Below are 72089 nucleotides of genomic sequence, written 5' to 3'. Positions count from 1 at the left end.
TGGTGTTTCCGCTAAGGAAGCAAAATATTGGGAGGATTACCAATTCTCCGATGAATCGGATTCTGACGAGAATTCCGATGATGTTATAGAAATTACCCAACTGAATTTAAAAAGGCAAAAGAAAATAATAAGGGAAAGGGCATAAAAATAGAGAAATCTAATTCCAACCCCGATGAACTTTATATGTATCGTCAACCCCCGAAGTCCTTAAGTTGTAACAATGACCCGGGAATCTCTAAACCACCAGGTTTTTCTAAACCAATGTGGAAAACGATGGCTCGTATTAGGGGAACATCATATATCCCTAGAAACTTGGCAAAACGAACCAAAACCGAAGAAGAAGAAACAAGCGAGTCGGAATAAGATAGTTGTATTCGTGTGGTGTAATATATGTAATATAGTGTGCTTATGCTTTATGATATATGTAAAAATTGCTTGTATTAATAAGTATTTTTTTTATGAATCTAACTCTTGTCTATTTTACAGTATAAAAACACAAAATGGATAGACAACCCAATATTTTAAGAGACCTACCCGGAGACATGATTGATGAAATCTTGTCTAGAGTCGGTCAGAATTCTTCGGCACAACTATTTAAGGCGAGATCAGTTTGTAAGACATTCGAAGAACGTTCCAAGAATGCCTTGGTTTATAAAAGGCTTTCGTTCGAAAGATGGGGGATATCACATTGGGAAATCCATAAGTTACGATGTGTTTACTTTGACGCATATATTGCGGGGAACCCAAATGCTATTTTACGCAATGGGTTAAGAAATTATTTTGACTCAATATATCTGAATATTGGACTTTGTGATTTAGAAAAAGCGGCTAACATGCAACATAAAGAAGCATGTTATGCTTACGGATTAGTAATGTTCTCTTCTCACCAAAGTGAGAACAAGAACATCGGCCTACAACTATTAAACAAAACGTTCCCACAAGTGACGGAGTCGGTAATTGGGGTAAGAAATGAGGTTTTTAGATTGTTACGGGACTGTTGGACATTACGTAACCCTCGTACCTTTGACGACGTTACAACACACTGTCTTATCAACGGCCATAGCGGTTATGTTCCACAAGACCAAGGATGGGAAGTAGTCCTAGTAAAACCAGAATGCATGACTTGTTTCTGGACGTATGAATTACTTGTCTTTATTGTCTTTGCTGAACGACTTGTGTACTAGCTAGAATTATCTTCACAACTATCTTGTATCAAAGTTATTGTGTGCTATATTTCATGCTTTATGTAAAATAAGCGGTATTGTAAGTTTGTAAAATATTGTATAAAAGTTTGAACGCGAAATATTATTATAATCAGTTTCTCATATAGAATTGTAGTAGTTGAATTGTATATTAGCTACTAAGTATGAACTTAACGGGTAGGTACTACTCGAATTTAAACTTATAAAACGCTAATATGAAGAAAAAGCTTTTATAAATGAGTTCATATTATGCTACGAAATACTATTAACTACTCTTAATATTCTGTATGATTAACTTGTTCCATTTGACTATTTTGAAGGAAATGGCACCGATTACTCGACACACCGTGAATATGAATGAAGAGAAATTCCGTACTTTTCTAGCTTCAAACATAGCCGCAGTACAGGCTGCGCTACATACCAACAATAACCTTAGATCTAGCAGTACAGGAAATCGTGTAGGATGCACCTACAAAGAATTCACTGCCTGCAAACCTTTGGAATTTGATGGAACCAAAGGACCGATCGAATTGAAACGGTGGATCGAGAAGGTCGAATCGGTGTTTTCCATAAGTAAGTGTACTGAAGAGGACAAAGTAAAGTACGCTACGCATACCTTCACAGGTTTTGCGTTAACATGGTGGAATACCTATCTAGAGCAAGTGGGACAAGACGATGCGTACGCACTACCGTGGTCAGCATTCAAGCACTTGATGAACGAGAAGTACCGTCTCAGAACCGAGGTCAATAAGCTCAAGACAGAACTTAGAGGGTTACGAACCCAAGGATTTGATATTACCACGTACGAAAGACGATTCACAGAATTATGCCTATTGTGTCCGAGAGCATTCGAAGATGAGGAAGAGAAGATCGACGCGTTTGTGAAAGGATTACCGGAAAGAATCCAAGAAGATATAAGTTCACACGAGCCCGCCTCCATACAACAGGCATGTAGAATGGCTCACAAACTAGTGAACCAGATTGAAGAAAGAATTAAAGAACAGACTGCTGAAGAGGCCAATGTGAAGCAAGTCAAAAGAAAGTGGGAGGAAAACGGTGATAAGAATCACCAATACAACAACAACAGCAATTACAACAATAATCGCAACAATTATCCCAACAATCGCAACATCAATCGCAACTACAACAAACGGCCCAACAACAACAACAACAACAACAGCAACTACAACAATCATCCCAACAACAATAATAACCACAACAACAATAAAAATCAGAAGCAGCTATGCCAAAGGTGTGAAAAGTATCACTCGGGGTTCTGCACCAAATTTTGCAACAAGTGTAAAAGAAATGGTCATAGTGCGGCGAAGTGTGAGGTCTACGGACCAGGGGTTAATAGAACGAAAGGAACAAATGGTGTCGGAACGAGTAATGGCGGAGCAAGTAGTGTCGGAGCAAGTTATGCCAATGTAGTTTGTTATAAATGTGGAAAACCGGGCCACATTATTAGAAATTGCCCGAACCAGGAGAACACGAATGGACAAGGCCACGGAAGAGTTTTCAATATTAATGGGGCAGAGGCACAAGAAGACCCGGAGCTTGTTACGGGTACGTTTCTTATTGACAATAAATCTGCTTACGTTTTATTTGATTCGAGTGCGAATAGAAGCTATATGAGTAGAGATTTTTGTGCTAAATTAAGTTCTCCATTGACGCCTTTGGATAGTAAATTTTTACTCGAATTAGCAAATGGTAAATTAATTTCAGCAGATAATATATGTCGGAATCGAGAAATTAAACTGGTTAGCGAAACATTTAAGATTGATTTGATACCAGTAGAGTTAGGGAGTTTTGATGTGATAATCGGTATGGACTGGTTGAAAGAAGTGAAAGCAGAGATCGTTTGTTACAAAAATGCAATTCGTATTATACGAGAAAAAGGAAAACCCTTAATGGTGTACGGAGAAAAGGGCAACACGAAGCTACATCTTATTAGTAATTTGAAGGTACAAAAACTAATAAGAAAAGGTTGCTATGCTATTCTAGTACACGTCGAGAAAGTACAAACTGAAGAAAAGAGCATCAATGATGTTCCCATTGCAAAAGAATTTCCCGATGTATTTCCGAAAGAATTACCGGGATTACCCCCACATCGATCCGTTGAATTTCAAATAGATCTTGTACCAGGAGCTGCACCAATAGCTCGTGCTCCTTACAGACTCGCACCCAGCGAGATGAAAGAACTGCAAAGCCAATTACAAGAACTTTTAGAGCGTGCTTTCATTCGACCAAGCACATCACCGTGGGAAGCTCCTGTTTTGTTTGTCAAGAAGAAAGATGGTACATTCAGGTTGTATATCGACTACCGAGAGTTGAACAAACTTACCATCAAGAACCGCTACCCACTACCGAGAATCGACGACTTATTTGATCAACTACAAGGCTCGTCTGTTTATTCAAAGATTGACTTACGTTCCGGGTATCATCAAATGCGGGTGAAAGAAGATGATATTCCAAAGACTGCTTTCAGAACACGTTACGGTCATTACGAGTTTATGGTCATGCCATTTGGTTTAACTAATGCACCAGCTGTGTTCATGGACCTTATGAACCGAGTGTGTGGACCATACCTTGACAAGTTTGTCATTGTTTTCATTGATGACATACTTATTTACTCAAAGAATGACCAAGAACACGGTGAACATTTGAGAAAGGTGTTAGAAGTATTGAGGAAGGAAGAATTGTACGCTAAGTTTTCAAAGTGTGCATTTTGGTTGGAAGAAGTTCAATTCCTCAGTCACATAGTGAACAAAGAAGGTATTAAGGTGGATCCGGCAAAGATAGAAACTGTTGAAAAGTGGGAAACCCCGAAAACTCCGAAACACATACGCCAGTTTTTAGGACTAGCTGGTTACTACAGAAGGTTCATCCAAGACTTTTCCAGAATAGCAAAACCCTTGACTGCATTAACGCATAAAGGGAAGAAATTTGAATGGAATGATGAACAAGAGAAAGCGTTTCAGTTATTGAAGAAAAAGCTAACTACGGCACCTATATTGTCATTGCCTGAAGGGAATGATGATTTTGTAATTTATTGTGACGCATCAAAGCAAGGTCTCGGTTGTGTATTAATGCAACGAACGAAGGTGATTGCTTATGCTTCTAGACAATTGAAGATTCACGAACAAAATTATACGACGCATGATTTGGAATTAGGCGCGGTTGTTTTTGCATTAAAGACTTGGAGGCACTACTTATATGGGGTCAAAAGTATTATATATACCGACCACAAAAGTCTTCAACACATATTTAATCAGAAACAACTGAATATGAGGCAGCGTAGGTGGATTGAATTGTTGAATGATTACGACTTTGAGATTCGTTACCACCCGGGGAAGGCAAATGTGGTAGCCGATGCCTTGAGCAGGAAGGACAGAGAACCCATTCTAGTAAAATCTATGAATATAATGATTCATAATAACCTTACTACTCAAATAAAGGAGGCGCAACAAGGAGTTTTAAAAGAAGGAAATTTAAAGGATGAAATACCCAAAGGATCGGAGCAGCATCTTAATATTCGGGAAGACGGAATCCGGTATAGGGCTGAAAGGATTTGGGTACCAAAATTTGGAGATATGAGAGAAATGGTACTTAGAGAAGCTCATAAAACCAGATATTCAATACATCCTGGAACGGGGAAGATGTACAAGGATCTCAAGAAACATTTTTGGTGGCCGGGTATGAAAGCCGATGTTGCTAAATATGTAGGAGAATGTTTGACGTGTTCTAAGGTCAAAGCTGAGCATCAGAAACCATCAGGTCTACTTCAACAACCCGAAATCCCAGAATGGAAATGGGAAAACATTACCATGGATTTCATCACTAAATTGCCAAGGACTGCAAGTGGTTTTGATACTATTTGGGTAATAGTTGATCGTCTCACCAAATCAGCACACTTCCTGCCAATAAGAGAAGATGACAAGATGGAGAAGTTAGCACGACTGTATTTGAAAGAAGTCGTCTCCAGACATGGAATACCAATCTCTATTATCTCTGATAGGGATGGCAGATTTATTTCAAGATTCTGGCAGACATTACAGCAAGCATTAGGAACTCGTCTAGACATGAGTACTGCCTATCATCCACAAACTGATGGGCAGAGCGAAAGGACGATACAAACGCTTGAATACATGCTACGAGCATGTGTTATTGATTTCGGAAACAGTTGGGATCGACATCTACCGTTAGCAGAATTTTCCTACAACAACAGCTACCATTCAAGCATTGAGATGGCACCGTTTGAAGCACTTTATGGTAGAAAGTGCAGGTCTCCGATTTGTTGGAGTGAAGTGGGGGATAGACAGATTACGGGTCCGGAGATTATACAAGAAACTACCGAGAAGATCATCCAAATTCAACAACGGTTGAAAACCGCCCAAAGTCGACAAAAGAGCTACGCTGACATTAAAAGAAAAGATATAGAATTTGAAATTGGAGAGATGGTCATGCTTAAAGTTACACCTTGGAAAGGCGTTGTTCGATTTGGTAAACGAGGGAAATTAAATCCAAGGTATATTGGACCATTCAAGATTATTGATCGTGTCGGACCAGTAGCTTACCGACTTGAGTTACCTCAACAACTCGCAGCTGTACATAACACTTTTCACGTCTCGAATTTGAAGAAATGTTTTGCTAAAGAAGATCTCACTATTCCGTTAGATGAAATCCAAATCAACGAAAAACTCCAATTCATCGAAGAACCCGTCGAAATAATGGATCGTGAGGTTAAAAGACTTAAGCAAAACAAGATACCAATTGTTAAGGTTCGATGGAATGCTCGTAGAGGACCTGAGTTTACCTGGGAGCGTGAAGATCAGATGAAGAGGAAATACCCACATCTATTTACAGAAGATTCGTCAACACCTTCAACAGCTTAAAATTTCGGGACGAAATTTATTTAACGGGTAGGTACTGTAGTGACCCGAACTTTTCCATGTTTATATATATTAATTGAGATTGATATTTACATGATTAAATGTTTCCAACATGTTAAGCAATTAAACTTGTTAAGACTTGATTAATTGAAATATGTTTCATATAGACAATTGACCACCCAAGTTGACCCGCGATTCACGAATGTTAAAACTTGTAAAAATGACATGACGATATATATATATGGATATACATATGGTTAACATGAGATTATGATAATTAAGTATCTCCATAAGTATATTAACAATGAGTTATATACATATAAACAAGACTACTAACTTAAGGATTTTGAAACGAGACATATATGTAACGATTATCGTTGTAACGACATTTAAATGTATATATATAATATTAAGATATATTAATATATCATAATATCATGATAATATAATAATTTAACATCTCATTAGATATAATAAACAATGGGTTAACAACATTAATTGAGATCGTTAACTTAAAGGTTTCAAAACAACACTTACATGTAACGACTAACGATGACTTAACGACTCAGTTAAAATGTATATACATGTAGTGTATTTAGATGTATTAAAATACTTTTGGAAGACTTCAAGACATATATCTAAACAATCATACTTAACGAAAATGGTTACAGTTACTTTCCCATTCTTTTCTTTCATCAAGAATTCTAGTCGTATTCTTACCCGTATTATACACAGCTTCAAAACGTACTTACTATGGGTATATACCAATAGGAACTAGCATGGGATTCCACTCTTGATTATGTCATGTATGACTAATCAATTTTAACTTCTACCATGAGCTAGTCAACTAACTAGAACTCCTTTTAACCCCACTCACCACTCACTAATTACCACTCATCATTCACTCCATTTCACTTCCAATTCTCTTTCTAATTCTCTCTCAACACACACACACACACACTATTATGAACGTATTTTTCCAGTAGTTAATCATCATCTTCATCAAAAATCACTTCAAGAATCAAGCTATAATCATCATAGGAAGAACACTTCAAGAACACTTCAAAAATCCCTTCAAGTTTACTAATTTACTTCCAAGCTTTCTAATCCATTCCAAGTAATCATCTAAGATCAAGAAACCTTTGTTATATATAGTAGGTTATCTTTCTTATTCAAGGTAATATTCATATTCAAACTTTGATTCAATTTCTATAACTATAAACTATCTTAATTCGAGTAAAAATCTTACTTGAACTTGTTTTTGTGTCATGATCCTACTTCAAGAACTTTCAAGCCATCCAAGATTCTTTGAAGCTAGATCATTTCTTGTCACTTCCAGTAGGTTTACCTACTAAACTTGAGGTAGTAATGATATTCATAACATCATTCGATTCATATATATAAAACTATCTTATTCGAAGGTTTAAACTCGTAATCACTAGAACATAGTTTAGTTAATTCTAAACTTGTTCGAAAATAAAAGTTAATCCTTCTAACTTGAGTTTTAAAATTAACTAAACACATGTTCTATATCTATATGATATGCTAACTTAATGATTTAAAACCTGGAAACACGAAAAACACCGTAAAACCGGATTTACGCCGCCGTAGTAACACCGCGGGCTGTTTTGGGGTAGTTAATTAAAAACTATGATAAAATTTGATTTAAAAGTTGTTATTCTGAGAAAATGATTTTTATTATGAACATGAAACTATATCCAAAAATTATGGTTAAACTCAAAGTGGAAGTATGTTTTCTAAAATAGTCATCTAGCGTTCTTTCAACTGAAATGACTACCTTTACAAAAATGACTTGTAACTTATTTTTCCGACAATAAACCTATACTTTTTCTGTTTAGATTCATAAAATATAGTTCAATATGAAACCATAGCAATTTGATTCACTCAAAACGGATTTAAAATGAAGAAGTTATGGGTAAAACAAGATTGGATAATTTTTCTCATTTTAGCTACGCGAAAATTGGTAACAAATCTATTCCAACCATAACTTAATCAACTTGTATTGTATATTATGTAATCTTGAGATACCATAGACACGTATACAATGTTTCGACCTATCATGTCGACACATCTATATATATTTCGGAACAACCATAGACACTCTATATGTGAATGTTGGAGTTAGCTATACAGGGTTGAGGTTGATTCCAAAATATATATAGTTTGAGTTGTGATCAATACTGAGATACGTATACACTGGGTCGTGGATTGATTCAAGATAATATTGATCGATTTATTTCTGTACATCTAACTGTGGACAACTAGTTGTAGGTTACTAACGAGGACAGCTGACTTAATAAACTTAAAACATCAAAATATATTAAAAGTGTTGTAAATATATTTTGAACATACTTTAATATATATGTATATATTGTTATAGGTTCGTGAATCAACAGTGGCCAAGTCTTACTTATCGATGAAGTAAAAATCTGTGAAAGTGAGTTATAGTCCCACTTTTAAAATCTAATATTTTTGGGATGAGAATACATGCAGGTTTTATAAATGATTTACAAAATAGACACAAGTACGTGAAACTACATTCTATGGTTGAATTATCGAAATCGAATATGCTTCTTTTTATTAAGTCTGGTAATCTAAGAATTAGGGAACAGACACCCTAATTGACACGAATCCTAAAGATAGATCTATTGGGCCTAACAAACCCCATCCAAAGTACCGGATGCTTTAGTACTTCGAAATTTATATCATATCCGAAGGGTGTCCCGGAATGATGGGGATATTCTTATATATGCATCTTGTTAATGTCGGTTACCAGGTGTTCACCATATGAATGATTTTTATCTCTATGTATGGGATGTGTATTGAAATATAAAATCTTGTGGTCTATTGTTACGATTTGATATATATTGGTTAAACCTATAACTCACCAACATTTTTGTTGACGTTTAAAGCATGTTTATTCTCAGGTGAATATTAAGAGCTTCCGCTGTTGCATACTAAAATAAGGACAAGATTTGGAGTTAATGTTTGTATGATATTGTGTAAAAACTGCATTCAAGAAACTGATTTCGATGTAACATATTTGTATTGTAAACCATTATGTAATGGTCGTGTGTAAACAGGATATTTTAGATTATCATTATTTGATAATCTATGTAAAGCTTTTTAAACCTTCATTTATAAAATAAAGGTTATGGTTTGTTTTAAAAATGAATGCAGTCTTTGAAAAACGTCTCATATTGAGGTCAAAACCTCGCAACGAAATCAATTAATATGGAACGTTTTTAATCAATAAGAACGGGACATTTCAATATATATATATATATATATATATATATATATATATATATATATATATATATATATATATATATATATATATATATATATATATATATATATATATATATATATATATATATATATATTTGTTTAATATATTTTAAATAATTACATTTGTTGATTCATTATCATAATAAGTTTATTAATATAGTAAGTTTCTCATTAAAATATTTATATGTATAATATTATATAAATATAATTAATATTATTTAATATATAATAGTAGGTAATATTATGGTATTTGTAATAAATATATTCTTAGCTAAATAATATTTGTTGTAATAATAATAATAAAATTAATAGTAGTAGTAATAATAATAATAATAATAATAATAATAATAATAATAATAATAATAATAATAATAATAATAATAATAATAATAATAATAATAATAATGGTAGTAATAATAATAATGATAAAAATAATAATAATAATAATAATAATAATAATAATAATAATAATAATAATAATAATAATAATAATAATAATAATAATAATAATAATAATAATAATAATAATAATAATAATAATAATAATAATAATAATAATATTACTACCTTAAAGAATAAGCTTCCAAAAATAAACTGCCACAGCCTGGGCTCGAGCCCACGACCTCTCAATAAGCAGTCACACCTCTAAACCATTGATCCGTCAGTTATTTTCTGAAATAACTACCACCTTAATTTCTTTTAACCAATATTTTATGCCTTCTTTTCAACATCATCATTCATCGTTATCTTTTCATCACAACCTTACTGAAATGTCCCGTTCATATGGATTATAAATGTTTCATATTAATTGGTTTCTTTGCGAGGTTTTGACCTCTATATGAGACGTTTTTCAAAGACTGCATTTGATTTTTAAAACAAACCATAACCTTTACTTTATCGATAAAGGTTTAAAAGATATAGCGTAGATTACCAAATAATGGTAATCTAAAGTACAACATTTACACACGACCATTACATAATGGGTTACAATAATATATTACAACAATTTATTTTTCGAATGCAGTTTTTCTTTAAACATTAACATACAAGCATGCAGACTCCAAATCTTGTCCTTAATTTAGCATGCAACAGCGGAAGCTCTTAATAATCACCTGAGAATAAACATGCTTTAAACGTCAACAAAAATGTTGGTGAGTTATAGGTTTAACTTATATATTTATCAAATCGTAATAATAGACCACAAGATTTCATATTTCCATTTCTCATAAACATCATGCATGTATATAGCAATCTGCATAAAAATCATTCATATGCTGAACACCTGGTAACCGACCTTACCAGGATGCATATAGAATATCCCCATCATTCCGGGACTCTCATCGGATATGATAAATCGAAGTACTAAAGTATCCGTAACTCGGATGAGGCTTGTTGGGCCAAATAGATCTATCTTTAGGATTCACATCAATTAGGGGCCATTTTCCTAATTCTTAGGCTACCAAGCTAAAAAGGGGTATATTCGGTTCAATAATCCAACATAGAATGTAGTTCCGATTACTTGTGTCTATTTTGTAAAACATTTATAAAACTGCATGTATTCTCATCCCAAAAATATTATATATTAAAAGTGGGACTATAACTCACTTTCACGTATTTTCACTTCGTCGGAAAATAAGACTTGGTCACGGGTCGATTCACGAACCTATAACAAATATATATATATATATATATATATATATATATATATATATATATATATATATATATATATATATATATATATATATATATATATATATATATATATATATATCAAAGTATGATCGAAATATATTCACAACATTTTTTATTACATGTTGACGTTTTAAGTTGTTAAGTTAGCAGTCTATCGTTATGTAGTGACCCGAACTTTTCCATGTTTATATATATTAATTGAGATTGATATTTACATGATTAAATGTTTCCAACATGTTAATCAATCAAACTTGTTAAGACTTGATTAATTGAAATATGTTTCATATAGACAATTGACCACCCAAGTTGACCGGCGATTCACGAACGTTAAAACTTGTAAAAACGACATGACGATATATATATGGATATACATATGGTTAACATGAGATTATGATAAGTAAGTATCTCCATAAGTATATTAACAATGAGTTATATACATATAAACAAGACTACTAACTTAAGGATTTCGAAACGAGACATATATGTAACGATTATCGTTGTAACGACATTTAAATGTATATATATCATATTAAGATATATTAATATATCATAATATCATGATAATATAATAATTTAACATCTCATTAGATATAATAAACAATAGGTTAACAACATTAATTGAGATCGTTAACTTAAAGGTTTCAAAACAACACTTACATGTAACGACAAACGATGACTTAACGACTCAGTTAAATTGTATATACATGTAGTGTATTTAGATGTATTAAAATACTTTTGGAAGACTTCAAGACATATATCAAAACACTCATACTTAATGAAAATGGTTACAGTTACTTTCCCATTCTTTTCTTTCATCAAGAATTCTAGTCGTATTCTTACCCGTATTATACACAGCTTCAAAACGTACTTACTATGGGTATATACCAATAGGAACTAGCATGGTATTCCACTCTTGATTATGTCATGTATGACTAATCAATTTTAACTTCTACCATGAGCTAGTCAACTAACTAGAACTCCTTTTAACCCCACTCACCACTCACCAATTACCACTCATCATTCACTCCATTTCACTTCCAATTCTCTTTCTAATTCTCTCTCAACACACACACACTATTATGAACGTATTTTTCCAGTAGTTAATCATCATCTTCATCAAAAATCACTTCAAGAATCAAGCTATAATCATCATAGGAAGAACACTTCAAGAACACTTCAAAAATCCCTTCAAGTTTACTAATTTACTTCCAAGCTTTCTAATCCATTCCAAGTAATCATCTAAGATCAAGAAACCTTTGTTATATACAGTAAGTTATCTTTCTTATTCAAGGTAATATTTATATTCAAACTTTGATTCAATTTCTATAACTATAAACTATCTTAATTCGAGCAAAAATTTTACTTGAACTTGTTTTTGTGTCATGATCCTACTTCAAGAACTTTCAATCCATCCAAGATCCTTTGAAGCTAGATCATTTCTTGTCACTTCCATATGGTTTACCTACTAAACTTGAGGTAGTAATGATGTTCATAACATCATTCGATTCATATATATAAAACTATCTTATTCGAAGGTTTAAACTCGTAATCACTAGAACATAGTTTAGTTAATTCTAAACTTGTTCGCAAACAAAAGTTAATCCTTTTAACTTGACTTTTAAAATTAACTAAACACATGTTCTATATCTATATGATATGCTAACTTAATGATTTAAAACCTGGAAACACGAAAAACACCGTAAAACCGGATTTACGCCATCGTAGTAACACCGCGGGCTGTTTTGGGTTAGTTAATTAAAAACTATGATAAACTTTGATTTAAAAGTTGTTATTCTAAGAAAATGATTTTTATTATGAACATGAAACTATATCCAAAAATTATGGTTAAACTCAAAGTGGAAGTATGTTTTCTAAAATGGTCATCTAGACGTCGTTCTTTCGACTGAAATGACTACCTTTACAAAAACGACTTGTAACTTACTTTTCTGACTATAAACCTATACTTTTTCTATTTATATTCATAAAATAGAGTTCAATATGAAACCATATCAATTTGATTCACTCAAAACGGATTTAAAATGAAGAAGTTATGGGCAAAATAAGATTGGATAATTTTTCTCATTTTAGCTACGTGAAAATTGGTAACAAATCTATTCCAACCATAACTTAATCAACTTGTATTGTATATTATGTAATCTTGAGATACCATAGACACGTATACAATGTTTTGACCTATCATGTCGACACATCTATATATATTTCGGAACAACCATAGACACTCTATATGTGAATGTTGGAGTTAGCTATACAGGGTTGAGGTTGATTCCAAAATATATATAGTTTGAGTTGTGATCAATACTGAGATATGTATACACTGGGTCGTGGATTTATTCAAGATAATATTTATCGATTTATTTCTGTACATCTAACTGTGGACAACTAGTTGTAGGTTACTAACGAGGACAGCTGACTTAATAAACTTAAAGCATCAAAATATATTAAAAGTGTTGTAAATATATTTTGAACATACTTTAATATACATGTATATATTGTTATAGGTTCGTGAATCAACAGTGGCCAAGTCTTACTTCTCGACGAAGTAAAAATCTGTGAAAGTGAGTTATAGTCCCACTTTTAAAATCTAATATTTTTGGGATGAGAATACATGCAGGTTTTATAAATGATTTACAAAATAGACACAAGTACGTGAAACTACATTCTATGGTTGAATTATCGAAATCAAATATGCCCCTTTTTATTAAGTCTGGTAATCTTAGAATTAGGGAACGGACACCCTAATTGACGCGAATCCTAAAGATAGATCTATTGGGCCTAACAAACCCCATCCAAAGTACCGGATGCTTTAGTACTTCGAAATTTATATCATATCCGAAGGGTGTCCCGGAATGATGGGGATATTCTTATATATGCATCTTGTTAATGTCGGTTACCAGGTGTTCACCATATGAATGATTTTTATCAATATGTATGGGATGTGTATTGAAATATGAAATCTTGTGGTCTATTGTTACGATTTGATATATATAGGTTAAACCTATAACTCACCAACATTTTTGTTGACGTTTAAAGCATGTTTATTCTCAGGTGAATATTAAGAGCTTCCGCTGTCGCATACTTAAATAAGGACGAGATTTGGTGTCCATGCTTGTATGATATTGTGTAAAAACTGCATTCAAGAAACTTATTTTGTTGTAACATATTTGTATTGTAAACCATTATGTAATGGTCGTGTGTAAACAGGATATTTTAGATTATCATTATTTGATAATCTACGTAAAGCTTTTTAAAACCTTTATCTATGAAATAAAGGTTATAGTTTGTTTTAAAAATGAATGCAGTCTTTGAAAAACGTCTCATATAGAGGTCAAAACCTCGCAACGAAATCAATTAATATGGAACGTTTTTAATCAATAAGAACGGGACATTTCAGTTGGTATCCGAGCGTTGGTCTTAGAGAACCAGAATTTTGCATTAGTGTGTCTTATCAAGTTTGTTAGGATGCATTAGTGAGTCTGGACTTCGACCGTGTTTACTTGAAAAATGATTGCTTAACAAATTTTGTTGGAAACTATATATTTTTAACATGTGAATATTATGTGATATATTAATCTCTTAACGCGTTTGATATTATGTGATAGATGTCTACCTCTAGAACAAGTCCCATTGACTCACCTAATAATAATTAAGAGTCAAATGTAAATTGGAATGATTCGTGGACTGATTCACAAGTTCTCGAAGAGGAACCGGAAGAAGAGTCGGAACCAGAAGAAGAATCGGAACCGGAAGAAGAATCGGAACCGTATGAAGAAATAGAACCGGTGGGGGAAATAATAAAACGGTTAAGTAAAAGAAAATCCTCAACCAACCGACCAAGGTTAATTATGGTCAATGGTGTTTCCGCTAAAGAAGCAAAATATTGGGAGGATTACCAATTCTCCGATGAATCAGATTCTGACGAGAATTCCGATGATGTTATAGAAATTACCCCAACTGAATTTAAAAAGGCAGAAGAAAATAATAAGGGAAAGGGCATAAAAATAGAGAAATCTAATTCCAACCCCGATGAACTTTATATGTATCGTCAACCCCCGAAGTCCTTAAGTTGTAACAATGACCCGGGAACCTCTAAACCACCAGGTTTTTGTAAACCAATGTGAAAAACGACGGCTCGTATTAGGGGAACATCATATATCCATAAAAACTTGGCAAAACGAACCAAAACCGAAGAAGAAGAAACAAGCGAGTCGGAATAAGATAGTTGTATTCGTGTGGTGTAATATATGTAATATAGTGTGCTTATGCTTTATGATATATGTAAAATTTGCTTGTATTAATAAGTATTTTTTTATATGAATCTAACTCTTGTCTATTTTACAGTATAAAAACACAAAATGGATAGACAACCCAATATTTTAAGAGACCTACCCGGAGACATGATTGATGAAATCTTGTCTAGAGTCGGTCAGAATTCTTCGGCACAACTATTTAAGGCGAGATCAGTTTGTAAGACATTCGAAGAACGTTCCAAGAATGCCTTGGTTTATAAAAGGCTTTCGTTCGAAATTTCTGGGGGATATCACATTGGGAAATCCATAAGTTACGATGTGTTTACTTTGACGCATATATTGCGGGGAACCCAAATGCTATTTTACGCAATGGGTTAAGAAATTATTTTGACTCAATATATCCGAATATTGGACTTCGTGATTTAGAAAAAGCGGCTAACATGCAACATAAAGAAGCATGTTATGCTTACGGATTAGTAATGTTCGCTTCTCACCAAAGTGAGAACAAGAACATCGGCCTACAACTATTAAACAAAACGTTCCCACAAGTGACGGAGTCGGTAATTGGGGTAAGAAATGAGGTTTTTAGATTGTTACGGGACTGTTGGACATTACGTAACCCTCGTCCCTTTGACGACGTTACAACACACTGTCTTATCAACGGCCATAGCGGTTATGTTCCACAAGACCAAGGATGGGAAGTAGTCCTAGTAAAACCAGAATGCATGACTTGTTTCTGGACGTATGAATTACGTGTCTTTATTGCCTATGCTGAACGACTTGTGTACTAGCTAGAATTATCTTCACAACTATCTTGTATCAAAGTTATTGTGTGCTATATTTCATGCTTTATGTAAAATAAGCGGTATTGTAAGTTTGTAAAATATTGTATAAAAGTTTGAACGCGAAATATTATTATAATCAGTTTTTCATATACAATTGTAGTAGTTGAATTGTATATTAGCTACTAAGTATGAACTTAACGGGTAGGTACTACCCGAATTTAAACTTATAAAACGCTAATATGAAGAAAAAGCTTTTATAAATGAGTTCATATTATGCTACGAAATACTATTAACAACTCTTAATATTCTGTATGATTAACTTGTTCCATTTGACTTTTTTGAAGGAAATGGCACCGACTACTCGACAGACCGTGAATATGAATGAAGAGGAATTCCGTACTTTTCTAGCTTCAAACATAGCCGCAGTACAGGCTGCGCTACATACCAACAATAACCTTGGATCTAGCAGTACAGGAAATCGTGTAGGATGCACCTACAAAGAATTCACTGCCTGCAAACCTTTGGAATTTGATGGAACCGAAGGACCGATCGGATTGAAACGGTGGACCGAGAAGGTCGAATCGGTGTTTGCCATAAGTAAGTGTATTGAAGAGGACAAAGTGAAGTACGCTACACATACCTTCACAGGTTCTGCGTTAACATGGTGGAATACCTATCTAGAGCAAGTGGGACAAGACGATGCGTACGCACTACCGTGGTCAGCATTCAAGCACTTGATGAACGAGAAGTACCGTCCCAGAACCGAGGTCAATAAGCTCAAGACAGAACTTAGAGGGTTACGAACCCAAGGATTTGATATTACCACGTACGAAAGACGATTCACAGAATTGTGCCTATTGTGTCCGGGAGCATTCAAAGATGAGGAAGAGAAGATCGACGCGTTTGTGAAAGGATTACCGGAAAGAATCCAAGAAGATATAAGTTCACACGAGCCCGCCTCCATACAACAGGCATGTAGAATGGCTCACAAACTAGTGAACCAGATTGAAGAAAGATTTAAAGAACAGACGGCTGAAGAGGCCAATGTGAAGCAAGTCAAAAGAAAGTGGGAGGAAAACGGTGATAAGAATCACCAATACAACAACAACAGCAATTACAACAATAATCGCAACAATTATCCCAACAATCGCAACATCAATCGCAACTACAACAAACGGCCCAACAACAACAACAACAACAACAACAGCAACTACAACAATCATCCCAACAACAATAATAACCGCAACAACAACAACAATCAGAAGCAGCTATGCCAAAGGTGTGAAAAGTATCACTCGGGGTTCTGCACCAAATTTTTCAACAAGTGTAAAAGAAACGGTCATAGCACGGCGAAGTGTGAGGTCTACGGACCAGGGGTTAATAGAACGAAAGGAACAAATGGTGTCGGAATGAGTAATGGCGGAGAAAGTAGTGTCGGAGCAAGTTATGCCAATGTAGTTTGTTATAAATGTGGAAAACTAGGCCACATTATTAGAAATTGCCCGAACCAGGAGAACACGAATGCACAAGGCCGCGGAAGAGTTTTCAATATTAATGCGGCAGAGGCACAGGAAGACCCGGAGCTTGTTACGGGTACGTTTCTTATTGACAATAAATCTGCTTACGTTTTATTTGATTCGGGTGCGGATAGAAGCTATATGAGTAGAGATTTTTGTGCTAAATTAAGTTGTCCATTGACGCCTTTGGATAGTAAATTTTTACTCGAATTAGCAAATGGTAAATTAATTTCAGCAGATAATATATGTCGGAATCGAGAAATTAAACTGGTTAGCGAAACATTTAAGATTGACTTGATACCAGTAGAGTTAGGGAGTTTTGATGTGATAATCGGTATGGACTGGTTGAAAGAAGTGAAAGCAGAGATCGTCTGTTACAAAAAAGCAATTCGCATTATACGAGAAAAAGGAAAACCCTTAATGGTGTACGGAGAAAAGGGCAACACGAAGCTACATCTTATTAGTAATTTGAAGGCACAAAAACTAATAAGAAAAGGTTGCTATGCTGTTCTAGCACACGTCGATAAAGTACAAACTGAAGAAAAGAGCATCAATGATGTTCCCGTCCCAAAAGAATTTCCCGATGTATTTCCGAAAGAATTACCGGGATTACCCCCACATCGATCCGTTGAATTTCAAATAGATCTTGTACCAGGAGCTGCACCAATAGCTCGTGCTCCTTACAGACTCGCACCCAGCGAGATGAAAGAACTGCAAAGCCAATTACAAGAACTTTTAGAGCATGGTTTCATTCGACCAAGCACATCACCGTGGGGAGCTCCTGTTTTGTTTGTCAAGAAGAAAGATGGTACATTCAGGTTGTGTATCGACTACCGAGAGTTGAACAAACTTACCATCAAGAACCGCTACCCACTACCAAGAATCGATGACTTATTTGATCAACTACAAGGCTTGTCTGTTTATTCAAAGATTGACTTACGTTCCGGGTATCATCAAATGTGGGTGAAAGAAGATGATATTCCAAAGACTGCTTTCAGAACACGTTACGGTCATTACGAGTTTATGGTCATGCCATTTGGTTTAACTAATGCACCAGCTGTGTTCATGGACCTTATGAACCGAGTGTGTGGACCATACCTTGACAAGTTTGTCATTGTTTTCATTGATGACATACTTATTTACTCAAAGAATGACCAAGAACACGGTGAACATTTGAGAAAGGTGTTAGAAGTATTGAGGAAGGAAGAATTGTACGCTAAATTTTCAAAGTGTGCATTTTGGTTGGAAGAAGTTCAATTCCTCGGTCACATAGTGAACAAAAAAGGTATTAAGGTGGATCCGGCAAAGATAGAAACTGTTGAAAAGTGGGAAACCCCGAAAACTCCGAAACACATACGCCAGTTTTTAGGACTAGCTGGTTACTACAGAAGGTTCATCCAAGACTTTTCCAGAATAGCAAAACCCTTGACTGCATTAACGCATAAAGGGAAGAAATTTGAATGGAAGGATGAACAAGAGAAAGCGTTTCAGTTATTGAAGAAAAAGCTAACTACGGCACCTATATTGTCATTGCCTGAAGGGAATGATGATTTTGTGATTTATTGTGATGCATCAAAGCAAGGTCTCGGTTGTGTATTAATGCAACGAACGAAGGTGATTGCTTATGCGTCTAGACAATTGAAGATTCACGAGCAAAATTATACGACGCATGATTTGGAATTAGGCGCGGTTGTTTTTGCATTAAAGACTTGGAGGCACTACTTATATGGGGTCAAAAGTATTATATATACCGACCACAAAAGTCTTCAACACATATTTAATCAGAAACAACTGAATATGAGGCAGCGTAGGTGGATTGAATTGTTGAATGATTACGACTTTGAGATTCGTTACCACCCGGGGAAGGCAAATGTGGTAGCTGATGCCTTGAGCAGGAAGGACAGAGAACCCATTCGAGTAAAATCTATGAATATAATGATTCATAATAACCTTACTACTCAAATAAAGGAGGCGCAACAAGGAGTTTTAAAAGAAGGAAATTTAAAGGATGAAATAACCAAAGGATCGGAGCAGCATCTTAATATTCGGGAAGACGGAACCCGATATAGGGCTGAAAGGATTTGGGTACCAAAATTTGGAGATATGAGAGAAATGGTACTTAGAGAAGCTCATAAAACCAGATACTCAATACATCCTGGAATGGGGAAGATGTACAAGGATCTCAAGAAACATTTTATGGTGGCCGGGTATGAAAGCCGATGTTGCTAAATACGTAGGAGAATGTTTGACGTGTTCTAAGGTCAAAGCTGAGCATCAGAAACCATCAGGTCTACTTCAACAACCCGAAATCCCAGAATGGAAATGGGAAAACATTACTATGGATTTCATCACTAAATTGCCAAGGACTGCAAGTGGTTTTGATACTATTTGGGTAATAGTTGATCGTCTCACCAAATCAGCACACTTCCTGCCAATAAGAGAAGATGACAAGATGGAGAAGTTAGCACGACTGTATTTGAAGGAAGTCGTCTCCAGACATGGAATACCAATATCTATTATCTCTGATAGGGATGGTAGATTTATTTCAAGATTCTGGCAGACATTACAGCAAGCATTAGGAACTCGTCTAGACATGAGTACTGCCTATCATCCACAAACTGATGGGCAGAGCGAAAGGACAATACAAATGCTTGAAGACATGCTACGAGCATGTGTTATTGATTTCGGAAATAGTTGGGATCGACATCTACCGTTAGCAGAATTTTCCTACAACAACAGCTACCATTCAAGCATTGAGATGGCGCCGTTTGAAGCACTTTATGATAGAAAGTGCAGGTCTCCGATTTGTTGGAGTGAAGTGGGGGATAGACAGATTACGGGTCCGGAGATTATACAAGAAACTACCGAGAAGATCATCCAAATTCAACAACGGTTGAAAACCGCCCAAAGTCGACAAAAGAGCTACGCTGACATTAAAAGAAAAGATATAGAATTTGAAATTGGAGAGATGGTCATGCTTAAAGTTGCACCTTGGAAAGGCGTTGTTCGATTTGGTAAATGAGGGAAATTAAATCCAAGGTATATTGGACCATTCAAGATTATTGATCGTGTCGGACCAGTAGCTTACCGACTTGAGTTACCACAACAACTCGCGGCTGTACATAACACTTTCCACGTCTCGAATTTGAAGAAATATTTTGCTAAAGAAGATCTCACTATTCCGTTAGATGAAATCCAAATCAACGAAAAACTCCAATTCATCGAAGAACCCGTCGAAATAATGGATCGTGAGGTTAAAAGACTTAAGCAAAACAAGATACCAATTGTTAATGTAATGACCCGCACTTTTTCGATCGTTCTATACTTATAAGAATAATATTTACATAAATTAAACCTTACCAACATGATAAGCAATCCAAATTGATGAGATTTATGTTTTTGAAAAGAGTTTACACAACGTTTGACCGTCTAGTTTGACCGATGATATCACAAACTATACAATATATGATAATTATACGTTTGTGTATATATATGTATACATACATATTTAACATGATCTAAGAATGTTATAATATCTTATTTTGTATTAATAACAATAAGTTATAAGTATATTTTGAAACTACTAACTTAAGTTTTCAAAACGATAACCATACGTAACGTTAATTGACATAAATACTTATGACCTATAATGTTTATACATATATCGTATAAGTAATGTATTTAATCACTTTTTAAGGACTTGAATACATAAAACAATATAAGTGTATTCACAAAAGATAGCTATATTTGAATCCTCATTCCATTTTTCACAAAATTTCTATACGTATATCTAGAGTATATGTACTCGTATCATACCTAGCTCCTATACGTATTTACTATTGGTATATACACATCAAATCACCACCAACCAGCCCTTGTTCAATGCCTTATGTATAAGGTAATTACTTTGTATGATTGCTTGACAAGATTACAAGCTTGAAATTTGTCCATGTCCCCCCCCCCTTGATCACGTTTTTAAGGAGTAAGAAGTACTCCATTTTTGATTCACTTTTACTTCAAATCTTTAGCTAAAAACACACACACTCTCAAGAGCCTTAAACTCCATAACCATTCAGCAAGAAACCATGAAGATCTAGCCATAGAAACAAGCCTTAAACACCATAAGAAAACCTTTACAAAAACACTTCAAGAATCCTTTCCAAGAATACAAACTTACTTCCAATCTTTCATCCAATTCCATCACCCTTTTGGTTCTAGGTTCTTACTCCTCTTTTACAAAAATCTTGTCCAAGTAACTGGAGGTAGTAACTTTGTTCATAACCTTATTCGATTCATATATATATAGCTATCTTATTTTGTGGTATAAAATTTTAACAACAAGAACATAGTTTGAATGTTTTCAAACTTGTTTGCAAACTAAATAGATCCTTCTAACTTAACTTTTAAAATACTTCAAGACCTGTAATATAACATAAATATATGCTAATTTAACAAGGTATAACTTGGTTTTTCAAAGAACACCTTAAAAACTGAATTTACGACGTCGGAGTGTAACCGGGGGCTGTTTTGGGTTGGATAATTAAAAACCATCTTGAACTTTGAATTGGAGGTTTATATTCTGGAAAAATGATATTTCTTATGAATATGTTAACACATAAAAATTTCATGATTTAATTCAAAGTATAAGTATTTTTAGAAAAATGGTCATTAAATGATATTTTTGTAACAAAAATGATTAACTTCATAAGTTTCACTAAAGTTTGACCTATGACCTGTGATTTCGAATACAAACTAAGGTATTTACAGTTCATATTCTTAAAGAGGGACTCGATCCAAGGAAGTGGCAAGTTGAACCAACGAAAACGGAGTTGTAACGAAGAAACTATGACCAAAACGAGATCGGATATCTAAGACTAGTTTAGCTACGAAAATAATTGGAGAAAATTAAATAAATCACATATTTTTAAAATAACATGATATTTCATATATATGTACTCATAATTTAATTTTATATGGTTCAGGATCACCCGTAAGCAATACGAGAAGATTAATCATAAGATTCCCATGATTGTACGCAACACGTCATTTGACAACACCGGTACTTTATGTACGCAACACGTCATTTGACAACACCGGTACTGTGGGTCAAGATTAATCTCGACCAATACATATACGATGGGGGTTTTATTTATTTCATTGGGGGTTTATTAAACACCTAAAAATGAACCATTAAAATTGAATTACTAACATCGGACTGCTAACTACGGACTAAGGAATTATTAAAAGTATTAAAAGTATTATAAGTATATATATGTGACGTTTGTTTAAAATGAAAATATATTGATAAATTATATATGGATGGGTTCGTGATATCAATCGGAGACCAAGTCGAAATTACATATCTTCAAGACAAAAGTGAGTATATAGTCCCACTTTTAAACTCTAAGTATTTCAGGATGAGAATACATGTATTTTATGTTTTACGTTATGGACACAAGTAACTGAAAAATATATTCTACGTTGAGTTGTACCACTGGCATACTTCCCTGTAGCTTGGTAACTATTATTTACAGCGGTATTGTAAACGCGAATCCTGTTGATAGATCTATCGGGCCTGACAACCCCAACCGGACTGGACGACCAGTATTCAACGGTTGCACAGTACTTCGTTTCGTGACTACACTTGGTACGGTGTAGTAAGATTTCATAATAAAGGGAATATGCGACGTGATTAAATGTTAAGTATGGTTACCAAGTGCTCAACCACTTAGAATATTTTTATTAAAATGTTTACATATGAAATCTTGTGGTCTATATTTATACCGCTGCCGGCATTAAACCTATATCTCACCAACTTTATGTTGACGTTTTAAACATTTCTATTCTCAGGTGATAACTAAAAGCTTCCGCTGCAAGATGTTGAATTTAAGCAAGATCTTGAGTATGCATATTTGTGTCAAAAATAAAACTGCATATCCGAGGAATTGTAATGTAAAATATGCTAGAAATCATATTGTTATCATCACATGTAAAGTTTGTAAGTCTAAGATTATCGCTAAACGATAATCATATTTATATTGTCTAAAGCTTGTATTAACATAAGAGTTATGGTTTGTAATGTAAAATAAATGCAGTTGTTCTTTTAAAAATGTCGCATATAGAGGTCAATACCTCGCAATGAAATCATACGTTATCTAACTCGTTCTTATGGTTAAGGACGGGTTATGACATGTGGTATCAGAGCGGTGGTCTTAGCGAACCAGGTTTGCATTAGTGTGTCTAACCGAGAAGTCGTTAGGATACATTAGTAAGTCTGGACTTTGACCGGGTCTGATTTTAAAAACCATTGCTTATCATTGTTGGTTAAAATTTATATGTAAATATTATGTAGTACTAATGGGTTAGTTGTTGTGTGATAGATGTCGGGCTCAAAACTTATTATCACATTCAGCGACTCCGAATCAGAATCTTCAGATGGTGTTTCAGTCATTAACCTATCCGATGACAAAAATAATATCTTTGAGGAAGACTCACAAATTTCGGATGAACCAACTATAAAGAACCCGAAAAGTGAACCCGAGGAGGAAAGTGAACCCGAGGAGGAAAGTGAACCCGAGGAGGAAAGTGAACCTGAGGAAGAAATACAGGAAATTACGAAAGACAAGTTCGAACTAGGAAAGAAACGAAAGGCTAATGAATTAGAAAATTCAAATCTTGAGTTTAATAAGGATGATGTGGCACCAACTCCACTAGACACTACCACCCCTATTCCCGCTATTCCTATTCGTTCTATCCCGGCATCCAGTTCTTCAGTCCCACAGCCAAAATATAGGCAGACAGCCAGGATAAGCGTTAAGCGATTCTTTGAACCTAAACGTCCTAGAAAATAGACCAAACGATGCGCTGCCGTATTAAACCATGGGATCATATAATGTTTTGTATAATATTATTAGTGTGGTTTGCTTAATGTTCGATGTAAGATAAGCATATGTAAAATAGTGAAGTGTGAAATGCAATAATTTTCCATGGTTAAGTATTATTTAGATGGTAGCAATTGATTCTGTACTAAGCTATTAAGTATGGACATTAACGGGTAGGTACTACCCTAGATATAACTATATAACGCTAATAAGAAGAAAAGGCTTTTATAATAATACCTAGTTCATATTATTAATAAGCTATAATGTACTGTAAATATACACTACATCTATAATATTCCATGTGAATAATTATTTTCTTTTCATTCTTATAGAAGAATATGGCGCGATTGAACCGAATGACGGAACAAGAAATCCAGGAACTCATCAATCAGCGAGTGAACGACAGAATGTTATGGGTCGAGGCTGCAAGAGGTGCTGCAGTTAACCCAAATCCTCGTGTGGGGTGCACTTACAAAACTTTTCAAGCTTGCAAGCCCTCATCATTCAGTGGAATAGAAGGACCGATCGGTTTAACCCGGTGGATAGAAAAGATGGAGACTGTGTTTAAAATAAGTGGTTGTGTTGAAAAGGACATGACCAAGTACGCATCGTGTACTTTACAAGATAGTGCACTCACGTGGTGGAAAAATTATGTGAAGGCTGTAGGAGGAGATGTAGCTTATGATACTCCTTGGGAAGAATTCAAAACAATGTTAATCAACGAGTATTGTCCAAGGAACGAGGTTAGGAAGTTGGAAGATGAATTACGAAGTCTGAAGGTTATTGGTACTGAAATCACCAACTACAATCAGCGATTCATGGAATTAGTTTTGCTATGTCCTGAATTGGTTCCAACCGAAGAACGGAAAATTGAAATGTACAAAGATGGTTTGCCCAAAAAGGTCAAGGCAAATGTTACAGCATCGAAACCTAAGACAATTCATGAAGCTATAACCATGGCAAACGAGCTAATGGATCAGGTCATCATGGATAAGAAAGTATCCAATACTGATGTGAAGGTATCAGGTAACAAAAGAAAGTGGAATGGAAATTATGATCGAGGTAACCAACAACAATCTTTTAAGAAACAAGAAATCACGCAAGGTACGGGTAGTGGTTTAAGCTTTGGTTATAAAGGACAAAATCCTTTATGCAACCGATGCCACAAACATCACTATGGTTACTGTAATGTGGTATGCAACAAATGTAATCGGAAGGGTCATCTTGCTGAAGATTGTAGGGCTCTCGTTACAAATACAAATGGTACCAAGACTCCTGCCACTAATGCAAATAGAACTGCTTTGGCTACTGTTACTTGTTATGGATGTGGGAAACAGGGTCATTATAAGAGCCAGTGCCCGAATCCAGAGAAGAATATCAGACCTGCACGAGGGAGAGCATTTGTTATTAATGCTAGAGAGGCGTGTGAAGACCCGGAGCTTGTTACGGGTACGTTTACCATTAATAACTTATCCGCATCTATTATATTTGATACTGGTGCTGATAGAAGTTACGTGTGTAGAGACTTTCACGCTAAATTGAATTGTTCATCATTACCTCTAGATGCTAAGTACATGATTGAGTTAGCTAATGGTAAACTAATTAAAGCCGATAAAATTTGCCGTGATTGTAAAATAAATTTAGCCGGAGAAACATTTAAGATTGATTTGATACCCGTAGAATTAGGAAGTTTTGATGTAATAATCGGCATGGACTGGATGTCCAAAATAGGAGCTGAAGTTGTGTGCGCCAAGAAGGCAATTCGCATTCCTCGTAAGGATAAAACGCCAGTAATGATTTATGGAGAGAAGGGTAACTCAAAGCTAAAACTCATTAGTTATTTGAAAGCTCAAAAGTGCTTGAAGAAAGGGTGCTATGCTATCTTAGCACATGTTAATAAAGTCGAAAAGAAAGGAAAAGAGAAGTGCATCAATGACGTGCCTGTGGCAAGAGATTTTCCTGAAGTATTTCCGGAAGAGTTGTCGGGATTACCTCCATTTAGATCTGTAGAATTTCAAATAGATCTTGTACCAGGAGCTGCACCGGTTGCCCGTGCTCCATATAGACTTGCACCGTCCGAGTTAAAAGAACTTCAGAGTCAGTTAAAAGAATTACTGGATCGTGGATTCATACGACCAAGTACTTCACCGTGGGGAGCTCCAATTTTATTCGTCAAGAAGAAAGACGGATCTTTCCGAATGTGTATAGATTATCATGAATTAAATAAGTTAACTATCAAGAATCGGTATCCACTACCGAGAATTGACGACTTATTTGATCAACTCCAAGGATCATGTGTGTACTCGAAAATTGACCTAAGATCGGGCTATCATCAATTACGTGTCAAAGAAGAAGATATACCGAAAACTGCTTTTCGGACACGCTACGGTCATTACGAATTTTTGGTCATGCCGTTTGGATTGACGAATGCGCCAGCTGTATTCATGGACCTCATGAATCGAGTTTGTAGTCCATATTTAGATAAGTTTGTTATCGTTTTCATTGATGATATTCTTATCTATTCCAAGAGTGAGCAAGAGCATGAGCAGCATTTAAGGTTGATATTAGAGTTGTTAAGAAAAGAACAGCTATATGCTAAATTTTCTAAATGTGCTTTCTGGTTGAAAGAAGTGCAATTTCTTGGCCACGTTGTTAGTAGCAAAGGAATTCAGGTTGATCCAGCAAAAATTGAAGCCATTGAAAAATGGGAGACTCCTAAGACACCAATGCAGATACGCCAATTTTTGGGTTTAGCCGGTTATTATAGAAGGTTTATTCAAGATTTTTCCCGAATAGCTAAGCCGTTGACAGCGTTAACGCAAAAAGGGAAGAAATATGAATGGACTTCTGAGCAAGAGAGTGCATTTCAATTACTAAAAAAGAAGTTGACTACGGCGCCTATTTTATCGTTACCAGAAGGGAACGATGATTTTGAAATATATTGTGACGCTTCGTGACAAGGTTTTGGTTGCGTTCTTATGCAACGGAAGAAAGTTATTGCATACGCATCCCGACAATTAAAGATTCACGAGCGGAATTATACGACGCATGATCTAGAACTGGGAGCAGTCGTGTTTGCATTGAAGATATGGAGACACTACTTGTATGGGGTTAAATGCACTGTGTTTACTGATCATAAAAGCCTTCAACATATTTTCGATCAAAAACAGCTGAACATGAGGCAACGTAGGTGGGTTGAGTTAATAAATGACTATGATTGTGAAATTCGTTATCATCCCGGGAAAGCGAACGTGGTGGCCGACGCTCTAAGCAGAAAGGAACGAGAACCAATTCGAGTACGAGCGATGAACATAAAAATTCGCATGAATCTCAACTCACAAATCAAAGAAGTTCAACGAGAAGCACTTACTAAAGAAAACATAAGAAATGAAATAATGAAGAAGTATGAGAAGCAACTCGTTATACGGGAAGACGGAATTCGATATTTTGCAAACCGTATTTGGGTACCGAAGTTGGGTGGATTAAGGAAGTTGATATTGAATGAGGCACATAAGACAAGATACTCGATACATCCTGGAGTTGGAAAGATGTACCAAGATCTTAAGACACATTATTGGTGGCCTAATTTAAAGACAGACGTTGCAACATATGTTGGGGAGTGCTTAACTTGTTCCAAGGTCAAAGCAGAACACCAGAAGCCGTCAGGGTTACTTCAACAACCAGAAATCCCAGAATGGAAATGGGATGGTATTACCATGGATTTCATCACGAAGTTACCAAAGACTGCCTGGGGATACGACACCATTTGGGTGATTGTTGATCGTCTTACCAAATCTGCACATTTCTTGCCTATAAAGGAAACGGATAGAATGGAGAAATTATTACGATTATATATAAAGGAAATTGTTTCAAGGCATGGAATACCTTTTTCCATTATATCCGATCGTGATAGTAGATTTACCTCAAAGTTCTGGCAATCACTACAGGAGGCACTAGGAACTCGTTTGGATATGAGTACCGCATATCATCCGCAAACTGACGGGCAGAGTGAAAGAACAATTCAGACTCTTGAAGACATGCTCAGGGCATGTGTGATCGATTTTGGAAACGGATGGGATAAGTATTTACCGTTAGCAGAATTCTCGTATAATAATAGTTATCATGCGAGCATTAAAGCTGCACCATTCGAAGCACTGTATGGAAGGAAGTGTAGATCTCCTATTTGTTGGAATGAAGTAGGAGATCGACAATTAACTGGTCCCGAGATCATACACGAAACGACTGAGAAGATAGTACAAATTAAGGAGAGATTGAAAACAGCCCGTAGTCGCCAAAAGAGCTACGCTGATGTTCGAAGGAAACCATTAGAGTTTCAGATCGGTGACATGGTTATGTTAAAGGTATCACCATGGAAAGGTGTAATACGTTTCGGCAAAAGGGGTAAACTGAACCCAAGGTACGTAGGCCCGTTCAAGATCATCGAACGCATTGGACCGGTAGCTTATCGACTCGAGTTACCGCAACAACTCGCCGGAGTACATAATACCTTTCACGTCTCAAACCTTAAGAAGTGTCTTGCAAAGGAAGACCTCACCATTCCTCTTGAAGAAATCCATGTCGACGAGAAACTACAATTCATAGAAGAACCAGTCGAAATCATGGACCGTGAAGTTAAACAGCTCAAGCAGAGCAACATACCGATCGTTAAGGTTCGTTGGAATGCTCGAAGAGGTCCTGAGTTTACTTGGGAACGAGAGGACCAGATGAAACAAAAGTATCCACACTTGTTTCTCGATGACGCAAAATAGGTACAATTTTAAAATTTCGGGACGAAATTTATTTAACGGGTAGGTACTGTAATGACCCGCACTTTTTCGATCGTTCTATACTTATAAGAATAATATTTACATAAATTAAACCTTACCAACATGATAAGCAATCCAAATTGATGAGATTTATGTTTTTGAAAAGAGTTTACACAACGTTTGACCGTCTAGTTTGACCGATGATATCACGAACTATACAATATATGATAATTATACGTTTGTGTATATATATATGTATACATACATATTTAACATGATCTAAGAATGTTATAATATCTTATTTTGTATTAATAACAATAAGTTATAAGTATATTTTGAAACTACTAACTTAAGTTTTCAAAACGATAACCATACGTAACGTTAATTGACATAAATACTTATGACCTATAATGTTTATACATATATCGTATAAGTAATGTATTTAATCACTTTTTAAGGACTTGAATACATAAAACAATATAAGTGTATTCACAAAAGATAGCTATATTTGAATCCTCATTCCATTTTTCACAAAATTTCTATACGTATATCTAGAGTATATGTACTCGTATCATACCTAGCTCCTATACGTATTTACTATTGGTATATACACATCAAATCACCACCAACCAGCCCTTGTTCAATGCCTTATGTATAAGGTAATTACTTTGTATGATTGCTTGACTAAATACATAAGATTACAAGCTTGAAATTTGTCCATGTCCCCCCCCTTGATCACGTTTTTAAGGAGTAAGAAGTACTCCATTTTTGATTCACTTTTACTTCAAATCTTTAGCTAAAAACACACACACTCTCAAGAGCCTTAAACTCCATAACCATTCAGCAAGAAACCATGAAGATCTAGCCATAGAAACAAGCCTTAAACACCATAAGAAAACCTTTACAAAAACACTTCAAGAATCCTTTCCAAGAACACAAACTTACTTCCAATCTTTCATCCAATTCCATCACCCTTTTGGTTCTAGGTTCTTACACCTCTTTTACAGCAATCTTGTCCAAGTAACTGGAGGTAGTAACTTTGTTCATAACCTTATTCGATTCATATATATATAGCTATCTTATTTTGTGGTATAAAATTTTAACAACAAGAACATAGTTTGAATGTTTTCAAACTTGTTTGCAAACTAAATAGATCCTTCTAACTTAACTTTTAAAATACTTCAAGACCTGTAATATAACATAAATATATGCTAATTTAACAAGGTATAACTTGGTTTTTCAAAGAACACCTTAAAAACTGAATTTACGACGTCGGAGTGTAACCGGGGGCTGTTTTGGGTTGGATAATTAAAAACCATCTTGAACTTTGAATTGGAGGTTTATATTCTGGAAAAATGATATTTCTTATGAATATGTTAACACATAAAAATTTCATGATTTAATTCAAAGTATAAGTATTTTTAGAAAAATGGTCATTAAATGATATTTTTGTAACAAAAATGATTAACTTCATAAGTTTCACTAAAGTTTGACCTATGACCTGTGATTTCGAATACAAACTAAGGTATTTACAGTTCATATTCTTAAAGAGGGACTCGATCCAAGGAAGTGGCAAGTTGAACCAACGAAAACGGAGTTGTAACGAAGAAACTATGACCAAAACGAGATCGGATATCTAAGACTAGTTTAGCTACGAAAATAATTGGAGAAAATTAAATAAATCACATATTTTTAAAATAACCTGATATTTCATATATATGTACTCATAATTTAATTTTATATGGTTCAGGATCACCCGTAAGCAATACGAGAAGATTAATCATAAGATTCCCATGATTGTACGCAACACGTCATTTGACAACACCGGTACTTTATGTACGCAACACTTCATTTGACAACACCGGTACCGTGGGTCAAGATTAATCTCGACCAATACATATACGATGGGGGTTTTATTTATTTCATTGGGGGTTTATTAAACACCTAAAAATGAACCATTAAAATTGAATTACTAACATCGGACTGCTAACTACGGACTAAGGAATTATTAAAAGTATTAAAAGTATTATAAGTATATATATGTGACGTTTGTTTAAAATGAAAATATATTGATAAATTATATATGGATAGGTTCGTGATATCAATCGGAGACCAAGTCGAAATTACATATCTTCAAGACAAAAGTGAGTATATAGTCCCACTTTTAAACTCTAAGTATTTCGGGATGAGAATACATGTATTTTATGTTTTACGTTATGGACACAAGTAACTGAAAAATATATTCTACGTTGAGTTGTACCACTGGCATACTTCCCTGTAGCTTGGTAACTATTATTTACAGCGGTATTGTAAACGCGAATCCTGTTGATAGATCTATCGGGCCTGACAACCCCAACCGGACTGGACGACCAGTATTCAACGGTTGCACAGTACTTCGTTTTGTGACTACACTTGGTACGGTGTAGTAAGATTTCATAATAAAGGGAATATGCGACGTGATTAAATGTTAAGTATGGTTACCAAGTGCTCAACCACTTAGAATATTTTTATTAAAATGTTTACATATGAAATCTTGTGGTCTATATTTATACCGCTGCCGGCATTAAACCTATATCTCACCAACTTTATGTTGACGTTTTAAACATGTCTATTCTCAGGTGATAACTAAAAGCTTCCGCTGCAACATGTTGAATTTAAGCAAGATCTTGAGTATGCATATTTGTGTCAAAAATAAAACTGCATATCCGAGGAATTGTAATGTAAAATATGCTAGAAATCGTATTGTTATCATCACATGTAAAGTTTGTAAGTCTAAGATTATCGCTAAACGATAATCATATTTATATTGTCTAAGGCTTGTATTAACATAAGAGTTATGGTTTGTAATGTAAAATAAATGCAGTTGTTCTTTTAAAAATGTCGCATATAGAGGTCAATACCTCGCAATGAAACCATACGTTATCTAACTCGTTCTTATGGTTAAGGACGGGTTATGACAGTTAAGGTTCGATGGAATGCTCGTAGAGGACCTGATTTCACCTGGGAGCGTGATGATCAGATGAAGAAGAAATACCCGCATCTATTTCCAGAAGATTCGTCAACACCTTCAACAGCTTAAAATTTCGGGACGAAATTTATTTAACGGGTAGGTACTGTAGTGACCCGAACTTTTCCATGTTTATATATATTAATTGAGATTGATATTTACATGATTAAATGTTTCCAACATGTTAAGCAATCAAACTTGTTAAGACTTGATTAATTGAAATATGTTTCATATAGACAATTGACCACCCAAGTTGACCGGCGATTCACGAACGTTAAAACTTGTAAAAACGACATGACGATATATATATGGATATACATATGGTTAACATGAGATTATGATAAGTAAGTATCTCCATAAGTATATTAACAATGAGTTATATACATATAAACAAGACTACTAACTTAAGGATTTCGAAACGAGACATATATGTAACGATTATCGTTGTAACGACATTTAAATGTATATATATCATATTAAGATATATTAATATATCATAATATCATGATAAAATAATAATTTAACATCTCATTAGATATAATAAACAATAGGTTAACAACATTAATTGAGATCGTTAACTTAAAGGTTTCAAAACAACACTTACATGTAACGACTAACGATGACTTAACGACTCAGTTAAAATGTATATACATGTAGTGTATTTAGATGTATTAAAATACTTTTGGAAGACTTCAAGACATATATCAAAACACTCATACTTAACGAAAATGGTTACAGTTACTTTCCCATTCTTTTCTTTCATCAAGAATTCTAGTCGTATTCTTACCCGTATTATACACAGCTTCAAAACGTACTTACTATGGGTATATACCAATAGGAACTAGCATGGGATTCCACTCTTGATTATGTCATGTATGACTAATCAATTTTAACTTCTACCATGAGCTAGTCAACTAACTAGAACTCCTTTTAACCCCACTCACCACTCACCAATTACCACTCATCATTCACTCCATTTCACTTCCAATTCTCTTTCTAATTCTCTCTCAACACACACACACTATTATGAACGTATTTTTCCAGTATTTAATCATCATCTTCATCAAAAATCACTTCAAGAATCAAGCTATAATCATCATAGGAAGAACACTTCAAGAACACTTCAAAAATCCCTTCAAGTTTACTAATTTACTTCCAAGCTTTTTAATCCATTCCAAGTAATCATATAAGATCAAGAAACCTTTGTTATATATAGTAGGTTATCTTTCTTATTCAAGGTAATATTCATATTCAAACTTTGATTCAATTTCTATAACTATAAACTATCTTAATTCGAGCAAAAATCTTACTTGAACTTGTTTTTGTGTCATGATCCTACTTCAAGAACTTTCAAGCCATCCAAAATCCTTTGAAGCTAGATCATTTCTTGTCACTTCCAGTAGGTTTACCTACTAAACTTGAGGTAGTAATGATGTTCATAACATCATTCGATTCATATATATAAAACTATCTTATTCGAAGGTTTAAACTCGTAATCACTAGAACATAGTTTAGTTAATTCTAAACTTGTTCGCAAACAAAAGTTAATCCTTCTAACTTGACTTTTAAAATTAACTAAACACATGTTCTATATCTATATGATATGCTAACTTAATGATTTAAAACCTGGAAACACGAAAAACACCGTAAAACCGGATTTACGCCGTCGTAGTAACACCGCGGGCTGTTTTGGGTTAGTTAATTAAAAACTATGATAAACTTTGATTTAAAAGTTGTTATTTTAAGAAAATGATTTTTATTATGAACATGAAACTATATCCAAAAATTATGGTTAAACTCAAAGTGGAAGTATGTTTTATAAAATGGTCATCTAGACGTCGTTCTTTCGACTGAAATGACTACCTTTACAAAAATGACTTGTAACTTATTTTTCTGACTATAAACCTATACTTTTTCTGTTTAGATTCATAAAATAGAGTTCAATATGAAACCATAGCAATTTGATTCACTCAAAACGGATTTAAAATGAAGAAGTTATGGGTAAAACAAGATTGGATAATTTTTCTCATTTTAGCTACGTGAAAATTGGTAACAAATCTATTCCAACCATAACTTAATCAACTTGTATTGTATATTATGTAATCTTGAGATACCATAGACACGTATACAATGTTTCGACTGATCATGTCGACACATCTATATATATTTCGGAACAACCATAGACACTCTATATGTGAATGTTGGAGTTAGCTATACAGGGTTGAGGTTGATTCCAAAATATATATAGTTTGAGTTGTGATCAATACTGAGATACGTATACACTAGGTCGTGGATTGATTCAAGATAATATTTATCGATTTATTTCTGTACATCTAACTGTGGACAACTAGTTGTAGGTTACTAACGAGGACAGCTGACTTAATAAACTTAAAACATCAAAATATATTAAAAGTGTTGTAAATATATTTTGAGCATACTTTAATATACATGTATATATTGTTATAGGTTCGTGAATCAACAGTGGCCAAGTCTTACTTCCCGACGAAGTAAAAATCTGTGAAAGTGAGTTATAGTCCCACTTTTAAAATCTAATATTTTTGGGATGAGAATACATGCAGGTTTTATAAATGATTTACAAAATAGACACAAGTACGTGAAACTACATTCTATGGTTGAATTATCGAAATCGAATATGCCCCTTTTTATTAAGTCTGGTAATCTAAGAATTAGGGAACAGACACCCTAATTGACGCGAATCCTAAAGATAGATCTATTGGGCCTAACAAACCCCATCCAAAGTACCAGATGCTTTAGTACTTCAAAATTTATATCATATCCGAAGGGTGTCCCGGAATGATGGGGATATTCTTATATATGCATCTTGTTAATGTCGGTTACCAGGTGTTCACCATATGAATGATTTTTATCTCTATGTATGGGATGTGTATTGAAATATGAAATCTTGTGGTCTATTATTATGATTTGATATATATAGGTTAAACCTATAACTCACCAACATTTTTGTTGACGTTTTAAGCATGTTTATTCTCAGGTGATTATTAAGAGCTTCCGCTGTCGCATACTTAAATAAGGACGAGATTTGGAGTCCATGCTTGTATGATATTGTGTAAAAACTGCATTCAAGAAACTTATTTTGTTGTAACATATTTGTATTGTAAACCATTATGTAATGGTCGTGTGTAAACAGGATATTTTAGATTATCATTATTTGATAATCTACGTAAAGCTTTTTAAACCTTTATTGATGAAATAAAGGTTATGGTTTGTTTTAAAATGAATGCAGTCTCTGAAAAACGTCTCATATAGAGGTCAAAACCTCGCAACGAAATCAATTGATATGGAACGTTTTTAATCAATAAGAACGGGACATTTCAATAACCACAGTCCACCACCATCTCCATTTCTCACCCATCTTTTTCTCCCTCACTTGCTGTTGTTTTCTCCATCAAAGTAGTCCCAAAACGCCACCATTTAACTACTACAACTACTGTTACGCTAATGTGAATATTGGATTCTGTTTTAAAACGTCGTGAACCGTCCTCATATTATTTCTGCTATTTTTTTTTCGTTTCCATCCGATTTAAACTACCATCACAAACTGTTATTTCTCGTGTCTGCTGCTCGAAGGGTGATGTATGATGATGTATTATAAAGATACATGAAATGATAGAATAAACGATGATGGTTTTGATGATTACTCGATGTTGGGAGATGATGGTGATACACTTATGTTCGATGATGATGATACTTACTGTATCAATGAAAGTGATCATGAAGATTAGGTCATAATAACGATTATAAGATGGTGATATTGATCGTAAAATGATGTTGGAAGAAGCTGAATCAGATGGTGATAATGGAAGAAGAAGAAAATAGAAAACAGGTTAAAATAAATTAAAAGCTGAATAATAAACAGAAAAATAGAGTGGTGCAACTGGTTGGGTGTTTGTGTGGTGAAAGAGGGGTCAGAGGTTCAATCCCAGCTTGCTGCGAAAATTTTTGTTATTTAACTTAACAACTTGGGCCAACTATCTTGGGCTTGTGAAATCATGTTAGTCGTGCTTGTTAGTGAGCCGAGGGTTCCTTATCTGTTGGGCTTACGAATTGGGCCGAGAGCAAACCTAAACAATTGGGTCACTAGGAATTTTAAGTGAGCTAAAATAAATTATGTTGTTGGGACGAATACAGATATATAGACGTGGGTATGAATAAAAACATAAAGTAGAAGTAGAACAGATGGTTGGACGTTTCGTTGGGGAAAGAGAGATCGTGGGTTCGAGCTTGGCATGAGACAATTTTTTTTAGGAAAAGCTTTTTAAGGTTGTCGTCGTCGTCGTCGTCTTCGCCGCCGCCGACCGCCACCGCCGTCGTCGAAGTGACTATTAGGATTATCATTAAAGTGACTATTAGGATTATCATTACTATTGATATTATTATTATTATGTATTACCATTAAAATTATCATTTTTAAAATTATTGTTATTAATAAAAGTATAAATTAAAACTATATTTTTATGATCTTAAACTAAAAAGATAGATATTAAAAATTAGATACAAACTTTAAATATATAAGAGTATATATTATAAGTATACTACTTTTACTAATAAAATACTTTTGTTTCATTTATGTTTTAATATAACTCAAATTTATTAAAGATGTTATCATATTAAAAATTATGAGTATTTAAAAATATTAATACTAAATAATTATTCAAGATATTTTAATAAAGTATATAATAGATTATTATGATAATTTAATAGACTAAATATAAAATAAATATATTTAAGTAATTATTAATATTAAATTTAATATTACAAGTATATGTTTTAATAAATATATGAATAATATAGGTTCGTGAACCCGAGATCAACCCTACACTTGTTAAATGACGTCATATGTATTTTTACTACAAAATACAGCATGGTGAGTTTCATTTGCTCCATTTTTAAATGCTTTTGCAACATATATTTTTGGGACTGAGAATACATACGCTGTTTTTATAAATGCTTTACGAAATAGACACAAGTGATCGAAACTACATTCTATGGTTGGATTATCGAATCGAATATACCCCTTTTTAGCTTGGTAGCCTAAGAATTAGGGAAATGGCCCCTAATTGACGCGAATCCTAAAGATAGATCTATGGACCTTGACACGTCCCATTCGGGTTACGAATGCTTTAGTACTTCGATTATCATGTCCGATGAGAGTCCCGGAATGATGGGGATATTCTATATGCATCCTGTTAGTTCGGTTATCAAGCGTTCACCATATGAATGATTTTTATCTCTATGCAGTTTGCGAAATGCCTGATATGAGATGTATATTTATGAAAAATGAAAATCTTGTGGTCTATTAAAATTATGGAAATGATTGATTACGATAAACTAATGAACTCACCAACCTTTTGGTTGATACTTGAAAGCATGTTTATTCTCAGGTATGAAAGAAATCTTCCGCTGTGCATTTGTTCATTTTAGAGATATTACTGGAGTCATTCATGACATATTTCAAAAGACGTTGCATTCGAGTCGTTGAGTTCATCAAGATTATTATTAAGTCAATTATAGTTGGATATATTATGAAATGGTATGCATGCCGTCAACTGTCGATGTAATGAAAGTTTGTCTTTTAAAAACGAATGCAATGTTTGTAAAATGTATCATATGGAGGTCAAGTACCTCGCGATGTAATCAAATGTAATGTATTCGTCCAGATGGATTAGGACGGGTCGTTATAATTTTCGAGCATGTGACTTTGTACAGGTTTCCTAGGCACGTATTAGTGGAATACAAGTATGTCCAGGTAGGCAGTAAAACAAGAATGAAATTTAAGTGAAAAAGAAGCACCTGACTTGGCAGAAAGTTAATAGGCAGTTGATGCTTTGAATGCTTCACAAGTATCGAATATCGAGGGATCAGGTTCTTGTGAACAATATAAAGCATCTGAGGGTAACCCTATTTCTATTTACTTGCAGCTGCCTTCAGTGTTATCTATATATTCTTATTAGTATTTTTATGTTGATTTTAAGACTGCTATAATATCCTAGCACAATGTGGTTCGTATGCTATAACTTACACAACTGATGTGTTATTATATAGTATTCAATTGTTAACTTACTCACTGCCGTTTATAATTGTTCAAGGATATTATATGTATCGATAACAATGATCAATATGAGAAACTTAGCCTAAAGAAATTTGATCAATGTGTGAAAGTTTTATTATATCTATGTTATGCGTATAACCACATTATATCGTGTTATTCGGATAGTTGAAGTAGTTTATGACTTTTGTGATCTAATTTGACACACTAATAACTAATAACTAAGGGTGACTACATGGGCAGGTCAAAGAAGTTAGGTAATGGATAACTTTTGCTACTTGTCACTATGTGTTGGGTGAGGGTCTGTACCACACCCACTTTCGTTTGTCCTTTGGTTGTGTAACATATGTAATGTGTTAGGGTGCGTTTGATAAAACTGAATGATTTAGTGCTGAATGATTCAGAATCTGAATGGTCCAGAGCCTCTGAATAAGGTTTGCTCTGAATGAAAATAAGCTGTTTGATAATTATTTAGAATGAACGATATGAACTAACTAAAACTACCTTATTAACGTGTGATATGAATAAAAAATTCGATATACTTGTTAGTTAGGTGATCTGGATATGATCTGAGAAGAATATTATAGATAATTTGGGCTCTTAATGGTTAAGAGAGTGTTTCATCTCTGAATGGTTCAGAGCTAAATTCTGAACCATTCAGCACCATATGTCATTCAGAGGTCAGAAACAAACGCACTGAATGCTGAATGGTTCAGCATTCAGTGCTGAACCATTCCATTAAAAGTCAAATAAACGCACCCTTACATGTGATTTAAAGAATATATTTATAACACTGAGTTCGAATATGAAATAAAAAGGCTTATGATAGCTGCCTTTTAAAACGTTGACTTTTTAGGTTCTATATATTTTGAATACGTGTTTGGGTGATTTAAAAAACTGTTCAATATGCTTGATTCACCTCAGTTTCACCCATTATAAATGTTTTTTTGGTGCATGGAATTTGAAACTTATAACAAATTTATCGTAGGTTTCAACAATGATCACAAACGAAAAAGGCGAAGGGAATGGTTTCAAAAACCATGGTTACATTCTTTATTGTGTATACTTGGATATTAAGTCGTTAACGCTTTCATCAAACTTGTACCGGTGATAAACAAATGTGTTGCCTTTTGGTTTGCTATTAACCATGGCTTCTGCGTAAATCTTTTAGGCTTTACTGCATGTGATACTAAGTGTCTACAATATCTGTAAAGAATTCTTTGGGTTTGCTTGTGGATGAATTTTTTTTTTTTCTTCTGATATGGGTGAAGAAGTTAATTCGGTCAACAAGCCTTTCAAGGTCGAGTAGGGGAGAAGAAGATTGAGAAAATTTCTACATTAATTGCCTTAATAGTTGAACGAGTTGTGGCTGAAACTGAAGTTGTAGCAGAATTAAATAGAAAGTCAGAACCAACCTTTTGTTAACTCAAAAATACTGTTTCTTCTAACAGAATCATTATCCAAGTAAGTTCATCATTTGGCGTAATACTTCTGCCTCTAAACTCTAAAATTTGTTAAGAATCGGTCCACTTTGATTTTCATCCAAACTAAAGAAAGAAGTCTACGGTAAGCACTCTTACCTATTTAATTTTTCTTGTAATTTTGAATTTGTTCATTTTGGTATTTACCTAATAATAATCTATTGTTTATAAATAAACAGGTTTGAAGAATCCCCTTACTTTAATGAGCTATGTGACTCCTGTAATGGCGTTGTCAACTGCATTATACCACTCGCTCTCGACCCTTGGCATGAATTCAGAGGTAGCAGCTATTTTGACAGCTCAGCATATCGTGAGGACATTCTTCCTTGTGCTTTTTGGAGGAACTCTTGCCTTCTTTATGGTAATATTTTTTTTGTAAAATATTCTATTTATTTTTAAGTTCCAAAAAGACGATGATATTAAAAAAAAAAAAAATACAATAATAACATCAATTCAATAAGTAAATAGTTTCTATGGCCAGTTGAAAAAATTGAATAATTCTAAAAGTTCAATACTAAAAAGTGAAACTTGAATAACTCTTAGAGCCTAAATTAAATTCCAGGCAGGATTTAAAACCCATGAAAATTTGATTCTACCATTTTCATGGCGTCTATTATTATTTTTGTTTTAGTATTTTTTTTTTAAACTTTTTCCTACTTAAAGGCCGGAGGTCCTCTCGGAAGCAATCTCTTTATCCGTTGAATAAAGAGAGGATGACTTCTCTACTTTTGAGAGTGTTTCACTCTGGGTGGAGAAATGACTTGTCTTTATTCTCGGATAGGGGAAGGATTGTCTACATATCACCTCCCCATACACCACTCATGTGGTATTGGGTTTTGTTGTTGTTGTTGTTGCACTAAAAAGTGAAACTTATATGAAAAACTATCAGCACCGTTTTTATTTTGTTCAAAGACTTGGCTTTTCATACTAATTGCAGGTATTAACGGAGTACATTCTTGTTTCAGTAACAAGTGCAGTAACGGTGACTATTGCTGGAGTTGTAAAGGAAGCGGTCACTACACTGGTATGTATGATGCAATTTTTAATGCTTGGATACAACAACATGATCAATAACTTGTGTTTATGTAACAAAACATATTAAAGTTTGACGTAATTCTGATGAATATGGTAGTTATTTTCTTTTTGTAAGAGAAAAACGTACATTACATACCTTTTTAGCTACAAGTATCAAACCCATGAGTCCCTGACCACTAATTTAAGAGGTTCCCATAGCACCAGCCTCTGCCTTATTATCTATAAACGTTAACATAGATGGATAGACATGTCTTGACTTATTATCTATAAAACATAGATTGATCCTTGTTTAGGCTACCCAACGAAAGTCAAGCCTTTTTGCCTCAATTGTAACTTAAGCATTCTCATGTATATTAATGGATTTTTCTAATGAAACCCCTTGGGGTTGTCGTTAAAACTCATTAATGTATTGTACAAAGTGGTTAATGTTGGCTTTTACATGGTGGTAATTTAAAAGCAAAAGTCTTTTTTGCACCTTAAGGACAACCCCAAAGAAAAGAATACTTTATTAATATGCAACTTGTGCAATTCATGTATGTTATTATTTGCTTAACGAATTTCATATTAATTTTTCAGGTGGCAGTATTTTACTTTCATGATGAATTTACATGGCTAACAGGAGCTTGCCTGGTCACAATCATGTCAATCATGTTTGGTGCGAGTTTATTCAACTGGTACAAGTAAGTGATCACAAAAATCGCACTCTCTTTTATCACATGCACCTTTTGTTTTGGCTGCTGTGTTCACCTTTAACATACAAGTTGCTACTAACTTTATATTTATGATTATTTTTGAGTATTTTGTTTAAGTATATATGTGTGTTTTTTTGTCATATATCAGGTATCAGAAGTTACAAGTAATTGATGATGTCTTTTTGTCACCAGAAATTGTGAATATTGATTGACTCTTTATTTATGTGTGTTTTTCATTTGGTTCGTATAGGTGTCTTACGAGAAACCTGGCTGTTAGTTCATATCCCGTTAATTAACTGATACCCAAGGAGAAACTAAAATCGTATCTTGGCAATCTAGGTAAGGCTTTTTTTAATTAATACAATAATTTATAGTGTTATACTAACCACAAAATAAGGGTGTAAAGGTTACTGGAATGTAATCAACTTAATGATAATAATGATACCGCAACCCGCAGGCGCACCGCGAATGTATGCGGACAATCACTATTGTGCGTATGCGTGTTCTTGTATGCGGTATGCGGCGTGCGTATGCCTTTGTTCCCGGTACGGCGGTTGCTTAGCTGTCAAGTAAATATCTTTTCCATAATTATATCCGTGATTCGGGGGAGTCAGTTATGGATGAGATTATCATGATCTGGGACGGTTCTAGAATTAGGGTTTGCCTATAAATACAAACCCTGATCATCGTTTACCGGACACAGCACATTACGTAACCATCGCATACGATACACATTACGTAAAACAGCATCATTCAGCATTTTTTCAAGGTTAACAGGTTAGTCTTTTGTAAGCTAGTACCTACGACCTTATTTGGGGCCTTCCGATCAGCGACCGCTATCGAAGGTGGACTTAATCACTTGGCCACCCCGCCGACATCATCATGTCGGCCAGGGTTATTCACGGTAGCCGGACCGGAGAGCCACGTTCTAAGATCCTTAAACCCCTCTTTACGTATTGAGCAGGCATATTAAACCCCTCGGTTAAAATATGCATGATCAAGTGGTGCTTTCATTGAGAGTCGAATTAATTCAAGACTGTTTAATTGCTTTTTCTTTTAAGGTTTTGAATTGTATGACTCGTTATTTACAAAATTTTTGAATTTTTTCTTTAACAGTATCATGACTTCCGAGGAATCATCGGAACATACCCAAACAGATGTTCAGAACGCACCGTCTGGTAGTCAACATACACCGGTTATGACTACGGGGGCCGCTACTCAGGCGGGATACACGATATACCCTCCACCTATATCCGGCGAACCCTTTCAGAGGTACAAGCCGATATATTCAGACGGGGTCACACCGCCAAGAGCAAACTCACCAGTCACAACCACGCGGCTGGACTTTTCGTCAGTGGATCCAAGGGTCATCTTTGCAGGCACTGGCGGTGGAACAACGGGGCCGCATGTGGTTTGCTGCGGCCAGGTACCTATTTACAGTACCACTGTTTCAATACCTCTGCATACGCAGAGCATTCAGCAGAATTCGTCATTTACACCGTTGCAACTTTGGCAACCACCGCGCCCAGTTTCACAATTTTTAACTCCTGCGGATGCGCAGGCGTTACTTAATAGTTGGGGATTTGGGGGCATCCCAGATGCGAACTCTCATTGGGCGCCGATAACAGCGCAGCAGCAAAGCACAGCGCATACAGTTGGGCTTTTAAGTGTGTATCCTCAAGTTTCGCAGATATCTGCGCCACATGTTTCGCTTCCTTTACAGCCACCTGTGTACTCTGCGTCTTCAAGTTATCCCTCTTTTCCAACGCAGCAGCCTTGGTTATATCCGCAGATGCAGGGTCAACCTTGGCAAAATGTTCAAGGGCAGGCAAATCTTGCAAGTCAATTCATGCAGGCCGCACCTCCCGATATGGTTCACTTATTTTCACAACCTGACTTTGTTCAGGACATGATGAAGCGTTTCTTTGCAAATTTGAAAATGGATCCTGTTAAACCACCCTTCGAGCTACCGACTACCTTTGACAAGTTTCCTCCGCATATATCCGCATACCCGTTTCCATCAGCACCAAAGATACCTAGCACGTTGGGTACTTACAATGGCCTGACCGATCCAGATGATTTTTTACAGCGCTTCGAAGGCGTAATGCGCACTCAAGGCTGGGTGGATCCGGTTGCGTGTCAGATATTTCCTATGACACTACAGGGTATTGCTCGTGAGTGGTTTAATAATTTGCCGGCGGGTAGTATTGCCGGGTTTATGGATCTGCGGACGAAGTTTTTACTGCAATATCAGAATCAGAGACCACGCAAGCGCACTCACATTGAATGCCATGACATCGTGCAGAAGCCCAAGGAATCTTTGGGCGAATTTCTCACAAGGTATACTAATGAGTGCCTGCGTATACCAGATCTCAAACCAGAGCAACAGATTTCCGGACTCATACATGGTATAAACTCAAAACGTCATCCAACACTGGTAAGGCGTCTGCGCCATACAGTCCCAAAAACTTATGCTGAGGCGCTTAATGAATGCCACGACTATATGCGGAGTGGCGAAGATAATGACATTCCAACAGCTAGCTCACGCAACGAGAGAAAGGACGATGATGATCGTTCGCGCGATCAAAGACGCGGTAACAACTCTCGTGGAAGGTATCCTAGCGGTGGTCCTATCAGGAATGATAAAAGAAAATCAAGTGGCAATTATCGAAACAATAATCAGCGCGGCATCAATAATCAGAACTATGCGCTACTCAAAAGTTTGTCCAAAACGCCCAAGGAAATTTTGGCAACGGAGCCAGTATGCGCGACCTTCGCGGTTCCAACTCCGCTTACAGAATTTGGCAAGCGGGACAAAACAAAGTATTGTGAATTTCATGACGATTATGGTCACGACACCAATCGGTGTAAAAATTTGATGGAACGGGTTCTGGAAGCGCTTCGCGCAGGCAAATTGGATCATCTAAAACCACCTAAAAATGACAAGGGAAAGGCCGCAGAAGAGGCTCCGAAGTCTAAGACTTTCGCGTGGCAGAAAGTTGACAAAGCGAAAAATGCCGACTTAACCATTAACATGGTTGACGCAGAGAAAATCAGCCAGTGGAGAAAGTACAACGATCACCAGGATTGGGAGCTTCTCCCGATCACTTTCTCTCCTGTAATGTCAATTGATTCTATTAATGAGCCCATTATCATCAAGTGTCGCATCCCCGATTGCGGAATCCAGGTTAAGCGCATGCATGTTGACACTGGCAGCGGTGTCGATATTATGTATGAGCATTGTTATCGTTTCCTTCCGGCAGAAGTCAAAGCGCAGTTACGTCAGCCTGATATTACGCTATCAGGGTTTTCTGGAGAAAACTCGTGGCCGCTAGGCCGAATAGAATTAATGATAGAGCTTGCGGATGACAGGAACCCGCAGATGATCAGGCGTGAATTGGTCGATTTTTATGTGGTTCGTTCAACTTCACGATATAACGCACTACTAGGGAGAAACTTCATACGGCGTTTTAACATTATCCCATCGGTAGTGCATGGTTTGATTAAGTTTCCCACAGTAGGAGGCGTTGCCACAGTTGAGTCACATCAAGCAACCGAGCTGTGTGGCTCTGTCGCGTCTGTAAGCGCTCCTAGCGTAGGAGAGCAACTTGCAAACTGTGCAGTAATAGCAAATCGCTTGCATCCGGATAAGCGAATTAAAATCGGCGCAGGCTTGTCAGCCGAAACGAAGGGCAAGTTGCATGGAATACTGTCAGCTAACGCAGATATTTTCGCATGGCGCGAGTCAGACATGACAGGGGTTCCGTGGGATATTGCGGAACATAAGTTAAACGTTAATCCATGACAAAATTACTCCCGTCGTCCTTGAACTTATATTGAAATCACTGACGTCGTCCTCAAACTTTTTTTTTTGCTCACGTCGTCACTGAACTTTCAAAAAATAACGCGCGACATCCTTCTGTCTACTTCCGTCTATTATTTCCGTTAAAGTCATCCCATGTGCTAGGAACATGAGGGTATTTTCGTCTTTTTATTCTTGTTAACCCCTTTATTTTCTTTTTCCTCTTTTATTATCAGATTCGTTTCATTTTTAAAAAAATAAAAAATTCACAAAATAAATATATTTCCCCACTGTTATTGTACGTTCATATACATCATAATCTCAAATTCGATTTCTTCATCTAGTGTGTCTAAACGAAATCTGAGCATAAAAACGTGATCTTCAACATCAAACTAACATTCGATCATCATCAGATGCGATTAACAACAGGGAATTCGTTGAGATTTGCTCCGTGTTCATCATAAACCGAAAAAGTTCAACTTTTTGGTGCTCCGAACAATATAGAAACTCTCAGATCGATTCGGGCACATATTTGGATTACTTGATGTTTGTTTGTACTATAGAAACCTTCAAATCTCATTGAAATTTAACAAAAAATTCCAGATCTGACAGTCAAAGTTTGAAGGTCCTCGGTCAACGTTTTAATTCAATTGATTTTGTGTTTTTCATATGATGTTGATGATTGACGAACGTTCAGTGGTGATATTACAACGTTTTTCATGTGGAAATCGTAACCTAAAAGTGTCCGAATTTCAAAATCCGATTTCATGTTCATATGAATATTACGTTCCTGTTCTTCGAATGGATTTTGGTGGCAGTGTCATTATTAACCCCGTCGAACGATCGTGACCTTCGTTTGGTGTTTGATTTTGATGTAGTTTCAGATTACAGAGGTTAGATCCGATTTGATTTGATGTAGTTTCAGATATGAAAATTGTTTGTGTTGAATTTTGGGTACGACTTCATTTTTGTTTAATTTGTGTTTAAGAGATTACGACTCCGGTCTGTTTCAATTTTGTACGATTTTTTCCCTCTTTTTGATTATAAGAATTATCCTCCAATTACTGATTTACTGATTATATTGTTGCCAATTGTTTATGCCCTTGATTTATATTTGATTTTATATTTTAGTTTGAATTTGAATTTTTTAAGATACTAGCATTTATAATTTTGCAATGAAAAACATGAAAAGGTTGGGTGAAGAAGAAAATAGGGTTTGTGAAATATTGGGGAGAAGATGAAGATTAAGGAAGAAAACAAAATTACGCCGGTCGTCCTTAAGAGATAAAATGACAGAATTGCCCTCACATGTTTGGCACATGCTTCATGTTAACAGAGGAAAGAGACGGAAACTAAACAGAAGGACGGCGAACGTTATTTTTTGAAAGTTCAGTGACGACGTGAGCAAAAAAAAAAGTTTAAGGACGACGTCAGTGATTTCAATATAAGTTCAAGGACGACGGGAGTAATTTTGTCTTAATCCATTATTAACACCCGTTAGGCAAAAGAAGCGGCATATGGCCCTAGACCGCAGTGATTGGTTGTGCGCAGAGGTGGACAACCATGTCAAAGCAGGCATTCTGCGGGAAGTGCGTTATCAGACATGGGTTGCAAATCCTGTATTGGTAAAAAAGGCTGACGGTAATTGGAGGATGTGCGTTGATTTCAAAGATATCAATAAGGCATGTCCCAAGGACAATTACCCTCTCCCGGAGATAGACTAGAAGGTAGAATCACTATCGGGATTTAGGTACAAGTGTTTTCTGGACGCGTACAAGGGTTATCACCAAATCTTAATGGCTGCGGAAGATGAGGACAAGACTGCTTTTCATACGCCGCAGGGTATTTATTGTTACACGAAGATGCCTTTCGGTTTAAAGAATGCTGGCGCGACCTATCAGCGTGTAATTGACGCAACATTCAAGCACCAAATCGGTAGAAATCTTGAAGCGTACGTCGACGACTTGGTAATCAAAAGTAACACCGAGGAAGACATGCTCACGGACATCCTGGAAACGTTTGCATCTCTTCGCAGGATCAACATGAAGCTTAACCCGCGAAAATGTAGTTTTGGGGAAGAGGAAGGCAAGTTTTTAGGTTATGTGGTGACAGCGCGGGGTATCAAGGCCAATCCCAAAAAGATTGAAGCCATTGATAATTTTCCATCTCCGAAGATAAAGAAAGATGTGCAGAGTCTAACGGGGAAGCTTGCGGCTATCACACGGTTTCTGTCGAAAGCCGCAGAACGACAGTTGCCATTCTTCAATACTTTGAAAAATTGTTTGAAGAAAAAAGACTTCGTATGGACTCAGGAAGCGGAATCAGCCTTTCAGGAGATGAAAAAGGTGCTTGCAGAATTACCAACACTTACTGCGCCAGTATCAGGAAAAACGCTAACGCTGTACCTAGCGGCATCGAAGGAAGTTGTCAGCTCAGTCCTCATCGCGGATCGCGGAAAGACACAAATGCCGGTCTACTTCGTAAGCAAGACGCTGACATCAAGCGAAGTAAACTACTCACCAATAGAAAAGCTTGTATATGCGCTGGTCCATACGGCGCGGCGTTTGCGCCGATATTTTCAAGCACATCCAATCGTGGTTCTAACTGATCAACCAATCAAACAGGTGTTGTACAAGCCTGAGATTTCTGGCCGAATGGCTAAGTGGGCAGTTGAATTAGGTGAACATGAAATAAATTTTTCCTCGCGCAGTGCGGTTAAGGGTCAAATACTTGCTGATTACCTAGCAGAATTACCTGCGGAGGTCGAGGCATCAGCAGAACATCAGGATCCACCTGCACCAACTTTGTCACCATGGGAATTGTACACCGATGGTGCATGCAGCGCATCTGGTGCAGGTGCGGGTGTAATTTTAACAGGCCCGGATGGCGAAGAGCATACATACGCACTACGGTTTAATTTTGCTGTTACAAACAACGAAGCAGAGTATGAGGCTCTGTTAGCAGGTATGCGCATTGCGCATAGGTTAAATGTTAAAATTTTGCACGCTTATGTGGATTCAAAGCTAGTATGCAGTCAAGTCAGCGGAGATTTCGAAGTGCATGACATAGCCATGCAGCAATATCTATCGCTTGTTCACAACCTCACTGACCAGTTTGAAGCTTTTCAAATCTCCCACGTAATGCGGGGGCAAAATAAGAAAGCGGATGCGCTAAGCAAACTGGCTGCCTTGGCTTTTGATCATATGGGGAAGAAAGTTCTAATAGAAGAACTCAATGCGAAATCCATTGTTATGATGCCTTTAGTGGCACTAGTTGAGGAATCAAGCTCAACATGGATGACTCCCATCGTGGCTTTTCTGCGGGATGGCACTTCTCCTGCAGATTCCGCTGATGCAAAGAAAGTCCGCGTTAAGGCACCGCTGTATGCCCTTGAGGGTAACGTCCTATATCGAAAGAATTATTTGGGACCGCACTTAAGGTGCATTGGCCCGAAAGAGGCGGAGGAAGTTGTACGCGAGGTGCATGAGGGTGCATGCGCACTCCATTCGGGGCACAGGTCCATTGTGTCAAAAATAATGCGGCTAGGATATTATTGGCCCACCATGTACGCGGATACTGCGCGCATAGTTAAGCAATGTGAATCATGCCAAATACATGCACCTATTAGCAGAGCACCTGCGCATCCAATGATACCAGTCTCCTCACCGTGGCCATTCTGTAAATGGGCAATCGACATAGTCGGACCATTCCCAAAAGGCCGAGGTAATTTTATCATTTATTTTCTTAACATGTTACTCACATCAGTACCTTACGCACATTCTGCACACGCAGGAAACATCAAATTCTTGATTGTTGCAATCGATTATTTCACAAAGTGGGTCGAAGCGAGACCGCTGGCAGCAATCTCAGGAAAAAGGGTGCGAAATTTTGTATGGGAAGACATCGTCTGTCGATTTGGTATACCAAACGAAATTGTTAGCGATAACGGTACGCAGTTCGCGGGTGACCCTTTCCGCAGCTGGTGCGCGGAGCTTAATATTAAGCAAACTTTTACATCTGTTGCGCATCCGCAGGCGAATGGCCAGTGCGAAGTCACCAACCGGGATATAGTAGCTGGAATCAAAGCTAGGTTGGGTCATGGTCGCGTTGGTTGGGTGGATGAACTACTGAAGGTTTTATGGGCGCATAGAACAACACCCAAAGCAAGCACTGGTGAGACCCCGTTCAGTTTGGTCTATGGATCAGAAGCTGTTGTACCCGCAGAAATTGGGGTACCAACGTTCCGCATACAAAATTTTGATGAGCAAAATAACTCTGAAGCTTTGCGGGAAAATCTTAATTTGCTGGAGGAGCGCAGACTCTCTGCGGCTGTCAACGAAGCAAATAACAAGCAAAAAATCGCAAAGTACTATAATCAGCGTGTGCGTTCGCGCTCTTACAAGTGCGGTGACTTGGTTTGGCGTCAAAACGACGCAAGTCATGCGGAGGATACTGGGAAACTGGGCCCCCGTTGGGAAGGTCCATACAGGGTAGCGAAGGCAAACAATACCGGGGCGTACCATCTCGAGACACTAGATGGAAAACCTGTGAAACGCACTTGGCATGCGACGTTATTGAAAAAATGTTATATGTAGCTAGGTGGACCTGATCACTCCAGTTTATTGTAGCACATTATTTTTTCTATGTATTTTTCGTCCGTTTGGATGCGTCGCAGTTGTAATTGTGATTAATGCCAATTAAATATTTACTCGCGCATACTTTTGTTGTTTAAATCTTTTTTTTGTATGCGGTTCCTGCCTACTTAAGGGGTGTCCTCTAGCCTCCGTGCGGCAGAAGCCTGTTTGGTTACAAGGCTAGACGTTAACGGCAGGCAAAGGGAATTGGTTTTCCCCTAGCCAAGCGCCACGCAGACTAGATGGCTGCAAAGTCGACTTAAAAAATTACAAGCATTGGTTTGCTTGTGCGTAATTACTCTCGCATTGGTTTGCTTGAGGAACTCAAAGCATAAAAACATTGGCTTGTTTTTAGTTGCGTTGCTTACCATACAGCTATAGTGCACATCTAGTACATGACAAAGCGATAACGCAGTAGCTTTCGAGTCTGAATTATTAAAGGGTAATTGTTAAATTATTGGTTTATTTTACGCAGTAATACCCGCATACGCATGAGTTTTGGTTAACTATGCGCATGGGCATGCGGATCACATTTTGTTTTGATTCGCGATATATAAACAAATAAACACACTACGCATGCATATCAGGAATATATATACATCAAATTAAGTTGTTACATAAGAGGTAATTGTTTGTAACGCCTGCCCAACATGGGACTTAGGGCTGCAAAAATACAAATACCTGCCTAAGCATAGGACTTACGGCGCAATCCAACACTAATAATCCTCCTTAAAAAACCCATCGATCGACATGTTCGGTTCCGCAGCGAATGCGTTGATTAGGGGGATAGGGATGGACTTGATGGCTTCTTCCGCCTCCATTAACGCTGCAGCCGTTCCCTCTTTTAGCTTCTTTTGAACGATGTCGGGGAACGGCGGTGTTAGACCGCAAGCTTGGATTACCTCCTGCACAGCCTTGTTGATTTCATGGTCCCTGACCGCATCAACGTAGGCATTGAACTTGTCGGACACAGGCTCTGAGTCCATCACCTTCTGCGCAATGGTAGGGAGTGCGGTGCGCAGCTTCGCTAGATCCGCCTCTGCCAGCTCGCGGTTGGTTACCGCGTCATCCCTTTCCCTCGTAACTTTCTCAAGCTCCGACCGCAAACGTTCTGCATCCCCCTTCACCTGCTCAACCGCACCAACCAGCTCACGGCTCTTTTTTCTTTCCTCAATCAGCGCGGATTTGGTTTCATTCGCGGTCGACTCAACCGCCTTACGCGCCTCCTCAGCAGCATCCCTATCCTTCTTGACCTGATCTACACCCGCCTGCAGAAGTCCTAGCTCTACCTCTTTGCGCAAAGCTAGCTGGTATATGCTGGAAGAGCGGCGGGCCTGATCCGCAAACATGCCGAAAAATACAAGGCCGTTTTGAATGAAGGCATTGTGTGCCTGGTTAAACGGTAGAGCGACCAGTTGCTCGCGGAATTCATCCGGAAAGATTTGCTGCAGGAACGCAGACTGCTCTGCGGCATTTTCTGCGGAAGACTGTGTGAGTTGGCTGAGGTTGGCAACGCGGAAGCTACCTTGCGGAGGAGTTGGTGTGGAATCGGAATCCACGTGTATTGTCTTATCCTTTGATGTGGCGGTAGCTTGGAGATCTGGGTTGACCCGCGGGGTGGACGGCTGCGTCTCCTCCACATGCTCTGCATTTCAGTAAATAGTTATAACGTGAACTTTATTATGCGGTGAAGACGCAAGGAATGGACGCTTACCAGTTATGGGGGGAAGTAGTTCTGCGGAGCGTGGCTCGATTGGAACAAAGTTATTGTTCCGCATGTCCTCCCTTTGTTTGGGAGTCATCTTCTTCTTCTTCTGCTGAGCCGCAGAGGTCTCAGCTGCTTTGCGTTTGTTGCCAGATGCTGCCGGCGATTGCTTCACGTTTTCGCTAGCTTTCTCCTGCTCTAGCTGTACGTTCACATCTTGCTTGCGGAAGGAGATTCCCGCAATCTCTTCCGCAGTCAGCACCTTCTTCATCCTCATTTCTGCAAAGATACGCGCATGCGTTAGATAATATACATACAAAAACAGTTTAGTACGCGATTATACTATTCCTACCCTTTCCATCCGGTCCGACTATGGCTGGGCGCACATTCTCCCATGGCCAGTGTGCGGATATCTTCCCTAGCCGCAGCATTACGTTCCCATATGATCGATGCACTAGCTGTGCGTTTGCACACTCCGCTAATAGTTTCCTTTCATCCTCATCCAGGGCGGGGGTCTTGTTTACATCCTTCTCCACCTTGTCGAACCATATCAGCGTTTGCGGGAAGTTTGCACTCACCACAGTTTGGTCGACGAAAAAGAATGTCTCTTTCCAATTCCCCGCATTCGATTTTGGGGTCTTGGTGAAGTTTTGACGAGCGAAGAAGGTGAACCACGATTTGTGGTGGTGGGCTAGTCGGTATAAATGGCAAAACACCTTCACCAGGGGCACTTTCTTGAGTGCAACGCACCACATCTCGAACAAGACTATTTTTCCTATAGCGTAAGGGTGTAACTGACCTAATCCGACCTTAAAATGATCTAGCACGCCCAGGAAGAAATCAGTGGGAGGAACCCTAAAGTTGCCATGCTTAAAAGCATGTTCGTAAATAGCCACCTTTTTCTCCGGTGGCTCGTGGGCTCGCTGATTGGACAAAGGGGGCACCGGATTGTACTTGGCTAAGGGAGGATACTGTTTCACTAAGTAATCTATGTGCTTCTGCTCTATAACAGACTCTACGCTATCTACATACGTCTCGTTAGCTTTAGTCATTTTCTAGGAGTAATCGGATGAATACTAACCTTTAAATGGTGGCCGGAATGTTCGATTTTTGATCGGAATTCAAATTGGCAGCGTAACGAGGAAGCTTGAAGCAGGAAAGTGGAAATGAGCTGCGAAATGGAGTATTTATAGGGCAGATTGGATGGAGTGGTGCGATCGTGGCTGTACACGTGTTACGCAATCGACAGCCAGCACTTTATTTATGCGCGTGGATGCCAGTTGGGTATGATTACATGTACGCGCGTCCATTGCACGCGCCTGACACACTGCCACTTTATGTCATGTCCGCCGAATGGGCTTCTGCGATTGTGACAGGCATTTAATGGCATCGAGGCGCACGCGGAATATTAAATGCTAGCCGTTTTCTTGTTTTTTCTTTCGCTTAATAGTTTGATATCATACGCCTCGCGCCATATAACATCAAACTGGGGGGACATAATGATACCGCAACCCGCAGGCGCACCGCGAATGTATGCGGACAATCACTATTGTGCGTATGCGTGTTCTTGTGTGCGATATGCGGCGTGCGTATGCCTTTGTTCCCGGTACGGCGGTTGCTTAGCTGTCAAGTAAATATCTTTTCCATAATTATATCCGTGATTCGGGGGAGTCAGTTATGGATGAGATTATCATGATCTGGGACGGTTCTAGAATTAGGGTTTGCCTATAAATACAAACCCTGATCATCGTTTACCGTACACAGCACATTACGTAACCATCGCATACGATACACATTACGTAAAACAGCATCATTCAGCATTTTTTCAAGGTTAACAGGTTAGTCTTTTGTAAGCTAGTACCTACGACCTTATTTGGGGCCTTCCGATCAGCGACCGCTATCGAAGGTGGACTTAATCACTTGGCCACCCCGCCGACATCATCATGTCGGCCAGGGTTATTCACGGTAGCCGGACCGGAGAGCCACGTTCTAAGATCCTTAAACCCCTCTTTACGTATTGAGCAGGCATATTAAACCCCTCGGTTAAAATATGCATGATCAGATAATGATGAAATTCTTATAATTTAAGTGTTATGTAATTTGAACCAACAATAAAACTGTTTTCATCGCTTCTGTTACAATCAAGAATCGTGATTAATGTTGATTATGTTTGATGATTGCAGTTGGTGGTTCTTGAGGATGTAAATCATTGAACATAGCATCTCAATTGATGTCAAGCCTATGAGCAAATGGATGCAACAGTTCCTCCTTTTTTAGCATTTGCAATCTCAATTTTAGATGCCTCTTTAGTAGTTTTAATGTGATATTATAGATAGAAGACAACTAACAGATGATTGTATATGAATAAGATGTTATGGTTGTAGCAGTAGTTTCTATCCTTTGAACATAATTGACACTGTATAGCAGTATGCATCCGACTTAATGAATATTTCGTATGAATAAATGTGTTGCATTTGTGATTGTTCTGAGTTATCTATATATTTTATATAAACAATGTCTTCATTTATACTAAACTACTACAATCAATTTTTATATTTCGTATGAATAAATGTGTTGCATTTGTGATTGTTCTGAGTTATCTATATATTTTATATAAACAATGTCTTCATTTATACTAAACTACTACAATCTGTAACATCCCGCGTTTTTCCGTTAAATTTAATTTTAACACCGTCTTTTTTTTTTTAAAAACATAATCTTTCGTATTTAAAGTAATAGTTTCCGTGAGTAACGTTCATTATATTTCCGCTATTTAATTATAACATCACTCGGTTACTCGAGCGTTTTTAAAATATTTCGTTGGTTAATTCCCGCACCCGCTTTGAAACTTGAGGGACCGAAGTTGTCAAGTGGGCAAACTAGTTGACTAGGTCAACTAGTCAACCCACCATTCTCATCCATTCAATCCCTCCATCTCTCTCCCTTTTCTCTCTAGCTCAAGAACCCCATTTCTCCCAACTTCACTAAATCATCATCTAAATTCGATCTAGGAGGCTTACAACAAAACAAATTACATTTTCGTGATCCTCTCTTCATCCTCTACGATTTGATACTAACTACACCGATTTTGGGTAACATTTCTAAAACTCTAGATTTCTTTAAATTCGTGTTTTTGACTTGAAATGTTGTTAGTTAATGTCTATGGCTCGTGTCTAGCATGATTATATGATTTGTATGCTCGATCTTGATGTTTTGGTGTAACTAGCTTGGAAATGAAAAGTGGATGCTTAATCCTTGATTTTGGATGAGTTAATGTTGTTACATTGTTAAAGTGCATGTTTTAATTGTGTTACTAGTATCATTAGCCACATTTGGATGTGTAGGTTGATTAAGGAAACTTCAAAAACCCGATTAATGATTTTGTGATGTTTGACTAGGGTTTGATAGTTCTTGACATGAACTTTTGGATGCTTAAATGTCATGGAATGTTAATTGTTAGTGTCTAGTAGTAATGTATGCTTCATTACCTTCAAAACGGCATATCGTATGTGTAAATTGGATTCCCGAATCATAAAATACGTTTTACGAACTTGAATCTTGAAAATAAACCTTTCTCGATCAATTGACGAGTTTTCGTTTATTGTAAATGATGTTTTTGATTGATGATATGTGGTTAGTTGTATTCCTTGTCGAAATAGCTTTCCGATGATATAAAATACATGTTCTAATTGTTTGCGGATCATAAAATGTGATTGTTTGTGTTTTGGTTCGTGCATACTTTGAAAACTGACCAGAAATCCCTGTACAGAGGGTGGCGCGGCGCGCCCCTTCCCCGCGCGGCGCGCCGATGTGCCTGGTCAGATTCTGACCTCCTCGTCCCGTTTCACGTGAAATGTTTGACTAGCTATCGACCTCCGATTCACATGAAACTTGTTCTAATATGCTTATATATGAGTAAAAACCTCAGAAAAATAGTTCGGGACCGAACCCGAACGCGTTGACTTTTTTTTTCGTTGACTTTGACCAAGTTTGACTTTTAGTCAAACTTAACCAAACTTTTAATACAATCTTCCTAACATGCTTTTATACTTGTATCTTGCATGAAACTTGACAATTTGCTTCACATGCTACATAATCGAGTCGTGTCGAGCCATAGGACTAATTGAACACATTTCACCCGACCTTGTGTCGTAACCGGTTAATTGATATAACTTACTTGTTTAGGTCAAGGCTAAGCAACTTTCATGCACACGTTTACTTGTTGAAGTACTTTTATACTCGTGCACTCGAGGTGAGATCATAGTCCCACTTTTACTCTTTTTGAACTTATATTGGGATGAGAAAACATAAACGATTCTTTTGAACTAAGTGAACACAAGAACGGGAAAACAAACATTCTACATACGAGTTTAGAACAAAATCCTCAATTCGATTATCATTAGTTACACTTGCCGGGTGTAAGCGAGAACTTATGTTATATGGCCATATGGGTTTGACAGCCCTCATCCTTGACGGTTCGCTACCGTCTACGGATGAAATATATTTTCGAGAATCAGTGTTTGTTCTAGCACTAAGTGATGGGGTATACAATGGAAGGAATGTTAAGCTTTGATAATTGGGTGCTCGTGAAACAAACTTTTGGAATGTATTACTATTATTTCATTGATGCAAATCTTGTGGTTCACTTGTACTTACTTACTTAAACCTATGATTTCACCAACGTTTTCGTTGACAGATTTCTATGTTTTTCTCAGGTCATGCACGATATGTGAAACATGCTTCCGCTTACTATTTGATACTTGCATCCGATGTCGAGTATACATGCATTTCATGGAGCGTCTTTTGACTTTACTTTAAACCGTGTCGCCTAGATTTCAATCGTACTTATAACGTTGTAACTTAACTTTTGGTTGAACAATCCTTGTAAACTTTGAAACAATCTTTATTTTGAAATGAAGGCGACATATTTTGGTCAAACGTTATCTTAAAGACTTATAATCAGGTAATGGGACCCACGTAGCCGACGCCGTCACTTGACGATTTGTCGGGGTCGCTACAGTTGGTATCAGAGCCTTGGTTGTAGGGATTTAGAGTTCATTTGTGTTCACCCCGAGTCATAGGGTACATAGGTGAATCTAGACTACAACCGGCATATAGACTGAAGTAGGAATTATTTGACTAATTGTGCATTTATACTCGAACTCTTCTATCATATCTAACTCGTATTCGATCTTGATCTTACGTTGATAAATTTTGTTGGTGCGCCACCTTGACTTTATGAAGTAATGTTAAATGCACATGAGAATCAGGGTAATATAATTTCCGGGATTATATTACGGTGATTCACATGGACGTTCCGACATTATGACATAGAGAATTTAAGGCGAGTCAACGATATTCTTATTCCATGCCACGGTTAGTATTGTTGAAAATACTAACCAACGATATTCTTGTCTCATGAAGGAACAATGGCTCACCAAGGTCAACACAATACTCCTCTCGAAACCCTAGAACAAGCTCTTCAACGAATGATAACCACCGCCGTGGGTACGGCCGTGGCCGATCACTTTTCTAACAACAACAATCATGGAGCCGGTAATTCAATCGAAGGTTGCTCCTACAAGAACTTCATGAAGTACAATCCTCCCACTTTCGATGGAACCGGAGGACCGGTTACTCTCACCCGATGGTTTGAACAAATGGAGACCGTTTTTAACACAAGCGGTTGTCGAGACCAAGATAAGGTCAAGTTTTCCACCCTCACTTTCACCGGTATCGCTCTCTCATGGTGGAACACGTATGTACAATCAGTGGGTATCGATGAAGCCCTTACACTCTCTTGGACCGAATTAAGAGAAAGAATGATCACCGAATACTTCCCGCGCGATGAGACTCGAAGGCTCGAGCAAGGGCTAAGGAATTTAAGAACGGTCGGGAACGACCTCGGAGCTTATAATCAACGGTTTACCGAACTAGTCTCGATGTGTCCAATTCTCATGACTCCCGAATCCCTAAGAATCGAACTTTACATGGATGGCCTCCCTAAGAGCATTCAACACAAGGTAATGACATCTCAACCCACTAACCTACAAGAGGCTTTAACAATGGCCCGCCAAGCCTTAGAAACGGTGAATGAAATGGAAGCACCGGCACCAATGGTCGAGAACCACCCGAGTAACAACAAAAGAACATGGGAAGCCTCTCAATCAAGCAACCACAACAATAACAACAACCCCGCCAAGAAGCCTTTTACCTCCAACGACAAGAAAGGCTATGCCGGAAAGCTGCCTTTTTGTGACGAATGCCACAAGCATCACTTTGAAGGATGTGGCAGGTTTCGCCACCGGCGCCAAGGACCCGTCGCTCGAAAGATGCCCAACGCACACAGAACGGATGCTTGCTTCGAATGTGGCCAACTGGGTCATTTTAGGAATGTGTGCCCAAATAAGAAAATCAACCCCAACGCACGCCGTTGAACCTTCGACATCGACACCAAGGATGCCCGGAACGACGATGGACTAGTAACGGGTACGTTTCTTCACAACAAACCGTATATTTCATACTTGTTCGATTCGATTACCGCTAGACGTTTTATAACCAAGGATTTGACTCATGCTCTTTATATTCCACCTCTTTCCCCCAGATACTACTTAGACGATTTAAGTGACCGACGGAAAAATATTGTGTGCCTATAAATTTTATTGGAGGAAATACGTTAAGACTTTTGACTTGACACCTATAGAACTAGGGAGCTCGGAATCTATTCGTAAAAAAAAAAAAAAAAAAAAAAAAAAAAAAAAAAAAAAAATTGTTTCCCCATCATCTTGTATAGATTATTGTGAACTGAGTAATTTTCGGTTGGAAACCGATACCCTCTCCCTCGCACCCATGACCTCATGATTATTTGCACGAATCCCGTATGTTCCAAATCGACCTCCGTTCCGGTTATCATCAATTGGGGGTTAAGTGAGACGATGTCTCCTAAGCCACTTTCCGAACTCGCAACGTTAGTTGTAAATCTTTCTTAGTACCATTCGATTTATTTAGGACTCTGTCCGTATTCATGAACCTCCTAAACCACGTATGCGAACTTATCTAGACAAATCGGTTATCGTATTTATAGATGACATCTTGAGTTATTCAAGTAAAGAAGGAAAACGAACAACATCACCATCTTACGCTCGAACTTTTGAGAAAAGAGCAACTCTATACCAAATTCTCCGAGTGAGAATTTCTGTTGAACGAAGTACAATTTTCTAAACCATGATGTGAATGGTCTAGGCATTTCAATCAATCTCGAAATCAAGCCACATGTAATCAGGAAACTCCCCCGACTCAGACTTGTATTCGTAAAATCTTAGATCTCGCCGGTTATTACCGAAGATTCATTTCTGCCTTTTCTCGTGTTACACGACTTTTAACCTCGTTAACTCACTGAGGGAAAAATTTAAACCCCCCCATGTCCGAACCTTGAGCGTGATACTTCACACCAATATTTCTAGTTAAAAATCGTATAGCACCAGATGGAACTCAATTATGAAAATATTTCTACATGAACGCCGGAAGGCATGCTCTCTCGACTCAAAATCAGTGTAACTGAAATTCGTTATTTTGCGCGAAGAATTCTAATACTAAATGGTGGATCCGATCAATTTTCTCGTCATCACATACCACGCTACATATCTCTGTTATTTCACCGTTACCGTCTGATATTACTGGAACTTAAGATAACACACGATCCAATGATACTTCACTCTTCTTTGACTTAATGTCATTGTGTTTCTAATAATCGGCCAACTATTATTCAACCCCGAACTAAACAACTACGTGTACGATCTCGTTTCTCTTTCAGACTTCGACTTTTGACAACTAGAGGCACGTTATGGCAACCTCGAGATGTAAACTCATCCTATTCTAAGTCCTCATTTCACTACTATCTTTACCGTTCGCATTTCCGTTTAAAGAAACTCCTTGTAACATTTCTCCATGGATAGAGAAACTCCTCATATTACATAAGTATTCGCCACGAGGGTGAATAGTCCTAACGAACATTTTTTTTTCGAACCCTAACTGACTCGTTCAAACATATCTTAAGAGATTCTATTCCAACACGGTGTATCTTTGTTAATTATCCCGTATCGAAATACTCGTTTCACTTCTAGTTTTACAAGAAGCCTCGGGACCGCGTTTAGACATGAGTACCGCGTACCATCCACAACCCGACGGACCGAACAAACATGCGATTTAAACCTTGGAAACCATAATACGAATTTGTATTACCAACTTCAAATTTACTTGAGAAAAATATTTTCCTTTAACCGAATCCTCGTACTACAATGATTTTCATTCGAGTTTTAACGTCACTCCTTTTGAAACCACGTGTGACCGGAAACGTCACTCTCCTTTGTCGAACCAAGTAAACGATGATCAATTCACCGGGGCCGAGGTTATTCATGAGCAACCGAGAAAATTTATTCATATTCAGGCAAAACCCTACGCGACTCGTAATCACCAAGAGCTGCGCCGATGTTAGACGTAAACATTTCAAATTCCACGTGGGAAACCGCGTCACGTTAAGAGTCGCACCTTGGAAGGGTGCAATCCGTTTCGGGAAAACGTAGGAAGCTAAATCCACGATATTTTGATCCTTTAAATTCTTGGGGTGTTTTGGACCCGTAGCTAGCCGTTTAGACTTTTCCGACTCATTTTGGGTCTCCGTTTATCCTACATTCAATGTATCAACTCAAAGACGTGTTTTGCGAAACGAGAACTTGTTATCTCCTTTGATGAACTCACTATCGACGATAACCCTCACTTCCTAGGAGGACCGGTTGAAACCATGAATCATGGAAGCCAAACCTTAAAACAACATATGATCCCGACCGTCAAAATTCGTGGAAATACTCAAGGACGTACCTTCACTTATTCGTAGAATTTACAACGCAAGGTCTCGAGTAAGATTCAACAACTACTACTTCCAACTAAATTTCGGGACGAAATTTCTTTTGAGGTGTGGATAATGTAACATCCCGCGTTTTTCCGTTAAATTTAATTTTAACACCGTCTTTTTTTTTTAAAAACATAATCTTTCGTATTTAAAGTAATAGTTTCCGTGAGTAACGTTCATTATATTTCCGCTATTTAATTATAACATCACTCGGTTACTCGAGCGTTTTTAAAATATTTCGTTGGTTAATTCCCGCACCCGCTTTGAAACTTGAGGGACCGAAGTTGTCAAGTGGGCAAACTAGTTGACTAGGTCAACTAGTCAACCCACCATTCTCATCCATTCAATCCCTCCATCTCTCTCCCTTTTCTCTCTAGCTCAAGAACCCCATTTCTCCCAACTTCACTAAATCATCATCTAAATTCGATCTAGGAGGCTTACAACAAAACAAATTACATTTTCGTGATCCTCTCTTCATCCTCTACGATTTGATACTAACTACACCGATTTTGGGTAACATTTCTAAAACTCTAGATTTCTTTAAATTCGTGTTTTTGACTTGAAATGTTGTTAGTTAATGTCTATGGCTCGTGTCTAGCATGATTATATGATTTGTATGCTCGATCTTGATGTTTTGGTGTAACTAGCTTGGAAATGAAAAGTGGATGCTTAATCCTTGATTTTGGATGAGTTAATGTTGTTAGATTGTTAAAGTGCATGTTTTAATTGTGTTACTAGTATCATTAGCCACATTTGGATGTGTAGGTTGATTAAGGAAACTTCAAAAACCCGATTAATGATTTTGTGATGTTTGACTAGGGTTTGATAGTTCTTGACATGAACTTTTGGATGCTTAAATGTCATGGAATGTTAATTGTTAGTGTCTAGTAGTAATGTATGCTTCATTACCTTCAAAACGGCATATCGTATGTGTAAATTGGATTCCCGAATCATAAAATACGTTTTACGAACTTGAATCTTGAAAATAAACCTTTCTCGATCAATTGACGAGTTTTCGTTTATTGTAAATGATGTTTTTGATTGATGATATGTGGTTAGTTGTATTCCTTGTCGAAATAGCTTTCCGATGATATAAAATACATGTTCTAATTGTTTGCGGATCATAAAATGTGATTGTTTGTGTTTTGGTTCGTGCATACTTTGAAAACTGACCAGAAATCCCTGTACAGAGGGTGGCGCGGCGCGCCCCTTCCCCGCGCGGCGCGCCGATGTGCCTGGTCAGATTCTGACCTCCTCGTCCCGTTTCACGTGAAATGTTTGACTAGCTATCGACCTCCGATTCACATGAAACTTGTTCTAATATGCTTATATATGAGTAAAAACCTCAGAAAAATAGTTCGGGACCGAACCCGAACGCGTTGACTTTTTTTTCGTTGACTTTGACCAAGTTTGACTTTTAGTCAAACTTAACCAAACTTTTAATACAATCTTCCTAACATGCTTTTATACTTGTATCTTGCATGAAACTTGACAATTTGCTTCACATGCTACATAATCGAGTCGTGTCGAGCCATAGGACTAATTGAACACATTTCACCCGACCTTGTGTCGTAACCGGTTAATTGATATAACTTACTTGTTTAGGTCAAGGCTAAGCAACTTTCATGCACACGTTTACTTGTTGAAGTACTTTTATACTCGTGCACTCGAGGTGAGATCATAGTCCCACTTTTACTCTTTTTGAACTTATATTGGGATGAGAAAACATAAACGATTCTTTTGAACTAAGTGAACACAAGAACGGGAAAACAAACATTCTACATACGAGTTTAGAACAAAATCCTCAATTCGATTATCATTAGTTACACTTGCCGGGTGTAAGCGAGAACTTATGTTATATGGCCATATGGGTTTGACAGCCCTCATCCTTGACGGTTCGCTACCGTCTACGGATGAAATATATTTTCGAGAATCAGTGTTTGTTCTAGCACTGAGTGATGGGGTATACAATGGAAGGAATGTTAAGCTTTGATAATTGGGTGCTCGTGAAACAAACTTTTGGAATGTATTACTATTATTTCATTGATGCAAATCTTGTGGTTCACTTGTACTTACTTACTTAAACCTATGATTTCACCAACGTTTTCGTTGACAGATTTCTATGTTTTTCTCAGGTCATGCACGATATGTGAAACATGCTTCCGCTTACTATTTGATACTTGCATCCGATGTCGAGTATACATGCATTTCATGGAGCGTCTTTTGACTTTACTTTAAACCGTGTCGCCTAGATTTCAATCGTACTTATAACGTTGTAACTTAACTTTTGGTTGAACAATCCTTGTAAACTTTGAAACAATCTTTATTTTGAAATGAAGGCGACATATTTTGGTCAAACGTTATCTTAAAGACTTATAATCAGGTAATGGGACCCACGTAGCCGACGCCGTCACTTGACGATTTGTCGGGGTCGCTACACAATCAATTTTTATAATATCAATCGCACATACCATGAATGTGTATGATGAGCTTTACTACATTTGTTATTAGACTTTTGAATCCAATGTATTATTTTCTTTTTTGAACCCGTAAGGTTGCGGGTATTACACTAGTTTTAATTTATATATGTGTATTTTAATCTATATATTTGTTTTATGTATATTTTAGTTAATAGTTATTGATAATTTAAAGATGCAAAGCACAATCAAATGATTTGTAAAGAGAAGTGTCATCCGATGAGGTAAGACTATTAAGTGCAAACTGGTAACGGTACCGAAATGGTAGCGAAATGATACCGAACCCGCTCTTGTGTAAACTAGGAACCGATACCGAATACCGTTGGTATTGTACATTTTCGATTTTTTGATAATTTTGTTCATCCATAACTCGATTAGTTTTTGGTTTTATTTTGTGATACCACTAATCAAAAAATCTGGCTTCGCCTCTGAATTTCTGACAACCAGTATGAGTCGTGAAACATAACAGAATTGCGATATCTCCAAATTTTCTAAAGAGTTGTCGATGTAATCACGTTGATAAAAAAAATTTTGGACTTGCACATACTTAATACATTGACCCATTCTCATGTGTTAGTAATAGTGTTCCATTGAAGTGATGGAATGTTTAGCCATTTAAAATTATTGTTCCGGACTTGTCTCGCAACGTCACAATAAATGGAAGTATGGAACACTTCGTCGATACCAAGCTTACATGACTCGCAAATGGAGCTAGAGAACTGAATGTTACGATGAAGAAGCTTACACTTCGAAGGTAACAGATCCATGACAATCTCGAATCAAAGACATTGACTTTAATAGAAACTAATTTGCACTATGAACAGAATTGCGAGTCACTAGGTAAAGCCAATCAGTTTCACGCATTAAACACTGAGAATGCAGTTGAACGATAACTTGTCCAAGACCATTTATCACTTTTAATTGAAAGATGAACAATTTGGAGGAATACGGAGGTCTATAATAAGCGCCGAAAGTTGGAACAAATCATTAAGCAAGAGGTTCACTAGGTAAAGTCGTAAAGCCAATCAGTTTCACGCATTAAACACTGAGAATGCAGTTGAACGATAACTTGTCCAAGACCATTTCTCACTTTTAATTGAAAGATGAACAATCTGGAGGAATATGGAGGTCTATAATAAGCGCCGAAAGTTGGAAGAATTCAGTATCATTCACTGGGGTTTCGACTTGAATTCCATTCTCAATTGCCATTTGAAAATCTAGAAGCTACATCATAGGTTTTGTTCGATGAAAGAGCGTAAAGTGTCGAATATTAAGATAAAGAGTAGTGCCATTACTCCATAAACCAGACCATATGGCGTTTTTACTTTCTACTTGATGATTTGTTTCTGTACCGCTCTTAATTCAGTAAGTAAATTGCCGTTTCTTTGTCACTTAATCTGAAAGTTGGTATGTTTCTAGGATACATAGAATCGGACACCCCTTCTGAAATAGAGTCAAATGGAAACATAATATAGAAAAAAGTATGCAACCCCTTATGTTGCCCATTTTCAATGTGACATGGTAGACGGGTCGATTAGATTAATGTGGTGGATTTCATCAAATGTCTGATTTATGTTAGCCCAAACACCGTCGCAATTAGCCTTGACCAATGGTTCAAAACCTGTATCTTGACTTTAAAATCTTGACCTAAAGAGTCATCAATATAGGTTTAGAGATTCTGAGATATAAGGACAAGGTTAAGAGATCTGAGACTAGAAACTCAAAGCCCACCTTTCTCCTTATCGTTGAAATTAAGATCTCATTTCGCCCAACAAAATAACTTTCTAATGCAATACCAAGATAAAAGATTAAACAACACATAATTACGATGGAGCTTGAAGCTTTAACAATGGCTGCTAACTGGAAAACATACTCATGAACAATCTATCTGTATGATTATTTAGGTCTTGATTTAAGTAAAACTTTTATATCTTGAGAATAATTTCAAAATCATAAAATCATAAACTTTGTAAAATCATAATCTTGAGAATATGAGATCCAGTATTTGTAAGTTAAGCACTCTACAAAAAAAATTACACTGTCTAGAACATGACGAATATGAGTTTTACATGCTAACATCGTAAATAACTCAATTATTTTACACATGTATTTATAACTTAAAAACGACGTAATTAGATTCTAAACACATGTCAACCTCAAAAACGGTGACCAATATCGCATGAGGAAACAATGCAACAAAAATATGAAACTTGACTATGGTGTATTCTTTTTACTTCTTTTTCCTTGGTTCATCAAGCATTTAATCTTTCTTGTAGATTAGTGTTGGGTAATCTGGATTCCACATATTGTTCTCAACATAACAAAGAATTTCATCCTGCAAAACCAAAGGTTTCGTTAGAAACAATATCAACATAAACACTATACAATAAGGTAAACACAGAAGTCTTAATTAATTGTGACAATACCTTATTTAGCTTACGGAGCTCACGGGCATCCATTTCACGATATCCTTCTACTAGATCCTCTTCTATTGCCTCAGTGATAACCGCAGCAGCTACCTGTTTTGTTATATCACGTATGCTGGGACACCAAAATGACAAAAACAAACTCTTTTGTTAAAGCGTGTCTTTTATATAAAAATGTCATAATATATAAGATCTGATTATATCAGTAGCCATTAACAAATTCTTCAGCAATAAGAGGATCAAGTGAAATTTATTTTTATACCTTGAAATCGAAGGGTATATAATTCCTTTGAGGACCTCCTCTTCAGTCATATACGCAGCAAGGCTGTAGTTATATTTCCCAAACCAAACATCAAAAAATAAATAAATAAATAAAAGAAAATCATTACAATATGAGTTGACTAAAATGCTAGTGTTGTATATTAAGAAAAATACCACTCAGCTGCAGCCTGTAACATGCCATCGGAGACTACTCTAGAGCCAGACAGAAGAGTACCAAGACCAATGCTGCAAAATTTGAATATAGTAATATTAGAAATAAATGAAGTATATATATAAAAAAAATAAAAAATTAGTGTCAAAGAAACTGACCCGGGAAAAAGATACATATTGTTTCCCTGGTTGCAATGGCCTATGTGCCCATTTCCTAAAACAATAAAGATCGTTTAATCTATTAACCGTTCAAAGTGAAGTCTAATGTGGGCTTAGAATTAATTAGAAAAAATATGTAGAGACATTTAGAACACGAACCAAGATCCACATCAGCAAATGGGCTTCCACTTGCAAAGACAACATTGTCACCCACGATAGAAAATGCTTCTTCAGGGGTGCATTCAGCTGCCATACACAAGAATCAAGAATCACATTTGAAGCTTACATAATTCAAGTTGTTCATATGATACAAACATACCATTAGTTGTAGGATTTGACATTGCAAATATTGCCGGTCTTGTTGAAGTTGACCCTTTAAGTGCTTCCAATACCTACGCACAAGTAAAAAAAAAAATAACATGTAACTACACATTAGTTATCTATTTGTAGTCTTTTCAAGCATAAAAAAAAATAATACCAATGTATATCTAAATCTAATAAAATGTTAAATATACCTCTTTAGAAAACAAACCCCCAACTGCAGACAACCCTAGGAGTACATCAGGCTTCACTTCCCGCACCTGAAAGCAAACAATAGCGACACTCGATCAATAAATTATAAATTATATATTTAAATTTCAAGTTCCGAAGCTATTAGTCAAGCATTTTAAATGTTTGGTTATAATCAAAAGAATCAACCATTAAATACGAGTTAGATAATAAGCGGTCACATTAAAGGTGACAACTATGACTCAATTACTTATCAATGAAATGTTCTGTTTGGCTTCCAATCGGCTCTACTTTTGAGTCAACAGCAAGCGTCGATTTATTGGCGTCTTGACTGCCGTTTAGAGCCTAAATTGAATTCCAGGCAGGATTTAAAACCCATGGAAATTTGATTCTACCATTTTCATGGCGTCTCAATTTTATTTTTAATTTTATTTTACTTTTTTAAAAAAAAAAATTCCTACTTATTGGCCGGAGGTCCACTCGGAAGCACTCTCTTTATCCGTCGAATAGAGAGAGGGATGACTTTCTCTACTTTTGAGTGTGTTTCACTCTGGGTGGAGAAATGACTTGTTTTTATTCTAGGATAGGGGAAGGATTGTCTACATCTCACCTCCCCCATACACCACTCATGTGGTATTGGGTTTTGTTGTTGTTGTTGTTAGAGGCCCGGTCCGATTAAACAAACTCTGTCAAAAAATCAGTCAACCCTCGGTCAACGGGGATTAATCGGTCGAAGTAGCGTTAATCCGGTAACCATAAATCGGGAATTTATGGGAATTAATGTGTCAAAGTCAAACATAGTCAACATCCAATCACTCCCAGATTAATCCGCCATCCAACCGATTAATCCTCAATAGGGAATTTTTCAACCTTGCAAATGGGAAAAATCGAATAATTTAATTAAAACGAGACCAGATCAAATGGTCAACAATGATCAAAACTTTATATTTAATGCATATAACCTCGAATCATTTTACTCGAGAACTTTGATTGTTATTAAAATGCTATTACACCACACTACTCTTGAAAACATGATAAACAAAGTTGATCCAACCCAACCTGGCATGTTTCACCATTACTAAAAGTCATCCATTTTACCCCCAACGTTTAACTAGTTACCCAAAACACCCCTGTATTTTTACCTATAGCACACAAAGTTTGATAAGGTAAAAGGCATTCAAACATACCACTTCTACAAGACTCGCGCCTTCTCTTAATCCTTGGCGGTCAATCTCTTTAGTCTTCCTAGCAAATGGTTTTGCATCTTCTTCTATATTTTCACGCTCCTCTGTCACCAAACCCTAATACATTACCAAAAGTTGGTCACTTCAAATGCATGCCCAATTAATCAACGGAACAATTTGACTAAGAAAAATACTTACTTTAGCATCAACGACCCAAAACTGACTCCCGGCAGCCTCAAACGCCAAATCATTGTTTCCCAACATTCTTGCCATTGTTTTCCTAGCAGCATTCAAAACCCCAATCCCTGCACTGCAGTTGTACATTATCAGGTAAGTACTTTTTCTTTAACTATATTTTAGATTATAATGTGTGAATCGTGAATATGATGAGTAATTGGGAACAGTTCATTTCAAATAATAGATGTGGAATTGCCTTTCCAAAAAATAATAAAAATAAATAAATTAAAATATAAAATAATAATAAAAAAGAATATGGACCTTCCAGCACCGGCAACAACAATTTTTTGTTTTGGGAAATCGATCATTGGCTTTCCTTGTGCTCTGACAGCACCAAGAAGACCAGCAATTGCAACACCAGCTGTTCCTTGTACATCATCATTAAACATTCTGTAGCTATTTCTATAACGTTGCAGTAACTTAAACGCCCACTTGCTTTGAAAATCTTCAAACTAAAACAAAAGCAATATATCTAATTAACATCTTTTTACAATAATTATTATGATAATGATAATGTTGGAAGAAATTAGACAATATTGTCTAGAAACATGTTGAAATCCTAGGAGGAAGATTACCTGAACAATAACGTGGGGCCATCGAGTGAACACAGCCTCCATAAATTCATCAATAACAGCAATATACTCCTCACCATCAAGACGGTGTTGTTGCAATCCCAAATCTAAACATATATAACTATCATCATCATGACATCATCTAGAACATAATTTTTTAAATGAGGATCTACCAAATGAGTGAGAGTTATAAATATATGAGCATCTGAAGTTCAATTATGTCTATGTATCGATAGGGAAAAAAAAGATAATATGTAATATAGGACGCAAGTATATAAAGGTACATTGAATTCATAGAAATAACCATACAAAGGGGGTCTTTAAGAAGGGCCTCGTTGTTGGTTCCAACATCAATCATAATAGGAAGCACCTGTTATAAGTCAAAATGAGTATGCTAAAAAGTAAAAACTAAACGGTGCAAATAATCTTGAGACAATAAAAAATTACTAAACGGTGCAAAAATTACTCTTTGAGGGTTTATTCCTGCAGCAGCAACGTATAAATCCAACTTTCCTATTGCAATACCAATCCCCTGAACACCCAAATCACCAAGACCCAATATTCTGCTTCCATCCGTAACAACAATCATATCAACCTATATGTAAAACTGGAACCATTAAAACTTGAACAATTATATAGAGTTTAATTAATATTAATAAAAGATATATATCAGTCATGCAGACCTGATCAGCGGGCCAATTATACACCATTGACATCATCTCTCCACGATCGGAAGCACTAAAATACATCCCCCTTGGCCTTCTGAACAACCCACCATATTTTTGGCAAACAAGTCCAACTGTAGGAGTGTACACTATAGGAGCATATTCCTCAATTTTAGCAATTAGAACCTTCCATAACAAAATATCATACCATTTGATTAAAATCTGATCTGTTTATAGAAGGTTTAATCACGATCCAGTTAGTCCTATTAACATATATGTAAGCATACCTTATAGTACATTGTCTCATTTCTGTCATGTAACCTGTTAAGTACCCGCCACATGGCCAACGAATTTGTATCTGATGGCCCATCCCTAGCGTTCACCTCAAATCTCTTAAGGTCAGCCACTGTGGAATTAACAGAACTATTATAAATAAAAATTAAAAATTCATACAAAACTGGTTACCAAAGTATGTGGGTCAATTATAATTTTTTTATAGATAACCTAAACTATTTAAATTCAGTATCGAGTTTCAATGTAAGAAAAATATCATCATCAGCTATCTAATTTGCTAAAATTTCAATGCACACCTTATATTATTAACACGTTAAGTTTTTTTTTTTTTTTTTTTTTTTTTTTTTCGTAAACTAAATAAATGTTACAAGTAGCTACTATAAAGAATGCATAATCAGAACAGACAATTACCCTAAACCCTAACAGTAACAAATAGTTCACATGCCTAATTAAGTCTTAACATGTTAAAAGAAAGATAAGAGTATTTCGTAGCTTACTAAATCGCTCAATTTGTTGCTCATTGCTCATGACATTTGGAGGTAGAAGCCCTCGAAGTTCAAGACGATCTCGTTCAGTCATAGAGAATGCTGTTCCCTGTTAATCAACATTGTCAATGTTATCCATATTTTTCAGGCAACAATATTTTAGATCTCTGCACATAACAATAACTTTCTCACTTATTCACACATCTAAGTATCAATAATCAATAATAATAATTAAAAAAATATCTCATATGTTCCCTAAGCTTTTTAATTCATCAATTTTATATGGCATAATATCAACTAATCTCCAGAATCTAGTAAGTGAAAAAATGAAAAATACTTCAAACTCAAATCTTAATGTTTAAGTAGCATATATGAATATTATAGTAGAATAGAATAGATAAATATATTAAATATGATTATAATGAGAAGGAAGTATAGTATACTTGAGATTTAAACCTTATTGAACCACGGATCATGAAGAATATCAAGACCTTGTTTATGAACAATTGTAGGTCGATGACCTTCAATGGTAGTGAAAGATCTACAGATTCTGTACTGTAATCCTCTGATCATACACGATGTGAATCGAATCTGGCGAGAGAAATTCGACATTTTTGGTTCCGATAAAGTTGATGATGCAAATGATTAGGATTATTAAGATAACGATTATGATCTAGGGTATTTATTTATTGTGCCCTAATAATTGGGAAGAAGAAGAAGAAAGATGTTCAGACGAGTATCAAAAGCTGATTTTTGGAAAGTGAAAACGTATCAATCAGTCAGTCAACGGTTATTCAATTGTAAGTTTCCAGTTAGGGAGTTGATTAGTAAACCACTTGTTTTTTTCCGTACACCACCAAACTACAATTTTTGACTATTTTACCCTTTCTAACTCAAGGCCCTTTTCCCTAAATTAATTATGAGAAAGGGTAAAATGGTCCAAAATTAAATTTTGGTGGTGTATGGCAAAAAGTAAGTGATGTACGTATCAGCTCCCTTCCAGTTATATTTTGTCGGCAAGTTTAAAGACTGTTGCGTTCAACAATTGGGCCAGATCGGGTATTAAGATTGGTTTGCGCTCGACCACAAAAAAAAAAAAAAAAAAACAAAAAAAAACAAAAAACAAAAAAAAAAACAAAAAAAAAAAATATACAAGAGTTGCATATGAAGACAAGAAAGTGAACCTAAACATATTACGGAGTACATAAGTATAATAAATTGTATATAATACTAATAAATAATAAATATACTCAATCACCACCTATCTCTTCGATAGATTAGAAAAAATATACAAGAGTTGCATATGAAGACAAGAAAGTGAACCTAAACAGCAAGAACTACACTAAATTTCTACAGCCATGCGTTTGGTTTTACCCGTTGGTTTTATTTACCTAATGGGATGGGATGGCCAATTGTGAAATTTTACATATTAAACCCTTATGAATTAGAAAATTGCTATATAGTCCAAATCTTTGTGGGGTGGCCGAGGCCCACCCCTGCCCCTTGAATGCTCCGTCCCTGAGCATGTCCACGATATCGTAGAAGTGGATTTAGATGATGAGAGCTTTTCGAACACAACCATATAGGTATATCAGGAGAATCCGTCAGTAGTAGATGCCAATTGCTTAAACGAAACTTTTCCTTGATCTTTTGGTTATATTAAATAGGATCGTTACGGCGGGTCACCCGTTTTATTATTATATTATTAAATTTTCTATTCGATTTAGTAAAGATAACTGCATAGTTTTAATAGAAAAGTAACTATATTTTTAGCATTTTAGTTAATCATAACTATCGAACCGGATCTTGTATCTACGAATTAAGTTAAGGTGACTGGCGGTTTCGGGTTATTTCACTTTCAAATATAATGACAGATGACAATCATATAGAGTAATTGTTATCATCAATTTGGGAACATTTTAACGGAAACGCTAGGAGCTGTTGTAAAGAATCAAACATGCATCTTTTATTTATA

At 36.5% G+C, this 72089-nt stretch overlaps 1 protein-coding gene and 1 long non-coding RNA gene across 2 annotated transcripts; one reads left to right on the top strand and one right to left on the bottom strand.

The window, feature by feature from the left end:
- Positions 1-41681: 41681 nt before the first annotated feature.
- Positions 41682-54198, top strand: LOC139904451 (uncharacterized). Its single transcript, XR_011778803.1, has 3 exons — positions 41682-41772; positions 41875-41963; positions 53949-54198. It is a non-coding gene; the product is annotated as an uncharacterized lncRNA (long non-coding RNA).
- Positions 54199-65152: 10954 nt separating this feature from the next.
- On the bottom strand, positions 65153-70897 carry LOC139843721 (NAD-dependent malic enzyme, mitochondrial). The gene is made up of 18 exons (XM_071833864.1): positions 70571-70897; positions 70127-70223; positions 69623-69741; positions 69354-69521; positions 69137-69265; positions 68980-69040; positions 68674-68777; positions 68360-68550; positions 68060-68171; positions 67865-67978; positions 66683-66748; positions 66487-66559; positions 66327-66413; positions 66168-66222; positions 66012-66083; positions 65839-65901; positions 65577-65691; positions 65153-65485 (listed from the first exon to the last, which is right to left on the bottom strand). Exons 1-18 carry the CDS (start codon positions 70724-70726, stop codon positions 65411-65413), a joined length of 1857 nt encoding a protein of 618 aa, XP_071689965.1. The 5' UTR covers positions 70727-70897; the 3' UTR covers positions 65153-65410.
- Between the last annotated feature and the right edge of the window lie 1192 nt (positions 70898-72089).

Source organism: Rutidosis leptorrhynchoides, chromosome 4 (assembly GCF_046630445.1).
Source record: "Rutidosis leptorrhynchoides isolate AG116_Rl617_1_P2 chromosome 4, CSIRO_AGI_Rlap_v1, whole genome shotgun sequence".
Lineage (NCBI taxonomy): Eukaryota > Viridiplantae > Streptophyta > Magnoliopsida > Asterales > Asteraceae > Rutidosis > Rutidosis leptorrhynchoides.
Note: the sequence above shows the minus strand (reverse complement) of the source record. Positions and strands in the feature narration are given on the sequence as shown.

Coding starts and splice junctions, on each gene's coding strand:
- LOC139843721 (XM_071833864.1), bottom strand. CDS start 70,726: ATGTCGAATTTCTCTCGCCAGATTCGATTCACATCGTGTATGATCAGA. Junction 69,522..69,622: donor ATGAGACAATGTACTATAAG/GTATGCTTACAT, acceptor TTGTTATGGAAG/GTTCTAATTGCTAAAATTGA. Junction 66,414..66,486: donor GTCAAATCCTACAACTAATG/GTATGTTTGTAT, acceptor TGTGTATGGCAG/CTGAATGCACCCCTGAAGAA.